At 34.1% G+C, this 72,089-nt stretch overlaps 4 protein-coding genes across 10 annotated transcripts; 2 read left to right on the forward strand and 2 right to left on the reverse strand.

The window, feature by feature from the left end:
• Positions 1 to 1,432: 1,432 nt before the first annotated feature.
• Positions 1,433 to 21,709, forward strand: LOC110026434 (presenilin-like protein At1g08700). Of its 2 annotated transcripts, none has more exons than XM_020727364.1 (2): positions 1,433 to 2,896; positions 21,290 to 21,709. In XM_020727364.1, the coding sequence occupies exon 1, from the start codon at positions 1,564 to 1,566 to the stop codon at positions 2,848 to 2,850; it is 1,287 nt and encodes a 428-aa protein (XP_020583023.1). In that variant the 5' UTR covers positions 1,433 to 1,563; the 3' UTR covers positions 2,851 to 2,896; positions 21,290 to 21,709. The 2 variants fall into 2 exon arrangements, with proteins under 2 accessions (XP_020583023.1, XP_020583025.1); XM_020727366.1 differs by lacking the exon at positions 21,290 to 21,709 and adding an exon at positions 5,714 to 5,987.
• Positions 21,710 to 37,095: 15,386 nt separating this feature from the next.
• On the forward strand, positions 37,096 to 38,783 carry LOC110026444 (protein PHYTOCHROME KINASE SUBSTRATE 4-like). The gene has a single exon (XM_020727380.1). It carries the CDS (start codon positions 37,221 to 37,223, stop codon positions 38,721 to 38,723), a length of 1,503 nt encoding a protein of 500 aa, XP_020583039.1. The 5' UTR covers positions 37,096 to 37,220; the 3' UTR covers positions 38,724 to 38,783.
• A 6,037-nt stretch (positions 38,784 to 44,820) lies between these two features.
• LOC110026442 (random slug protein 5-like) lies at positions 44,821 to 53,581 on the reverse strand. Of its 2 annotated transcripts, none has more exons than XM_020727378.1 (6): positions 53,370 to 53,581; positions 52,864 to 52,932; positions 52,484 to 52,660; positions 52,226 to 52,324; positions 51,648 to 51,890; positions 44,821 to 45,479 (listed from the first exon to the last, which is right to left on the reverse strand). In XM_020727378.1, exons 2-6 carry the CDS (start codon positions 52,930 to 52,932, stop codon positions 45,048 to 45,050), a joined length of 1,020 nt encoding a protein of 339 aa, XP_020583037.1. In that variant the 5' UTR covers positions 53,370 to 53,581; the 3' UTR covers positions 44,821 to 45,047. The 2 variants fall into 2 exon arrangements, with proteins under 2 accessions (XP_020583037.1, XP_020583035.1); XM_020727376.1 differs by having other exon boundaries at positions 52,864 to 52,963.
• Positions 53,582 to 65,247: 11,666 nt separating this feature from the next.
• LOC110026419 (ETHYLENE INSENSITIVE 3-like 1 protein) lies at positions 65,248 to 71,114 on the reverse strand. 5 transcript variants are annotated; one of them, XR_002294200.1, is made up of 4 exons: positions 70,839 to 71,114; positions 68,956 to 69,110; positions 65,419 to 67,635; positions 65,248 to 65,339 (listed from the first exon to the last, which is right to left on the reverse strand). XR_002294200.1 is itself a non-coding variant. In XM_020727344.1 (3 exons), the coding sequence occupies exons 2-3, from the start codon at positions 69,005 to 69,007 to the stop codon at positions 65,609 to 65,611; spliced, it is 2,079 nt and encodes a 692-aa protein (XP_020583003.1). In that variant the 5' UTR covers positions 69,008 to 69,089; positions 70,839 to 71,114; the 3' UTR covers positions 65,248 to 65,608. The 5 variants fall into 5 exon arrangements, 4 of the variants coding, with proteins under 4 accessions (XP_020583003.1, XP_020583002.1, XP_020583005.1 ...); XM_020727344.1 differs by having other exon boundaries at positions 65,248 to 67,635; positions 68,956 to 69,089; XM_020727343.1 differs by having other exon boundaries at positions 65,248 to 67,635.
• Positions 71,115 to 72,089: the final 975 nt, after the last annotated feature.

Below are 72,089 nucleotides of genomic sequence, written 5' to 3' on the forward strand. Positions count from 1 at the left end.
AAAAGTGATGTTTTTAATTTGCCAAACAATCTCCAAAACAGAACTGAAATGATGCTTTTAGGGTCTCAAAAGTGATGTTTTTAATTTGCCAAACAATCTCCAAAACAGAACTGAAATGATGCTTTTAGGGTCTCAAAAGTGATGTTTTTAATTTGCCAAACAATCTCCAAAACAGAACTGAAATGATGCTTTTAGGGTCTCAAAAGTGATGTTTTTAATTTGCCAAACAATCTCCAAAACAGAACCTACACAAAGAATCCATAAAAAACAAGTTTATTTTGCCCGCATGTTAATCCTGGCTTAAGTTGGCTAGAAAAATTTAGTTGGATGATAAAACTTGCCAGTTTAACAAAAACTTCCACCCTCATTGCTTCCTCTTTCGCAGCCACCTCATTGATCCATGGAATCCATACTTCGTACTCAATAATGTTCCATCAAAATATGTCACTCAAGAAAGAAATATAGATATTCTATATAAACCATAAAGATATAGAAAGAATCAGATTTGTACATGGAAATCTAACTTAATAGGCAAGCATGAAGATACACTAGAAATGTTAAAGAAAATATACTAAAAAATGACGTTTCGGTGGCCTTACAAGCAACCAAGCAAGAATATCGAGCACTGAAACAAGAATATCGAGCGCTAAAGCAAAAATACCGAATAGTTGATCCAACGCGGCAACGCCTGCTTTATAGAAGACAAATAGAAGTAGAGATCAGAGAAAGAACACAAACATACAACCCTAAGCTTTCGTTGACGATTTTTTTTGCGATTTTGAGGCGAGGATTGAGGAAAGAACCGGACGAAGGGAGCGCCGAAAGCTTTTCGAGAGGGGAGCGCCGAAAGGATGAATCGCAAATAGTAGGGTTAGCCGATTAGGGTTGCTGCCTGTGTTTTTATATTTTAAGTTATGTACTTATATTAATATATATATATAATACTTTATATTAATTATAGAATTTATATATATAAAAATATTTATAATACTATTTACTAAATTATATATTATAATTTATAGGATTTAATATTTTAAAATTTGATAAATTTTTAATATATATAATATAACTATTTTTAAATTTCATAATATTATTTAAATTATTTATATTTCGAACAAAAACGAATCGAACACGAACGAACGGGTCATTGTTCGTGTTTGGTTCGTTTAGCAATCCGAACAAAAAAATTTGTTCGTGTTCGTCTCGTTTGCTTATCGAACGAACCGAACACGATCAGCTTCACGAATCGAACACGAACTGTTCGCGAACAACGAGCTTTTTTGACAGCCCTAAATGAGGAGATACCAAAGGATAAAGAAGCTGCTAGTATAAGAAAATTTAGATGTTAGATACAAGAATATATAAGAATTATTTGATGCGTATGTAATGCCCCAAAACTCATGTGATATGTTTTTAAATTTATTCCGATGTCAAAAATTTCTTCCCAAAATTTCCACGACTACAATCTATTCCTCTCCGCCAGCTGCATCCAGTCAATCACGAAAAATGGCTGTTTTCTCCTCCGGTTAGCCATCGATCTCTCCCCGATCGCCGTCGACGACGATGCGCCGTCGCCGTACGCAGACGTCGGCGATGGATGGAAGTATTCTGGACTCCCTTGGACAGGAGATCGTTGGCGTGATGTCGCCGGTTTCCATCTGCATGCTCCTCGTCGTCCTCCTCGTCTCTTGCCTCTCCCCGCCACCATCTTCAATCGATTCCTCTACCTCCACTCCAGTCACCGCCGCTACCCTAGTCTATCTCGAATCGCCCTCCGATCCCCCCGCTAAAAAACTCGCCGGTGCCCTCCTCAACGCAGCTGTCTTCGTAGTCCTTATCGCCGTCGTTACTTTCCTACTTGTAATCCTCTACTACTACAACTTCACCGGTTTCCTCAAAGCCTACATGCGCTTCTCCGCCTTCTTCGTTCTAGCCTCCATGGGCGGCTCGATCCTCCTCTCCTTACTCCGCCGTTTCTCCCTCCCCATCGATGCCCCTTCGGCGGTCCTCCTATTGCTCAACTTTTCCGTCATCGGCGTGCTTTCTGTCTTCTCGGCCGCAGTACCCATCGTTGTGCGCCAATCTTATATGGTCGCTCTCGCCATCATCGTCGCCGCTTGGTTCACCAAACTCCCTGAATGGACCACCTGGACTCTTCTCCTCGCTCTCGCTGCCTACGATCTCGCCGCCGTACTCTGTCCCCGTGGCCCGCTGCGCATCCTTGTCGATCTCGCGTCGTCTCGTGACGAGGAGCTTCCTGCCCTCGTCTACGAAGCCCGTCCGACGACCTCCAATCAATTACCGTCCTCCTCTCCCTTCCCCGCGGCTTCGGTAGAGCTACAACCCCAATATCCCATCAATTCTAACCCTAATGCTAACCCTAACTCAGAACCTCACCCAAATTCAAATTCAAATGACAATTCGTCAAGCTCCAATCAAGCGGATAACACCATTGTGGAAATTGAGAATCTTGAAGAGGAGACTTTCCCTTTGGTATCCGCTGAAACAGTCAGTGGTCAGCCAGGAAGCAGCCATGGTGATCAAAGCTCAGCAGCTGAGCAAGAAGACACTTTGGAAACTAGCAGGGGGATCAGGCTTGGTCTTGGGGACTTCGTCTTCTATAGTGTACTGGTTGGCAGGGCTGCCATGTATGACTTAATGACAGTCTATGCTTGCTACCTTGCAATAATATCAGGGCTTGGATGTACCTTGATACTTCTGTCTATATGCCGGCATGCGTTACCGGCACTGCCAATTTCCATAACCTTAGGAGTTCTATTCTATTTTTTGACCCGGTTAATGATGGAGCCTTTTGTTGTTGGGGCTTCTACGAGCTTAGTGATGTTCTGACTGACTGTTTGGTGTTCATCTTAGAAATCCTGAAGGATGGACGAAGGTGATGCTTTAAATTCTGAAACTTCGTATTTTCTCACTCTTTTTTTTTTTCAATTTGATATTTTGTGGAGATAATGATTGAATTCCTTATAGAATTAATAGAAGTTGCTGATCATTTTGAACTTGTGATTGATGTAGGACAGTTAAGCATATGTTTTTATAATACAACTAGAATGATACTATATATATATAGATCATACAAGAGAAAATATGATTCCCTAACCACAAACAATTTAATATGCCAAAGTTTCTGTTTTATTTTTTCTTTAAATGCAAACAGTAAATGCTAGAATTAAAACCAAATGATAATGTAATGATTGAATAAATCTTAATAAAGGGTGAACAATTCAATTCACGCAAAGTCATCATACAATTATAATTTAATTGCCATTGTTAGGTGGTGTTTGGCTGCATTCTGGATTTACGTTAAGTAGGATTTAGTAAATCCAGATTTATCAAATCCATAATTTGATGGAGAAACACATGTGAGCCTAATCTCTTAAATCCATTTGTAAATCAAATTTAGTAAATATGAATTTATGTCGAAAATTAGACGAAAAAACATTTGATTTATTGGAGCGCATGATTTAAATTTCACATTTTAAGTGTTTGGCTGGATTTACGTTAAATCCATGGCTAAATCCGGTTAAAAGTATGCTACCAAACACCCCCTTAGATTTGTAGTTGTCTAATTTGAATAAAATCAGCATCTCTAGCCGGTTAATAAAAAATATTAGAAGAAATTATGTCAAAGGAAAAAGCCATCAAAGTAGGAAATCTAATTCTTACACTAATACAAGAAGATAAGTTAATTCGGAATTAGGTCATTTCATTTCCACCGTGCTCAAAGAAACCACCACTTCAATTTGCACTTGCAAAATTGAAACTTGAAGAAATTTTATTTAGTCCAAAGTTATGTCACTGTATGCCTCATATAATCTATAAACTTTTCATTATATGTTAATGAAGATGGTTGCACAAGATCAACCCAATTTAATTACAGATAGTCATCAAGTTTAAATTTTAATCTTATCCATAATTTATAGTGTTAGTAATTAAATTAGTTCCATAAGCTATTTCACCTGTGAATAGGGAAAGCCTGCATGTAGGTACCAAGTTATGTATCTCTGAATATTAGTCGAATTCCCAATAAAAACCTTGTAGAAGTAGCAACACCTGATGGTAGCAACAAAGTTGCAACAAGAATAATTTGGAGGATTATACAGGCGTAATAGGTCAACATCAAGTCGGTGGTACGTTTAGGGTTTGGTAGCTTGGATAAGCAACTTTTTCTTGCTTACTCACAAGCTCTGTGTTTGTGGGCAGGAGACATATATTGGAGTATGTTTTGAGATGATTAGTAATCCTTTATAATTATCATCACTTAAAAAATGCTTCAATCCTTTAGTTCAGAATCTTTTTCATTCCAAGGAAAGAAGAAATCAAAAGGAGTTTTATATCTCCATTAGTTTGAAGTTTGAACAAAACTCACGCCTCAATATATCAAGGCGTACCTTCTGAAGTGCTAAGGTGCTCTACATGTGTTTCATATTTTTGTGACATAAGAGGGATCCTGTAGAGACTATGAATTTGATCTGTGCCCAGCTTTATATTACATGTAACCTTGTAAACAATTTGGTTTTAGGTTTTCATTTTTTATTTTGGCGCACCACATTCAAAAGACCATATCTCATATTTAGTTTCTAAATGAGGCCACAAAGTCTTATGTCAAAAACATAGAAGCACCTCATAGATTTGCACTTGTGAATGATAGAGAGCAACTCTCAATAGCATTTTAGCATCGAGCCTCCAAATTTTGCGCTGCCTTCAACTTTTTTACTTTGTTGCACCATCCAGCATGAAGCACACATTAAAGTTTCTCTTAAAAGTTAAAACTCTATGTCTCTTACATCTTCTTATTTCCTCTCTTCTTACAAACTGTTTTGACTGGGAACGTGTTTAAAATTGGCAGGCTTCCTTGCATTGGTTATTATTACTTTAGTTGGTCTAAGATTATATTTTAGTTGATTATGTGTTTCTTATTATCCGTATTTTTATGGTTTTTTCTCTTTTTTTTGAGGCTTATGTTTTGATATACTTTGAAACTTATGTCTCACCTCGGTTTATAAATTTTTTTGGGAATTTTAATTTGTTATTCGCGTGCTTGTTATTGATGCAATGCCATCAATTGACACTGCCATTCATGCAATAGATTAAAATGTGAAAGAAGAAGGTTAGGTCTTTAATATGACATGGGACACAAAAACAAAGAGCATTTTATTTTTTTTAAAATATAGTGCAGACTTGTATTTATGTTTTCAGTAATATTATTAGTTTTGTCCTAATTGTTTAAATGTTTCTTTATTAATAACCCAATTACATTTATTTTTTATTGAGTATTAAATGAGATATGAAGCATGATAGGTAGCAAGGTAATGAAAATAGATTATTTGTGGTATAATATCGATTGGCTCGGCCATCAATGAATTTTATTATTGATTGGCTCAGCCATCAATATTTGTTTTTTTCAAAATATAGTGCATACTTGTATTTATGTTTTCAGCAATATTATTATTCTTGTCCTAATTGTTTAAATGATTCTTTATTAATAACCCAATTTCATTTATTTTTTTATTGAGTATTAAAAGAAATATGAAACATGATAGGTAGCAACGTAATGAAAATAGATTATGGGTGGTATAATATTGATTGGCTCAGCCAACAATGAATTTTATCTTAAAAATGTTTGTCCATTATCTTGTTGAATAAGATGTGTTTTTTTTTCCTTTTAGCTGCTCCTTTTTCTTTTTTTTTACAGGTTCTACTTCATTGGATTAGGCAATGATTGAGCCATTTAGTTGAGATGAATATGACACAATAGTTTAAGATGAAGTCGATTAACTCATTTCGAATGTCGTGTTCTAACCATCTGATGCAAAGTTCTGGTCATCCTATTAAATTCAATTACGTTTACTGTTATGTCCTTATTTTGTATTAGTAATTTTTTAAAACTATGCTTGGTAAGTTTAGCTACTTTTGTGTTAGAAGACACATTTACCTGTGATTGTGGTGAAATAGACCCATTGTAACTTTGAAGAGTAGCCTTTTGATATTTTAGTAGTAATCTGGTTTTTTTTTTTCTTTTTTTTTCTTTACGCATTGAAGTTATTCCTCCTGCTTATGTTTATTTTTCTTGGTTTGTCGTTGCACCACCATGTTTGATGGCTAAATATAACATGAGATGTAAACATGAACACTTTTATTGAACTCAACAATTTTGTTAAAATTGAGATTGCTCATGTATTCATGTTGCCATTATCATCATTAGCCTTATCCCAACTGTTTGGGTGCTGCTATATATATATATTCTCTTTCTTCATGCATTGTTATTTAGTATTACATTAGGTAATATGCAGGGTTGTTGTCAAGGCAAGGCCTCGCATGCTCAAAGCACAAAAAGACTTGTAAATTGTCGTATTCTTAAGAGATTGAAATCTTATAAACTCAAGCTCAAAATATTTAATTAATCTCCATTTTAGTTTCATGACCGTGGTGCTACTTGAGTTATAAATGACGGATTTCACGTTGACCTTAAACCCTATTGCAATAAGCTTAAAACAAACTAAAATTAAACATGATTAAATCTCAACCAATAATATTATGATTTGATAGTAAAAGTAAGCATTCTGTGCACCTGAAGGTATTGCATTTTTCTTATGATTTCTTTTGCACAACTTTTACCACTTTAGCTTTGATCTTCTTTTATTTAACTCAGTTCTAACAGATTGATTTTTTCAGTTTTTCTAGTACATCTTTTATCTTCTATCCATTTCCTAACAACTCAAACTCATTATCACTCAAGAAAGCAGTTGACAAGCCGTGGTGTGTGATAACTCAAATATTTAATTTTTAAGTGCTAGATTCAACATTATTTAACTAGAATTTGTCTGATTCTAAATCATAATTTATTTAGGTTTGAAGTTTGAGACTTCATATGAGTGCATGCATTTGTTTCTCCTTATGAGGGACATACTCTCGATTAAAGAGGTAAGAGGTCCCTCCTAGCTCTGATTTTAAAAGGCTGTTAGTTATGTATCACTCGAGCTAGGAAAATGTTTTGGGAAGGCCTTGGGCAGCATAGGAAATTTAAATAATTCTAATAATGTTTTGGGAAGACCACAGCTTCCCAAAGTGCTGAATTTTGAGGTTTTATTGTTATAATTTGCACAGTGAGCCTTAGCTAGCATAGGAAATTTAAATAATATGGGACCCTAATCCTCTACGGACAACTTTGCAGTCTATGCTTGAGGCCTTAGCCTAGCTGAGGTAAGGTTTGTAATCTTAGCTCATTAGAAGTTTGGGTTTTGGGTAGAATTTTAGAGTTAAGTTTTCACTAACTTCGGGAATTCTGATAGGGAACCTTGGGTTTTGGTTGGCAAAGCAGGATCTTAGACTAATAAAAGAAGTGCAGAGCGACCAAACTGTGCCTAGGCATGTTTCCTACTTTAGTTCCAACCTTTGTGATGTTAATTGGGGAACTGATATTCTGACATTCCTTACCATGTTTGATGGCTAAATATGACATGAGATGTAAACATGAACACTTTTATTGAACTCAACAATTTTGTTAAAATTGAGATTGCTCATGTATTCATGTTGCCATTATCATCATTAGCCTTATCCCAACTGTTTGGGTGCTGCTATATATATATATTCTCTTTCTTCATGCATTGTTATTTAGTATTACATTAGGTAATATGCAGGGTTGTTGTCAAGGCAAGGCTTCGCATGCTCAAAGCACAAAAGACTCGTAAATTGTCGTATTCTTAAGATATTGAAATCTTATAAACTCAAGCTTAAAATATTTAATTAATCTCCATTTTAGTTTCATGACCGTGGTGCTATTTGAGTTCTAAATTACGGATGTCACGTTGACCTTAAACCCTATTGCGATAAGCTTAAAACATACTAAAATTAAACATGATTAAATCTCAACCAGTAATATTATGATTTGATAGTAAAAGTAAGCATTCTGTGCACCTGAAGGTATTGCATTTTTCTTATGATTTCTTTTGCACAACTTTTACCACTTTAGCTTTGATCTTCTTTTATTTAACTCAGTTCTAACAGATTGATTTTTTCAGTTTTTCTAGTACATCTTTTATCTTCTATCCATTTCCTAACAACTCAAACTCATTATCACTCAAGAAAAGCAGTTGACAAGCCGTGGTGTGTGATAACTTAAATATTTAATTTTTAAGTGCTTGATTGAACATTATTTAACTAGAATTTATCTGATTCTAAATCATAATTTATTTAGGTTTGAAGTTTGAGACTTCATATGAGTGCATGCATTTGTTTCTCCTTATGAGGGACATACTCTCGATTAAAGAGGTAAGAGGTCCCTCCTAGCTCTGATTTTAAAAGGCTGTTAGTTATGTATCACTCGAGCTAGGAAAATGTTTTGGGAAGGCCTTGGGCAGCATAGGAAATTTAAATAATTCTAATAATGTTTTGGGAAGACCACAGCTTCCCAAAGTGCTGAATTTTGACGTTTTATTGTTATAATTTGCACAGTGAGCCTTAGCTAGCATAGGAAATTTAAATAATATGGGACCCTAATCCTCTACGGACAACTTTGCAGTCTATGCTTGAGGCCTTAGCCTAGCTGACGTAAGGCTTGTAATCTTAGCTCATTAGAAGTTTGGGTTTTAGGTAGAATTTTAGAGTTAAGTTTTCACTAACTTCGGGAATTCTGATAGGGAACCTTGGCTTTTGGTTGGCAAAGCAGGATCTTAGACTAATAAAAGAAGTGCAGAGCGACCGAACTGTGCTTAGGCATGTTTCCTACTTTAGTTCCAACCTTTGTGATGTTAATTGAGGAACTGATATTCTGACATTCCTTACACTGCCTATATGGGCAGCTATGATGTTAACACACTTTTTAGAACGACTTCACGTGGTTTTAAGGTGGCCTGACAAGTTTTTCCAGGTGAGCGTGTTGAATCAGCTCACGGCACAACACACGTTTATCTTAATTTTTGGGTTCATGTACTATTTTATATTTATTGGACTCTTTTATAAGAATTATATATTTACCATGTTTACATAGGCTCGCTCTTTTAAAAATTCTATAGTTCAAAGAGAACTTGATGATCCATTTTCATGGCCAAATATCATTGAAGTTTGGTTACAAGGAATACAAGTAAACAAGTCGATGATGAAGTTTATTGTGCGGTTAATAATCTGTTAGACCAGCACCGTGCCACCTGGTGCTCCACCAAGTTGAGTTGTTCCACTGAAACCCACACCGAGCCCGCAAAAGATATTTGAAGACGTATTTTAGGCGCAAAACTAGAAGGACAATTTTGTCATTTGTTAGTTATTATTGTATGGTATAAATAGGGCTTAATAGGATTATGGTTGGTGTATGCGATTGTTATCTTAAATTATAGGGTTAGGGTTTGGGAGGTAATTGCCGACCTATTGAATTATAGGCCTATCGTTTGTATTTGGAATTGTTTTGTTTTGTTTTGGTGGAGTAAGATATTTTATTATGCCTTAATGTCTGTGGAAACTTGTCTCATTTCTATCAAATTGGTATCAGAGCCATACCTTGGAATAATGACAACCAAGAAAGTCGGAGGAGAAATTAGAGAGAAAGAGTTGAGCCAAATCAAATTCAGAATAGATGAGCGTTTCTCATCCATAAAGGGGGTGGTTCTCATCCATGGCCTAGCAATTTCACCGCTCTGAAAGAAATGATGAAGAAGATCACGGAATTTCCCGCCTACCACGGGATTGAGCGAAGGCGTCTGGAGCAGAACCAAGCGTCATCAATTGGAAGGAATCAGATGGTATCAGCGATATGCAGGGGGCAGCTTCACTGCCTTAGGCGGATCTAAGACCGCGATATCAAGTGAAGGAGTTGGGCAACATCATTGGGAAGGAAACACAAAATTCAGAGGGCTAGGATGAGCGGAAGCAAGCGGAACAGAATGGTGGGGGTGCAATTTGGGCTCGAAGATGACCGATTCAAAGGAATTTGTTTGATAGGGATTGCGTGGCATTAGGAGGGTAGAAGCGAACCACAATAGGCAGAACATGGTGGTGGCGTATGATTTGAGGCTGGGGAAGATTGATTATAAGGATTTTAGCTTGGAACAGATCCAGGGCAGGTGGGATCTCGACTGAGGGTTGCATCTAATTGCGCCAGTGACTTTTCCTGCGACAACCTTTTGAGCAGACGACGATTTAGGAGTCTATGGGGATGGATGAGTTAATTATGGGGCAAGCTGGACTTATGTAAGAAAAAAAATCAATATAGGCCGAGGAAGGAAACCTAACCATCTCTTCATGGGTTGAATGAACTTCTATTTAGAAAATTGCAGAGACACATGCATAAGTTGAAGATATTGATCTTTGAATGAGGGGGTGCCAATGGTTGGTTTATTGCGTGGAGAGATACATTACTGTTAATGGGCTGACAGAGGAATAAAAATTGTTGGCAACCACCCTATGTTTGAGAATGGAAGGCTTTAGTGTGATATTAATGGAGATAACGCCGACCAATCAGATTATGAGAAGAACTCAAGGACCGATTGTTGGAACACTTCAGAACCATATGGGAAGATAATTTACATGAGCAGTTTTTTGCATTTATCTATAGGTAGGATTCGTCATGATTTATATGGAGAAATTTGAGATGTTGTCCGACTCTTTGAGAGGGATATCAAAAGTAGTTTTGTGAGGAAACTTTATGAAGGGGTTGAAGTCAGAGATTTGAGCAATACTTCAACTTTTGAGACTGCAAGGATTGGGAGAAACTATGAAATTAACACAATTGATAGAGGATAATGATGTGCTTATAGAAGCAACATAATTGGAGCGCCATATTGAAATGCTATAACTGTGACAATACCAAAAATTTAAATATTGGGATTCCAGAGAGATGTTCCAAGGGATATGAATGATGGGCCACGAGCGGGATTAACCTTCTAACGTCTTATAAAGATTGAGATTCATGAGAAGCAGATCAAGGAGCTACAGATCAAGGAGCTATATTTTTGATATAATGAGAAGTTTGCCTTAGGACATTGCTACAAGGATCGAATTTTGCAGTTTCTCACAGTGTGTGATGAGGGAGAAAAATTTGTTTACGTAAGACGTACACATTGCTGCGTATGTCAGGGAGGCTGTTCATAGGATATTAGAGGGCTATATCCGCATTATACCCCCTGTAACCTACCTGCAATCTACCTATAACCTATCTGTAACCTATAAATATATGAAAATAGAAGTGTGAAACTTACTAGAAGGTACGAGTAGTTTACGGGTAGATTACAAGGAGGTTACAGGGGGTATAACGCGAATATAACCCTTCAATACTCTCTGAATAACCTCCCTGACGTACACAACGCTGCGAACGTCTTACGTACGCAAATTTTTCTCGTGATGAGTAGGCAAGAGATGAAAAATAGAGGAGGTTGTGTTGGAGGAGGAACACCCCACTTGGATGTGTCAGAAGTCTGATTAAATTCGTTGGTGGCGTTCGCACTGAACCAAATGTTGGGGAAAGATAGGGGGTGTTGGTAGATATTGGGTCTACCCACAACTTCATCTCCACTTTAGCAGTGGAGCAATTGTGGCTTGAGATGGTTGGCATACGAAACTTTGGAGTAATAATAGGGATGAGATATGCAGAGAAGAGTCGTGGAGTTTGTAAATTATTGATTTTGACACGACAGAGTATTCAAGTGGTGGAAGAATTTCTTCTTTTGGATTTAGGGAACACTGATATAATATTGGGCATTAAATGGTTGTAGTTCTTAGGAGAGAGTAAGATGTATTGTAAATTCTTAACAATGGAGTTTCAAGTGGGAGCCAAGATGGTAGTGCTTTGTGGTGAGATCTTAGTTTGTGCAAGACCTTGGTGACACTCAAGATCATGGTTTGGGCAATTCAAGATACAGGTTTGAGATTCTTGATTGACTTGTATAGCATGGAAGAGACACAAGCTATAGAATTAACAAAGATTCTGACATTGGTCCAACATCTCTTACAAAAATTTTTTGGTTGCCATGAGGATTGCCTTCTTGAAGGGAACACAAGCATGTGATACCTCTGAGGCTAGGGGTCCAACAGCTCTTGATCAACTTGTATAGCATGGAAGAGACACAAGCTATAGAATTAACAAATATTCTGACATTGATCCAACATCTCTTACAAAAATTTTTTGGTTGCCATGAGGATTGCCTTCTTAAAGGGAACACAAGCATTCGATAACTCTGAGGCTAGGGGTTTGTCCCATCAGCGTGCGCCCATACCGCCAATCCGAGGTGCAAAAAAGGCGAGATTGAGAGATTAGTCTGAGAGATGTTGGAGGCAGATATCATACATACTAGTGTGAGCCTATTCTCTGGCTCGATATTGTTAGTGAAGAAGAAGGATGGGAGTTGGCATTTCTGTGTGGATTATTGGGTAGTGAATAAAGAAATAGTTTTTGACAAATTTCTCATCCCGATAATTTATTAGTTACTGGACAAGATGTTTGGGGTTGATGTGTTTTCCAACGTTAACTTGAAGTCAAGATACCATCAAATTCAGATGTGACCATCGGATGTGCACAAGACTACTTTTCGAATTCATAAGGTTCACCACAAATTTCTGGTTATGCTATTTGGGCTTACCAATGCCCCACTTACATTTTAATCAATAATGAACAAAGTGTTTCAACATTTTCCTTTGGAAGGTTGTGTCGGTGTTCTTTGATGATATCTTAATTTACAATCGCTCCTTCGAAAACAAAATTGATCGTTTGATGGTGTTAATGGTCCTCGGTGAGCACTAGCTCTACGCTAACTTGAAGAAGTATTCATTTGCCAAATTGAAGGTGGATTACTTAGGACGTGGTGTCGGCTGCAGGGGTGTCGACAGATTAATCAAAGGTAGCGGCTATGCTGGATTGACCACCTAAGACTTTAAAGGAGTCCAGAGGATTTATGGGATTTACATTGTACTGGTAGAAGTTCGTGAAGGGTTACAACTCAATTGTGTGTCCCTTGACGGAGCAATTGAAGAATGATAGCTATTAGGGTAAGCAACAAATTCCAAGCTTTTGAGAAGTTAATGAAAGCTATAACGAGTGTACTAGTGTTGACGTTACCTAACTTCAGTCAACCATTTCTTGTAGAGGCGGATCCTTCTGGTAAGTTGGGCGCAATCCTCATGTAGAGTCAATGACCCATTGTTTGTGTGACCGTTGACGGAACAATTGAAGAAGGATAACCATCAGTGAGGGGAAGCAACGATCTAGGCTTTTGAGAAGTTAATGAAGGCTATGACGAGTTTATCAGTGTTAGCATTACCTGACTTTAGTCAACCATTTCTTGTAGAGATAAATGCTTCAAGTAAGTATGGAACGGTTTTAATATAGCTTCAACGATATTTATTTCAATCAAGTGTTGACCGTGAAAGCCAGGCTCAAGTTAATTCATGAGCGGGAGCCTATGAAAATTGTCCTTTGCTATTCAAAAATGTCGACCTTATTTCTTGGGGCGGCGTTTTACAGTACACATGGAGTAGCACAACCACAAATTTTTATTAGAACAACATATGGTGATTGAGAAACACCAAAGATGGCTATCGAAGTTATTGAGGTATGACTTTTATGTTCAATATTGCCTGGGATTAGAGAATAAGTTCGCGGATGCCTTATAATGACGAATGTAGGAACCTCAGTTGTTAGCATTGTCAATCCCTTTGGTCTTAGTTTGGGAGATCTTGAGATAAAGAGAGTGAGGCAAATGAGGAATTTGGCAAGATCCAATCAGATTTATTGAATGGCAAGAGCAACTATTCAAATCATTCTTGGAATTCAAGACACGTGTCAAAGTTATTATAGGAGTTTCACGACAACATTATTGAGAGGCATTCTAGTCTGCTCAAAACATACCAGAGGATTGCAACATAATTGTATCGGGTGAAAATAAGAAAGGATGTGCACATGGTTTCAAGATGTGGTGTGCCAACGACCCAAGTACACCACGTTAGCGTCTAGGGGTTGCTACAACCTCTAGCATTATCGGAGAAGACATGGAATGTGACAATGGGTTGAAGACATAGATCGGTTGGAAGGATTTATGGTCTTCTTGGTGGTGGTGGATCGGTTGAGCAAGGACGCTCACTTTGTAGCTCTACATCATCCCAACATGGTTGTTTCTGTCATCGTTGTTTTTATATGGGAGGTGGTCTGTTTGCAATGGGATTCCAAAATTTGGTAGCGTTGATCGAGACAAGGTCTTCTTGAGTCATGTTTGAAGGGAGCTTTTTAAAATGCAAGCCACCGTATTGAAAAAAAATGTACAACATATCGCTTATAGAATGATGGATAGTCTGAAGTTGTGAATTGGAGTGTGGAGATCTATTTGTGTTGTGTTGTATTCGACACACCCAAGCAGTGGCCTAAATGGCTACCCTGGGCAAAATATTGCTACAACATACCATATCATACAGCTTGTCAGAGCACTCCTTTTAAAATATTTATGGCCGCGATCCACCCCTTTTGGTGTATTATGGACACAATACTGCGCTAGCGTCTTTGGTGGATCATATTTAGTAGAGAGGGACAATTTTTGGCGGAATTGAAGAGTCATTTATTGAAAACTTAACATCTTATGAAGAAACAAATTGTCGGACTTAGAAGGGTTGTGCAGTTTGCTGTAGGAGATAAGAGATTGGCCAGATGCAGGAATGAGAAGCTCTCCCCATGCTAGTTTGGTTCTTATGAGATCACTGATCGCATTGGGGCGGTGGCTTATCGTTTAAAATTAATGCCTTCGTCGAAACTTCATCCAGTGTTCCATGTATTGTAGTTGAGACATGTTATTGGTGAACTTTTGTCCTCTTCTTCACTTAACCCAACTTTAATGAAGTATGTGAAAGTTTTATTGGAATCACTCGAGTTAAAAGGGATGCATCAGGAATCGATAGGTGGTAAAGAAATTTTGATTAAATGGAAATGGTTCCCAGATTATGGTGCCACATGGGAGTCATATGACTTGATCCAGCATAAGTCATCTCTTTTACCCGCATGGGAGTCATATGATTTGATCCAACATAAGTCCTCTCTTTCACCTTAAGGACAATGTGTCTTATTGAGAGGGGAGTAATGTTAGATCGGGGCCTACAACACTTTTTGCCTCGTGCTCCACCGAGTCGAGTGGTCCCACTGAACCCATGCCAAGCCCGCCAAATAAATTGAAGACCTATTTTGGGCGCGGGACAAAAAGGGCAATTAAGTCATTTGTTTGTTATTATTGTTTCGAATGATATAAGAGTGTGGGAGATAATTATTTATTACTCAAATTATAGGTATATCGTTTGGTATCTGATTGCTGCATTGAATCTTAGGATAAGAGTGTGGGAGAGAATTATCTATCTCTCAAATTATAGGCATATCATTTATGTATTTGGGATTGTTGTTTTGTGTCGGTGGACTATGGTATTTTGTTTTGCCCTAATCTGCGTGGAAACTTATCTCGCTCCTATTGTAATTCTATATACGTTGGATGCTATCTTTATGCATTATTTCTATATTGAGTTTGGCGGAGCATTTGACATTCTTTGAATATTGGATTACATCTTGGGAAGAAATACCAAAGCTAGGCTCAATTTCATGCCAAGAAGATAAAGATAACAACAACCGCCGGTTCTTTTCCACTTTTTCTGAACTGCTTTTTCTCTCTTCTCCTTTCTTGCATTTGCAAGACATCATGAGAGTTGTTCACCTAATCATCATTAAGATAAAAAAAGGTATAAATCTTGGCGTTCTACATTTTTCTGCTAATTCGTTGCTTACAGCCTGCAACAACAACCACTCCTGGTTCATTTGCATCATTTATGGTAGGTGGACTTGGGTGTCCTATCTGGACTCGTCCATTTGTGGTTCTTTTTTATTATTATTATGATTGCTTTTACTCCCGATTTTCCTGTATTTGTAGAAGATCATGTGATTGTTTGAGATAGCTTTTTGCTTGCTTTGCGTTTTAGACCGACACTATTGTTATGTTTGGGAAAGTATTTTCTCGTTATTTTTGAGAATTTTTTGTGTTAAGAAGTTGCTTTTTGCAGCCAAATCTATTGAAGTTTGGTGGGTGTAAAAACTAGTTGTTTGATTTTTTGAAAAAAAATGTTTATAATTTCCATTATAACTTTCTGAAAAGTTATTTTCTCCATCATAATCTTACAATCTCCCTTACAAAAAGTTGCAGCCACCCTAAACGAACTCAAATGGTCTGTTTGGGGCAGCTATAATTTATTTAAAAGCTGTTGCATAACAGCTATGACAGAAATATATTGCGGATAAGCTGACTGTCTCTTTATTTTTTGCAGTTTTAAAACAACTGTGCTGCAGTTGTTTCTGAACAAATGATCATTCTGCCCTGTACTATAAAATTTTTTTCAACAGAACTGTTTATACTAGCATATTACATATTTGAAAGCAATATCCAGTTCGAATATTACAAAATAAAAATAGATATCTCACCAAACAGTGAATAACATGACTATCAAACTTTAAAAAAAGATTACTAAAATAACAATTAAAAAATATGATAATATTATTTTTAAAATATAGATGATGTATATCACGAGATAAATCGTCGTACAGGGAAACTCTCCACCTCTGACCACTCTCAACTGTGGAATCCTCCAATCTATCTACCCACTAAAGAAGTTACATTTTTCTGTTATTCTCCTTCGACACCTGTAAAACTTTATCTCGTAGCTATGTAGTTGTCGCAAAGTAAACAGGAGACATTGTAGTCAACAGTAGCAGTACAATGCTCTGGAGGTACCAAAAATCATCAAGCCCATCTTTCTTGATGGCTCAAAAACATAAAACACATACCCTTAGATGTAATATTAGTAAAAATTAATAATAGAAATGACCAATTAAAGTTTTATGCTGTTGTGAGGTATCAGTGAACACAGTATATATACCAACTAATCTGTCACTACAAGAAGAAAACATATTTTATAAAAAAATAGATTTTTGGTTGTCTTTTACCCACACAATATCGAGCACTTGTGTGTTACATATGCATATCACCAAAAAACGGTTCGTCAGAAAAACCTCAAAAATCAAAGTGCTGAAAAATGGAGAGGAATTTGGTTGACTTCATTGGGATTTCATGTGTGACAAGAATCAATAGTGACATATAGGTTATCCGGAAGAACCCTTAAGGTCAAATGTCTCATCATAGACCTCCAAAATCCACAAAAAAATATGCAATATTTAAATTACATTTATTACCCACGATTGCCTCATTGGTCATTTAAGTGGTAAAGAATACATGCATAAGAAAAAAAAATATACATGACTTGTATAAAATACTGGTACAATAAACATTAAATGCATAAAAAATATAAATAAGTTGTATAAAATACTAATACAATAAACAATAAATATTTTCAACACATTACAAATAAAATAACAATAATACATAGATGTTCCCTCTATTCAGCCTCTAACTATAGCATCCGTAATGTTTTCTCTCAACTGTACCATTTCGCTCGCACCATCTCCATCTTTAATGCAATTCTCGGGCACATCAATTTCGGTCTGTGGCAAAGACTATCTAGACGATATTCATATGTCTTAATAGGAACATGTGAATGGTCTTCATTAGCTTTATTCAAATTTATATCGTTGAGCACATCAATTTCGGTCTGTGGCAAAGACAGTCTAGACGATATTCATGTCTCAATAGGAACATGTGAATGGTCTTCATTAGCTTTATTCAAATTTATATCGTTGAGGAAAGGATGTCATCGAATATAATTGTGGAGAGTCATCGTGACAAACACAATTTGTACTTGTTTAGGAAATTGAAGTGTATACATATTACGCAGTGTGACCCATTTGTTTTTTTAAACTCCAAATGTCCTTTCAATGACACCTCATAAGGAGTCTCTTGTTGAACATTTCTCTTCTGTTCCGAGTGAAATTGCTGGCTCTCTTAAAGTCAAGTATGTGATATTTTGTATCAGGATAAAACTTCAGATACCCTCTTTGTAACAGATGTCCAACATTGAACAAGTAATATTTACCTGACATTAATACAATGATCAATATGGTAGTAAGAACAATATTTGAGTAATTTGATCTAAAGAAAACCTCGGGGTGGATGAGGAACGTTGTATTTCTTAGTTCGAATCTGACTTTCATGTGCACTTTCCTCCCAACCGACAATAATAAAAGTGAAGCAAACATTGATGCCACATACATCCATAACATTCTGTGCGTAATTTACCGAAGCCCATGGATGCTCCAATCTCTCTGTCCACTATTCCTCTGAAACATTAATTGTTCGTTTCATCGGATCCCAACTCAAACCTGTGGATCCTCCCTTCAAATCTTTTCAGATTTTTCATTCTTTTTTGAGTTGATCCCATTTATTTTTTAATTGCATTATACCGTATTCTCTGTTTGTACTTTCCTTGAACTTTTAAATAATATTTTGTCAGCTTCCTTTTTGAAATAAGTTGTTGGTTTATTTCTCAATTCGACATTCTTAAAGAAATGTCGCAAAATATTATTTTTGTATCTTTATCCTACATAGCAGATGAACCGACTCCTTTTGTCTTAATAATTGTATTACTAGCATGAAAATAATTAATTAACATAAATATTTGCCATAAATAATATTCAACACAACTCGAAGAGAAATAGCAATGTCATAATATCATCGCCACCATAAACCCTAAACAAACTCCACACCACCTCCACACCACAGACTCACACTTTTATGCTACACACTACCACATCCACATCACTCCACCCGATAACATACTGGGCACCCGAAATATTGCTATCAACAAACCAAACACCCTCTTTCAACCATTTTTCAAATTCTCACTCAAACAATCAAAGGTAAAAATTTCCCATATTTTTCATGTTGAACATATTCACAATAGTTTGCATGAGCTTTTGGGTGCCCTATATGTAATTTACTCAAAACATTGCTATCTACAAATCAAGCACGCTCTTTCATCCATTTTTCAAATTCTCACTCAAACATTGAAGGTAATGATAAAACCTCATATCATATTTTTCATTTGAAGCAATTACATACAGGACACTCGAAATATTATTATCAACAAATCAAGCACCATCTTTCAACCATTTTTCAAATTCTCACTCAAACATCAAAGGTAAAGATAACACCCCATCCCATATTTTTCATTTGAGACAATTACATACAGGGCACCCGAAACATTGCTATCTACAAATCAAGCACGCTCTTTCATCCATTTTTCACTTTCTTACTCAAACATCGAAGGTAATGATAAAACCGCATATTATGTATTTTCATTTGAGGCAATTGCATACAAGACACCCGAAAAATTGATATCAACAAAGCAAGCATTGCACCCTCTTTCAGCTATTTTTCAAATTCTCACTCAAACATCAAAGGTAAAGATAAAACCACATTCTATACTTTTAATTTTTATCACATTCATAATGGTTTGATCATAACAAGTGTAAATGCATTGGTTTTGGGTGCCCTCGCTGTAATTTACCCAAAAAATTCGCAAAATTCAAATTCCTAAACATAAAGAGAAATCCACAAATTACAAAATTCAAATTCTAACTTCAAACTGTAAATGAGAAAGCCACAAATCTCAAAGAGAAAGTCGTTCCATTGAAAATTAATAGATGATACCGTGGGAGGACGGAGAGCACAGTAAATAAACAGAGCCGGAGATTGGAGGGAAGAGGGAGAAGAGAAAGACAATCCGTTGCCACCTGAGATCGGAGGGAAGAGGGAGAGGAGAAAGGCAACCCATTGCCACCGGAGGGAGACTCGAGAGAGAGGAGCGATCGAGAGAGGTGTTTCATTGGGCAAAAGAAACGTGAGAGAAGGGAGTGGTCATGACGGAGGGCAGTAGGGTAATAAAATCGCGAAGAAATTCCACCGCGAAGCTGTTTCCAAAAGCTTCACCTGACATTTTCAAAATGCACTATGCCAAAAAGGCTATCCCAAACTGGCCTTTAGGGCAGTTCACCTGACCATCACTAAGATCAGCACATGAACAAACTTTGATATTCTTCTTCCTCTTATCCCCAATCAGTGGATCCAAGGCAATAACCAATTCTGGTTCTTTCGCACACTTGCCAGTAGGGTGACATTGACTTAAGCCATGGGGCATACAGCCCATTACTATATCTCCTATTCCGATGTTAAATTGTCCTTTCTCGCATTTATGTTACACTCATGTGCATAGTTCACATTAACATCTGAAGATAAGAATAGGTGCAAACCTTTTTCTCCTATTTTTACCTTATTTCCTTTAGTCTTCTTTCTATTCCTGCTTACTAGTGGTCCCTCATGTTTTTAATTGCTGTGACAACCTACCACATGTGCCGCATTTTACTGCATTAGATTTTTGTAGACGCCTTTTCTTGCTGGAGCTGCTTTCTTTCTAATCTTCTTTATCCTTTACTCACCTCTCCTTTTTCGCATGTCGTTTTTCTAAAATCAAGTATTGGAGATATGTTTCCTTCATATGCTTTAAGCTACATGCCTTTCTATGGAACATGGAGAGCAAAGTTATCCATGTGATTCCGCTATGTCTCTTGATTTACATGCGCAGACTTGTTTCTTGACGGTGTTTGATTTTATAATACTCTTTTTTTCCTCCAATGTCATAAGCTGTATAGCCTCAAGTTTTATTCAATAATTTTTTCTAAGCTTGGATTGCTTTACTTGAAGTTATGAGGAATGTGCCTTTTACATTACCTTTGATTGGCCTGTAAAAACCACTGAGAAGTGACTTCATCAAAGCCCTTGAACGTAGATGAACATGATTTCGACCAAATAAGCATAAGAACATAAAGCAAATTCTATATACTATGTTAAAAATTATGCCTAGCGTCAATGTGAAAATTATAAAATAAATAAATAAAATAAATAAACAAAAAAATAATAATAAAAACACTTAGCCCTTGTTTGCTTGTGTACAGTGTTTCTCCTATCCATGTCTTGTGCAATTATGCCTGATGTTTTCACTCCACCATGCTATTGATTTTGAGAAGTTTTCTATCTTTCATCACTAAAGCATGAAAATTCTATTTGCACTTTGATGATTATGTAATTTGTCTGCGCCGTTGTATCATTCTTAATTCAACCTTCTCACATTTAGCGCCTTCAAATGGCATTATAGTTAACTCTCTTCCAACTCTTTTCTTGCTATGTTAGACCATTGCCTCTTACATATCTATGTATATCAACATTCTAATACTTATCATTGGGTACACTTTTGAGCATGTAGTTGCAACTTTACTCATCAATATTTTATCTATTGAATTCAAATTCATTCCGATTTTTAGTTCAATGCTCCAAGTCGGAGGTGAAGTGCTCGTGGAGTAGATGTGATCCTCACTCGGTCCTTATGGGTAATCTTTTCCTGCTTGGGAACGGCGAAAGTCTGGTTTGTCTTCTTAAGAGGAGGTCAGACATACATAGTAATCCTTGGAAGGACTCTAGGCTTGGTCCTCATCATAACAATAGCTATCAGAGCTTTTATATTGATTTACTCCACCGATGGTAGCCAATATGTTGGTCGCATCATCGATGTATTGTTAGCATCCCAATGTTACTGCATAAGTTGCTTAAAAAAAATTTATGATTGTAGGGTAGATCTCATTTATGATCTTATGATAGCTTCAATCACTCTCATGTTTTTAAAGTGAGTCATTGCTTTTAATAATTAGAGTTTTTGACCCCACACTTAAAAACAGTCTTCTCATTATGCTTAAACCTTTAGCTAAGCTGTATCAGCATCTTTTAATAAAGCCCTTCAGACCAATCAATTAGGAAAGTACTTAAAAAGAGTGTACTTAATTATGATGTGCATGATATGTTGAAAGGAATTTGATTTGTTTTGTCCATGAAAAGTTAATCCAAGCAAGTATAATATTCTTTATTTATTTGCTTCAGGCATTTTAGCAATACTTGTGCCTAGCATTTTAGGCAAACTTCATAATATAAATTTCTTAAAATGTTATTTTTTTTTTTGATTAATTTATTGACACTATACTCTATAGAAGTGTTATGATGAAAGAAATGAGAATTTTTCTTAAGCCGAATATTATATAATCATATTTTCCCTAATATAAATAGTAGGCTTTATTTAGAGCATGGGATTGAGATTTTCCCAGCTTTCTACAAGCTCTCATAGTTAATTAACACTTCTTATTACATGATATTATCTTTTGCCTTTTTTTTTTTTTCCAAATATTCAATCTTTGAATATGTTCTCAAATATGCAAGCTTTATGGTGTGTCAACGGTGCATGGATGGTAAAGAATATCAAGATGTCATAATTTCATCATTTTGCATGGACATGAATTTGAAGAGTTAAGAAGTCATGGATGTAACAAGATAGTTTTTTAAAGGATCCATGTATTATAACTATATAAGGGCATTTAGTGAGGGATTTTTCCTTAATTATTAGCACTTTGACATTGAGTTTATGGTGACTTGTGGTTGTTAACGAGCTTTAGTTATAACTATTGGACATGTTATAATTGGTTACCTTCTCCAAGAAGCTTCTCAAAGGTTGCAAGTTAAGCTAAAGTTTGGCTTGTTATCATCCAAAGGTAAAAGATGTATTCATTGATATTCAAATTAATTTTTGTTACGATGGGCTTGTAACATTTTTTTTTGTGCAATGATCTCATAATACCCCTCCAAGTAATTTTTAGTATCAATTGCTTATCACACCTTAGGGTAGGAATATATGCAAGTTTTTATCATCCTCTTTAACATGTACATAAGCATTTAAGAAAATACATCGTTGATGAAATCACCGAAGAATGCATTTTTCAATTGTGGAATGATCTTCAATATTGATATCATCTATGGAGTCACCTTGATGGATGCATCATTGATGATGAAATTATTGATGAAAGCGTCGTCAATGACGATGTTGATATGTAATTCATTCAAAATGGTATTGATAGAGGCGTCATCAATGGAGATAATGTTGTATGTGAGGCCTTGATAAAGAACCCTTCATGATGACAATGTGTGGATGCTTTGATGACGGGGTTTGATAAATGGCAATGCCTATGTAGGTTGTGGTTGAGATGATGTGGATTTGAATGGAGCCATCACCATCATAGAGCACAACATTATAAGCAACAATGGGAAAGACAGTTGAATGTCACCTCCCAAAAGAGCCCTTAGGGGTGGTGGGCAGCCCAGGACTTAAATACTGGTTTTCGGCTCTACACCTAGCCGATGTGGGACTATTGGTCCATGACATGAAGCTGGCAATGGTGCTCAGTGGTTGTGCCCATCCTATAATATATTATTCTGTTTTCAAATTGTTATCTTTAATGTAGTCTACTTGCATCACATTTAGATATGTATTTAATTCATAAAAAGTCAAATGTTCAAGTAGGACAATTCAAATTGCAATATGGATGTAAAAACTGCATGAATCAGAAAAAATGCACCTCACGAATTTTTATGTTTATACTAAGAGATGTTTTCTTTTCTCAAAAAGTAAAGTATTATTTATTAATGTAGGCTAATAGTATAAAAATTATGATATTTAATACCCCATTTTGTTCTTTCGAAAAGGGGGTGTAAATGAGCCCAATATGATTGAATTGGATGCCCGTTCAACTCAATTTGTTAATTATAAAATCAAGTATGAATGAACTTAATGATCCTAATATAACCTAAACATTAAAAAAAAAGCTAAGTTATTGACCGTTTATTCAATCAAAATTATTTTAATTGATGTTATCTATATATTCAAAAATATAAAGAGAGAACTCGTGAGTAGAGATCAAGATGAACTAGCCAATCGGGTTCAAGCCTAGCCAATTTTGTGATGGAGTTGATAATCAGGCTTGAGGCAAACTGGACAGACTCATAGTGAACTCGCCGGCCGACCAAGCTCATACATACTCATTGATACTCATGAAATATTCAACGAGTCCTTTAACGTAACCAAAAATTTGCTTCAAGTTAGTCAAGTCTTCTACAAATTTGAGTTCTTATTTAGGCTACACACCTCTTGTATTTTATAGCAAATAACAAGTGATCATTTCTTTATGTTTTTAACTTATAGTGCTCCAACTCTAATCAACTTTATAAAAAGAGCCTATGGTGTATACATACATGCATGCACACATATATATGTTTATACTGCAGCACATGATTGATATCTGCTCCCTACAATTAATCCATTATTGCATGATTCATCTCCACAGTGACCAAAGTTGCACAAGCTGTAAAGATGGAATGATTGTTTATTCTTTGCATCTAAGCGCAGCCGTATCCTATCTTCAACAGTAGTTAGGATTCTGCATCTCTTTCTCTGACTGCTGCAAGATGAATGTGGTTTCATTTATATTACTTACAATCTGTGGGGGCCAGCATGTACACATCCGAAGAATTAGCTCATGTGGCAAACTTCATAGGTTATAATCGAAAACATATTTCAGCTAATTTAAATATTTGTAATACAAAAACTGCAAAATATATCCATTAATGAGGTGGTTATAGAAAAAATATATATATTTGCATAACTTGAGAGTAACATCAACTTCAGAAGACACATCACTAAAAATTAAGACAAGGATATCGCTTTAATAGATCATGTTTACATGAAATTAATCACGTCCAACTTCAATAATAGTGATGTTAGTGTATCTCAGATATGATGCATCTGCATGACAAATGCAAGAGAAACAAAGAAAGTATAGAGGAATACGACCAAGGGGGGCCCACAGGACAAAGACCGAAGGCCCATAGGCGAAAGACTAAGGGCCCACAATCGGTTGGCCAAAGGTTCATCATAAGAAGACCATGGTCCATCATCACATGGCCAAGCATTCATTAACATAATGCTAAAAAATCATTCTGCCTACATGCAACCCCTCCCCAATCAGGGTTGGAGGCCGATCCAGCAAAGGCAGTCCAAACCAAAGACTAAAACTTATCGAGCCAAGCGGAGCCATTGACCCGACCTCTTATCACAACCCGATTCAAAAGAAAAATATAGCATCGCCAGCTATTCCACAGATGCTCTTGAGACTTTCTCACTAGGAGCCGAGAACTAGCCATCATATAATCACACAGAGCATCCCCAAAGTATCAACTTTTTGAGGAGTACACTTCCTTTCAAATTACAATAATTCACTCTTTGCCCGATAAGGTATCCTAGCTCTGACGAAAAAAGTTCCTTATCCATGAATCAATAGTCAACAAACAAACTAGCATAACCAACTAACAAATCCAAACCGATCGAATCAAGTCTTACCGACTAGAAGACCATTAAAGGCCGACAGACAACCCCGATTCGGCAAAAGAGAACAAGCAAGTCTTGCCGAACTAAAACCAACTAATTCCGACCGATCGAGTAATACGATAGCTAAACCGAAAATCTATACATGTTAAATACATAAAATATCTTGTAACACCTCCATTAACACACGAATAGACATTTAATATTTCCATATATAATACCCCATTTCTCCATAAATAGATAGATCACTTCTTATGAATAACCCAACCAACAATTATCATTACTCTGTATTTCTCCCTCTATCATCTTATTCCGGTAGGCTTGACGAACGAATCAAAATTCAACCGCTAGCTAACTCAAGCTCAAAAACGATGATGGAGTCATGAGTCTCGCCAGACTATTCTAGAGAACCACAGCGACCAACTGTTCTCTAAACTGCAGACAACCCTCAAGACTAAACTCCATCAGTGTACAGAACATTGCCAAGGGGCTACAGAGACATGAGCGTTGCATACAGACACCTTTGCCTTTCTGTCAAGATGAGGGGCTCCACTGCCAGTCTTTATAAGTTAAGTATTCGTTCTCTCTTTACTTTACTTGAGATTAGGAGAACTGTGTAGAGCAGGAGAGGACGTGTGGAGTTTGTGTCCACGAGCTTCTTTGCATGGAGGCATATAATATTATATGTATTATGGTTTTATGGGCTGAACTCCGGTGGGGATGATTTAGTATGGGCATGAAGTTATCCTTTTTATATTATGATATGATAGAATGTTGTGGGGCCTGCATGCATGTGGAGTTGGACTTGGCTGCTCCTTTTTTTTTTCTATCTTTTGGGAAATTTTTGTATATATCACATAGTTTTATGTATTTACATGTGTGACAGTTAATGTTGGAAGTGTATATTTATAACACTTTGGGGGTATTGTAAAGATGAAAATGTTTATTTTATTGCATTTCAAAAATTAGTAAAGGTGGTTTTTTGATGTGATTTATGTTAAAAAAAAATTTATCAAATTATCAATGATTTGATCGAGGCACACATAAATATTTATGTCTGTTTGATAGTTCAAAAATATCACATGAATGTTAGATTTGATGAGATTCACGAACATTTGATATGTTCGTGAAATATTAAGCCACAAAGAACAGATATAAATCTATTTGTAGTAATTTTTTTCGCAATATTTAGAAATTTATATGGCAAGAAATTAGTAGCTCCTATAGAAAAAGTTAGTAGTTCATTTCCTTAAAACATTATTTTAATCTCATACCGGATCTATAAGAAAAATATAGGAAATTTTGCGTAAATACCACACGATTTTTTATGTATTTACATATATGATAAACTATCATCAAATTACTTCTAAGTGCATGAATCTCGAAACATGACGTGAATCTCAGGCTAATCTTTTAAGAAAAAATATTCAAACTTTAATTATTCAGAGCTCCAAATTCAGCAAATTTATAGTCAAACTGAACAGTTCGACGAGGCGGACACAATGATACCAAAATTGATTCGATCTGATTTAAAGCAAGCCCCGATCAAGTCATTAAACCAAATTTGAAAGCTATACAAGCTTTTTTTAGAAAGCCAGATAGATGCTAAATCGAGTGAGCTCATGGTCGAATCGAGCGTCCGACAAGTCAAACCCAAGAGGTCATGATCGCTCAATTTTGACATTGTTAAGACACTCAAATGTCTACCGATTAGAGGAAATTCTCTGGATCGTCTGATCAAATTGATTCAAATTCCTGCACTAATTGCACTTAGAAGTCTATAAATAGAGCGGCTTGAGACTTGATAGAGAGTTTGAAGCTTTGAAAATGAGCTGAAGTCTAACAATAGCCGACCATCGTTGACTGCCACCTGCCAGTCGCTATCGATTGCTATTGGTTGTTGCCCGCTCATGGCAACAAATATATTTGCACCTAAACGTTGTAACTTGGGAGATCATTAAACCCTTTTACCGTATGTCGGAGAAGTAGTTGCAATGTAATCATCTTTTATAGAGAAACTATTCAACTAGGTCAGACCCCATGATTTTCCTTTTACAGCTTTTTCACTTAAAACCCTTTATTCTCACTTTTAGCTGTTTTTTTTCTTCTAAAAGCGTGTTGAATTCTCATGCAACGCTAAAACAACAATTCACTGCTCTACCGCCGCAATTCTTCTAGCACTCATCAATATCTAATGTACGCATGAAAAGATTAGGCGCTAGATGTATAAATTCATAAGAAATAAGTGGGTGTGTATGTAAATATCCCTAAGCTTTGAGAAAATAATATTAAATCATTAAACATAATTTTAAATTATATTTTCTTACTCGAACTTGGTTAATCGATCGGAGTGAAGGCCAAATAATAATAATTAACACCATTTGTTAAATAATGTGTTCGATCGAGACGGCTAATCGACACCAAAATCTATTTCTATATATTATTTGCTCCAGCAATGCTGTATGCCCAAAGCCATATTTTATTCACTCGAGATAAATACGATCTGGCTGAAGAGTCTCTATTTCTTTTAAATTACGGGTTCGAATCACATACATATTGTTGTCTAGATAAATCAAATCAAACTAGCTTAGCTGGATGATTAGAAAAGATATTGTTGATGATTAGAAAATATTCATTAGAGTACAACCTTATTTGCATAATCTTTAGAAACAATGGGAGATGGATTATAACTGTTTTATTCTAGAAGATTCATATTAACATCCTAATTTTTCATAATATTTCATACATAAGCAAATAAAATAAAAACAACATAGAAGATTATAAAAGCTTTTATGTGAAAAATCTTGAAGTATGGTTAAGAGAATTTATGATGGAGGCTATGATTGGTGATGATGGCGATTTGACAATGACAATTGAATTGATGAAGATATCACGATAATTGTCAGACGATGATAGCTGAAAATCAGTAGTCAGAAAATTCGGACTGAGACTAGTCATTGAACAAAGCTCTGGAGTTCTTAGATCTCTCTCTCTCTCTCTCTCTATATATATATATATATATATATATATAATATATATGGTCGCACGGACGTTTCGTGGTCTGTTGGTAGAGTAGGCTTTCTGAAGATCGTAAGTCCCCTCAGGTCACCTTTTTATGCAATGTGTGGTGGCTTGTATGTTAAAATTAAAATTTGGATGTTAGATATGCAAATAAGTAGTCATCTTGTGGTATGTATGTAAATCTTCCTGAATTAAAGCACCTTGAAATATCTAAGTATTTTGAACAGATAGCTAGAGCTGTGCCGGTTCAATCGAATAAGTTTAGAAATCTATTGAAAGAACTGAATTAAATCGAATCGTAATATATAATTCGATTTATTCAAACCATTTTTGTTTAAACATGGTTCAAACAAGATTTGAATAGAATTGAAATCTTATTCTAGCAACATTCAAATAAGATTCAAACATGTCGAAATAATGTTCAAGCAATGTCACAATATGATTCAAATAGGATTCTAATATGTTAATCAATATATAACATATTACATCTTAAGAGATATAACAAACAACCATAATAAAAAAGCTAGTTAAACAATATGACAAAAATTTATTCAACAAAGAATAATTGATGAGATATAGCAAACATTTAAATCATAATAGGGTGTAAGAGATAATTATTAATCAAACTATTTTTATCAAGTTAGATATTATAGCGTGTTGCTCTAGTTGGGATGTCAAACTGATTAATAAGAAAGCTTACATTTGCATTGGTCTTCAATATGTCATTGGTCAAATACTAAGTACCATAAAATTCAATAATGCTTAATATTATATCATTATCTTCGCTATTGAACACAATGTGATATTTAGGATCAAATTATTTTGCTTTTTTATCAATTGTATTTCCAACTCCACATGACTCGTATAGTGAAATGTCTCTCAGCAGTTGTGATTACAGTAGCTATCAGCATACATATATACTATAATAACTCAAATTAGTTATTCTCAAATTAAGAGATGAAGAGAGCAAAATAATTCAAATCGAGCCAGGTTTAAAATAGCTTAACCAATAATAGAACAATGTTGAAATTTATTCGAACTTTAATCAAACCTTAAATTTTACTCAAATCAATTGAACCATGTTTAAATTCTATTTCACTTATAATTAAATCTTGTTTAAACAATATTCAACTCTATTTCTAACTATGATCGAACATTATTTGAATCATGATTGAATGTTATTTGGATCTTATTCAAAATGGGTTTTAACTTTGATTGAAGCCTTTTTGAACATTACTCAAACATTGTTTAAAAATACAAATATACTTGTAAAATACTTGATAGCTTTGGTTAACATTCAAAGCAAACATTAGGACTTCTAATATCATCATCAACTTTAGATTTAGCTTGTAAATCACATTTTCAAATCCATATAGCAAATGTATCATATCCTCGATCTTGGATAGCTAGAAGGAGTGAGAGATGTCCTAAAAGTTTTTGCATTGAAACCTTTTTTTTTCGGAAATTTGGCGAATTTAATTTAAAACACACATAGCAACATATACAAGGCGTTGAAAAATTAAGAAACATGCTAAGGTGGCTTGCATTTTGCATTGAAACCTTTGCTCACACGAGGACAAAAATTATTACGGACAAGGAAATGTGCTTAGAATAGGAAAAGACGAGTAACTTTTTGAAAGTTCTTTGACAAGTTTGGGGGAAGAAAATAAACATTTAATATATATTTCTAATTATTATTATTACTATGTATATAAAGTCATATTTCTATCTAAAAATGGAAGGATAAGTGATATATCATTTAAATATATATAGAAAAATATCAATGAAGTGATCGATTGTACATTTTGTCAATTTGAATTAAGAGAAGGCAATCCACATGGGGGGAGGACCTCAATACTTGGTTGTCTCAGCAATTGGATCATCAAGCCCCTATTGATGTATTTTGTCATGTTGTATGAATTGTTTTATATTACGGATTGTACATGAAGATTATCCTATAAAATTATATTATAATTGTTATCTAAAAGATTGTGAGATTTGATTAAAAAAAATTATTAATTATGAAAAAAAAATATTATTCCAAGTTCACATAACTATAATAAATATTGTAATCTTAATTGATTTAGAAAAAAGTTGTCGATTAATTAATTAATTAATGTATGGTTGAATCTTTGAATGTGTTTCCAACAAAAGTTTGAAATGGAGAAAAATATTCCAAACTTCAATGTGTTCTTGAAAAGATTGCGCTAAATATTATACATAACATAATTAAAAAGAGTAACATAAGTAGACCAAATAACAGAGCAGTGTTCCAAAAGTAGACCAACCAGTAAAAGAAGTTGATAAATGGTAAATTCTGGTCATTATTACAATAACAAGAATTACATTCTAATTTGAATACATTGGACTACGATGATAATAGATTACAATGAGATGATCGATGACACATAATTTGGAGGGACAAGTAATCAAGTCGCAGATGTCACTAATCAATAATAGCATTTCTAGTGGAAAAGAAAACAATTAACAACTTGTTGGATAGCATGTGAGGCTACCCAAATACAATCTTTAGTCTCCCCTTGCATTACAAATTTTACAAAATATTTGTTCTTCACAAGAATAAAGTGGTGATTCTCCCTCTTGAATAATCGCAAGAAGCACCGAAGCAGCCCTCGCCTCACCTCAAAGCTCAAAACTTTCGAAATAAAAAATCACGGTTGTGAAACCATGACCGATTCAACGGTCGGTTTTGTGAAACCATGACCGATTCAACGGTCGCCTGGTTCGATCCCAATTTTGATCAGTCTGGTCCCAATTATTTAAAAATCAGGTGAATACATGATAATGCACCAACTGCTCTACCGATTCATAGTCTGATCGGTAAACCAGTTGGCTCGATCCAATTTTCAAAGGATTGGCTAAAGTTATGGCCATTTAATTGGAAGATAATCCTATATGAAATGTGATGTTTTATTTAGAATCACCTCATTGGAAATTGCATCCATGTAATGTGCTCATTTTCAAGCATACTACTAATGTTCGTGTATGTTGGAATATGTTTGTTATTCCCTATTAATTCTATATTGTTATCTTCTATTGCATATATTGTTCATATTGTAAGTAATGTTTTGTGTTGTGGTATATAGAAATAAAATAGGAAAACGATCGATGAGTAAGCGAACAAATTGGAACGAGAAAATTCATACCACAAAACAGTAACACGGCGGAACACAAAGATTTACGTGGTTCACTAATTTGCATACGTCCATGGAGTTGCAGAGGATTTTACTACTTGAGGAATTTACACTAGTCGATCGTCTCGACTTATAAGAGGAATCTCTCACTTCCTTGTTCTCTTTTCTTCTCTCTCTACACCGAGATACACCGAAGAAGATAAACTTACAAGAGAAATAAACCCAATTTCTCTTCTGTTACAAGCCACCAAGAAGAAGCCAAAAGAGAACAATCTTTTTTTTCTTCATTCTTCTTCCTTCTGCAAAGCACACACACACACACACTGCTTTCACTTCTCTTCCTCTGTCCCGAGGAAGCCCGAAGAATAACACAAAAAAGGACGTGCTTTCTAAATCTAAAGGAGAGCCGCTTCTTTTATCATGAAATAGCAGGGAGCGAAGGGATGCTTCGCTTCGCTGTAGAGGAAGGAGGGAGCGGTTGGCGCTGTTCGCAAATCGACGCCAGGCGGTAAAGGGAGTTGGGGTCGCGATCGGGAGCGGGAGCGGGATCGCGATGTTTCGTGATCGAGAGAGCGAGAGCTGGAGTTGTCGGACCGGGCTCCAAAACTCAACATTTTGATGTGCTTATGCAATACATAAATTGTGAAAATGTTACCAAATATTAAGAATATTATGCATGTGAAGAAAGGCTTGGTTCAATGCCTATAGGTTAGCTTATTAAATATAATCCTTCTTATAAGAGTGTGCTTATGGTTTATCATAAATGACCGAAGAAAAGGTGTTTTCTATACTAAATAAAATTAGAAAAAATAATATATATAATTATAGATAATTTATAAAAGATAACTTCCTTCTTCTATTTTTGAGGCGGTGCCATGTGAGAAAAACATCAAAAGAAAAAGATTGGACTGATTAATTGACTCGCTAGCTAACGATAACCAGCATAAATATTATGTGATTGATTAACCATGTTATTACTAGGCTGATTATTGCTTCTCACGATTAGTCATATTAATGTTATCCTAATTATAGTGAGTGATATTTGTCTCATCATTGGTTGCTCGTTTGACTTGTCTCATTTGATTTTAATTTGCTTGCTTAAATATGTCATGACATATGAATTGATGTTGGTATCTAATTCATGTGCATAACCTAATTTTGCCATATTATGTCAAGACACATTATATGTTGATTTGATTGACTTAATTGAAATGATCTATATTTCTCATCTTTTCCTATATTAAATTTTATAGCTGATTTAATGCAATGTCGTGGGCATATTATTTAGCTATTATATCGATATGTGCATTTTGTTTCAAAAAAAAAAAAAAACTTAAACTTAAGGGAGTTGTGGAGAGCGTTGTGGAGAGCTGATTTAATGTAATGTCATGGGCATACCACATAATTCTTATATATTTACACATGTAACACATAATCTTTCATATTTACATGCATAACCATCAAACTCTTAATGTCACATAAAAATAGTATTTTGCAAATTATTTTTAAAATAAAATATACATTGTCATGTATACGCTTATGACATCAAAGTATTATAAATGTAAATCTCAAAATTTAGGTTTATTACATCAAAAAAATGTGGTATATATGTAAATTTTCCTTAAAATAATAATGAGCAAAAGAGATAATTTCACCAATATTAATAGCCAAGTTCATTTCCAAAGAAATAATAAATGAAATATAAACTATATCATTTCAGTTAGGTCTTTCTATTTGATATAATTGATAGCCAAGTTAGCCAATTTAATAGCAAAAGAAATATAAACTATATCTTTTAATTTATATGACTGAAAAACACCATAAGTTATGATATGATATTTCAATTAGGTCTTTCTATTTTCTACTATTATAAAACACTTGAGAAAAATCATGAGCAAAATAAATGATTTCACCAATTTTTCTAGAAATAATATGAGCTATATCAAAAAACGAAAAAAATGACCTATAATATTTCAACTAATTTGAGTAAAAAATAGTCGGGCCTACGAGTCAGTCATGCTCGTATCGGTCAGACCAATTTAGTGGGCAGGTCTGACTATGAAATTTTAAATTTAAACCAGGATTAAGCCAGACCAGAGCTTACTTTGACTAGTCAATACCTGGAAAAGGCTCGACCCCCACCAAGCACAACTCACCCAATGCACAACTCTAGTGGTGATAACTGACCCTATCTTTGGCCCTGACATGCCTATTCAACTATTTTTTGATATCTTAGACTCAATTTTGACACTTTAAAAATCGAACAAGGCCTCCATAGTCAATATTCGACCAATTTAAGGAATTTTATATGTCAATAATTTTTGCTTTGATTGACAAATCAATTCTAAGAATAATTTAAATTATGATTGAGAGGATTTTACTTGGATCATAACCTCAAGAAAGTATCCATGTTGATGTACAGGGAGCAATCATGTCTTATAATCTTTCTAAAACTATAGTTTTATGCTTAAATATTTTAAAATTTTAATATCTATTTTTAGAATACATGAGCTTCCACATCCTAAAATTGGATGTAAATGATATGCCACCAGAAAAGCCACTTAATTAGGCACAAATCTTGATGTGTTTAGATAAAAAAAGTTTATAATTAAATTCAAAACCAATCAAGCTGTGATTTCAAAATAGTTAAATTTAAGTATATTGATAATACAAACCAGAGGACACTAAAAGCGAATCAGGTTGAGCCTAAATGAGCTCAAATCAAGAGCTTGATAAGAAGCTATAAAACATTAATAGATAAATAAAATGATATTTAAATTTGGCATATTTATAATCAAATTGAGCATATTAATGAGAGGAATCTAACAAACTTGATATCACTCAATTGTGAGATCATTAAACAACTTAAATGCTAAAATAATGACGTATGATCAAAGAAATTAACACAAATCATATGATGGAATGTATTGGGATTTTGCCTATATTTACAAAAATGATTCTCCCATAATTCTATAAATATGAAACATTTTAAACATGATGGAGGGGGAAGTTATGAGCTAAGTTCTCACTCTGGAAGAAAACTTAAAGCTAACGGCCAATGAAAACCATCATCATCTACAATTACTAGCTATTATCGTTTAAATTTTGTAACTCTGTTAAAATTTTATAACACCATATTTTAAAGCGGGGTGAATTTTTGTAACTTTAAATACAAAAATAACTCTCTATACATATTGTTGAAACAACTTGAATTTTGTTAATCCTTGTAATTTTTTTTTTCAAGATTTTGTACACAAAAATCTTGATGTCACTTATCATTTATATCTTTGTGTGTGTTGGATCTTCGTACAATGCTAAAATATTATCTCTCGCTTTACCACCATAAGTTTTTTGCACAAAATAATCTCAAAAAGCTCTTCTTCAGAGATAATTATTAAGTTTGGAAAATTTTAGTACTTGACCTTCAACATTGCCAAAATTTACTATTAATGAATGAATGTTGGCCAACACAATTGTCAAAGTTAATCAATGCTAACAATCACATCATTAACCAAAAGTCGATGCCTGCCATCATCCATCTGTTGTTACACTTCAAGATTCTCTTATGCAACATTGAAGCCCTTTTTAACCAACACTGATGCATGCAATTAACTATATTTCGAACTAATGGTGACAATAATCAATATCAATCCAACATTAACGTCTGTCTTTCAAGTCAATGATAATTTCTACTACATGTAGAACAATCAGGAAGAACATTATCAAACACTCAAAATTTAACATTCCTAACCAATTTTACTAATGTCCAATGCCCAACATCTACTTTCATAATTATTAGTCTCACATTCATCGAAAAAAATGCTACACAAAATAACAATAATAACTACTAATTGATGACCATTGTTTTCAATCGATCATTCCCTTAAAACCTATCAATGTATGATCTTTCAACACGAATATATGATAACTATATTCACTAAGGGCCCGTTTGGGGCAGCTTATAAGTGCGGCGTCGTTTTCAAAATATCGTCTTACCGTTTGTTTCGCGCGTTGGAGATGCTTTTATCAAACCTGAGTTTCCTATTTTACATTACATGCGGATCACAGGGCTAGACCCGCGATCCGCGTTTACTTATTCCGTTTAGCCCCTAATTACTCTGCTGCCCCTTCCCGCAACGTCTTCCTTCTTCCATCGTTCACAATTCTTCTTCCTTCGTTCGCGATTCTGGAATAAAGAAAGCTCCCAGTGCCACAGATTCTTCCTTCGTTCGCGATTCTTCTTGCCGGATTCGACATTGCTTCTGCTTCTTCCTTCATTGGCACTCCTTGCTTCTGTTTCTTCCTTCTTCGACACTCCTTCAACGCTCCTTCGTTTACGATTCGCGGGTTCGACATGCTTCCGCTGTCCGCCTCCTCTTTCGCTCGGTCTCCCTCGCCTCTCTCCCTCGCATCTCCCTTGCCATTTTTGTCTTATGGATTCTTTATCTTCTTCACTAAATTCATGTTATAAACTTGTATGAATTTAGGCTTTTTTTTGGCTTTTTGCAACCGTGATTCTCTGTTATAAGGTTCTTCTGCCTTCTTATGACAACAGATTATTCGTCTCTTTATGCTTACTTTTAGCTTTGATATTTTTTAGCAGGATGTGCATGCATACCACAAAGTTTATATGTATTTATATCTAACATCTAAACTTGGTTATTTTCACTTTCTTTATATTTTGTTTAAATCTTTTATTTGGGTTTGTCAAATTCTATTTTTAGAGGATTATGATAAGTCATATGACCCAAGTGGTTCTTCTGGATTGCCTTCTTATATGCTTTTCTACATACAAAAATTTGATTCAAGCGTTCCTCATTATGGGTCTACTTCCTTCTTTTGATGGTAGATTTTTCATCTATTTATGTTTACTTTGAATCATGAGTTTTTATTTTTATATAAACTTTGGTTGAATCTTTTTGATATATTTGTCAAATTCATTTTTTTTTATTATGTTAGAAATTAATGTTTTCTTAATATTCACTCTTAAGTAGAGTGTATAATATTTTTTTGTACTTTCATGAATTGGTTTATTTGGTTCTTAACTGTCAAATGTGTAGCTGTTACAGTTCTGTTACAAACAAAAATACTGCGCAGTGTCAGAATAGTCATTTACCAAAAAAAAAAAAAAACTATAAATAAGTTGTTTACAAAACACACAAAACAAACAACTAAACAGTTTATCCAGAACAAATATGAGCTGACAAAATAGTCATTTATTCAGAATCAGTTGTTTTCTAAACACACAAACCAAACAATCAGCTAGCTTATTCGGATCAGCTGCTCATCAGCAGATTGTCAAGATAAGTTTCTTATCAGCATAAGTTGGATAAGTTACAGCTGCCCCAAACAAACCCTAAGACTCTCTTAATAGAATATATTTTAAATTAGATTAAATCACAATGAGTTTTTTTTTTTATCCCCCTCCAGTGCTATATTATATCTCCAATCATAAATATTCCATCACCTAATATTTATGCCTTTCACCCATTCTCTGCCCCAATTTTTAATATGCAATCATATCCTAGGGAATTTTTTATTTTAATTTTTTCATTGGATTAATACAGACAAAATTTAGAGAGAGTGGGTGAAAGAGGTGGACCCGTTACGACCCGGTTACACAGTAAGCTAACTTCATACCTTGTATCTATTGCGTAATTACTGTATGCGAATGAATAAATACCAGTAAGAGAACCACGCTCTTCTTCCAACACCGAGCACTACAGATTTCTCCACACTCCGCCACTCCAATTTGTGAAACAGAGGGAAAGCACCGGCGATCTCCTTTCTCTGAATCCAAGAAGCGAAAAAGACGAATCGATGGAGCGCTACAGACTGAACCCGAACTTCAATGGAGCCGCCGCTCCTCCTCAAAAACCCAATCTTTTCCTCAGCCCAACTTCTCAAATCTCCCTTCCCCCGAAACCCCACTTAAAAGACCCCCCAATCTCCCCTTACCTCCAACCCCACCGACCAAACCCCTCCGGCGGCGATCATCTCCGCCTTTCTGCTGATGACTCCGAGCTCAGCATCTTCAACGCCGAGCGTTACTTCAACGAAGGCCATGATTCTAACGAAACATCTAAAAAGCTCACTCCCATCGCGGAAAGGCGCGACCTTTCTCCGGTTAGCTTACTCGACGGTTTCAGCCGAAACTCCCGAAGCCGCTCTTTTCACACGACTCCTACTGTTTCCTCCGAAGCTAGCTGGAACAGCCAAGCCGGTCTTCTCAAGAATCCACCTGGCTCGCTTTCCATTACCGTTAAAAACTTCCCTGCTACAGAACAGGGGAAGGGCACAGCTTCACCCGGTCGACGGTTTTTCCGCCGCAGATGTCCTTGCTCCGGCAAGAAATCCGTCGACGTCGAGGAGAGCTACTCTGAACCCAAAATCACCATCCGGCCTAGCTTGGATTCCACTGCTAGCAATCAGAACTTGATCAAAACAGAGCAAGAAATGGAGAAGGCCACAAAAGTGAAAGTTTTCCCTGGAATACAGCCAAAAGAAAAGGAAACTTTTCTCTTTTCACCGGAACTCACTCGCCGGACTGTGAACTCCGGCGGGTTCTCCTTCCCCATTCTCGCTTCATCCAAGAAGAAAGCCGTGGAAGACCCCGCAAGAGACTCGCTTGAAGTGTTTCAACCAACGACCGACGGAACATCGTCTCCCGTGCTGAGAAAATCTACAGATTTTCAAAAGAATGCGGATCGCCGGAGTTTCAACATGCCAGGAAGCCCCAAGCTTCGGTCCCCAATCGACGACGACTTGGCAAGTGATGCTAGTTCGGATCTTTTTGAAATCGAGAGTCTTTCAACTCAAATAAACAGTCGCCGGAGTTACTCCATCGACGAGCTTCCTTCGCTGGCGTTCGAACCGAAGAAGATCGCCGGAAATTTGCCGCTCCAGCGAAGCATTGAAGAGGAATGCTACCCGCCGAGTGAGGTGAGCGTTTCATGGAGCGTAACGACAGCAGAGGGTTTTGATCGCGCAAGCGCTGCGAACTTTTCCAGCGCTGTGTCGGAATTCGACGACCACCGGTTCCAGCCGTTCTCCGGCGAGGGGAAGAAAGCCATAACTGTCGGCGGTTTGCTTAGCTGCCGGTCGGAGAAAGCCGTTTGTGTGGTGGCGCCGCAACTCGTCCGATTCGGACCGGATGTGCAACGAAGGACCGGGGGTTCTCTTTTTGCGGTCGAGCCGGATCGTGTGCTAGGATTAGCGAGGCTGGGGGCTGCGAATCCGGTTCGAGATAGCGCCGGGTTACTTGGTCCGAGATCGGTTTGTGTGAACCGGATGGTTCAACCGATTAATGCGAGGGTTTATTGAAATGGTTGGAGCTCGCGAAGTTTCTGTACTTGTTCTTATATTTAAATAATTTTGAATCGGCTATTTTTTTTTTATTTTTTTTTCTTTTTCTTTTTTCGCCAAAAATTTTGGTAGAATTTTATTCAGTGTAATTAGATTTGAAGGTCATTCCCATAATTCATAATTATAATGGGCCATTTACATAAACGCACCCAATTCTTATTTATTTACATATCTCACCCCTAATTTTTCATATTTACACACACATCTCTCAAAATAACATGTAAATACATAAGAATTGTGTGCTGGGTATGTAAATTTTACATTTATAAAAGATACGACATTTACATACATACCACTTAATTTCTATGCATTTACATATATAACCGGTTGTACTCTTTTTAGTTTTAAATAGTTTACATAAATGATTTAAATGTCATTATCCATTCTCTTTTTTTTTAAAAAAATATTTTAGAAAATAGCTTAATAATCACCTAACCCTAGTTTACTTCACTCTTAAACATACCATTATAATATTATCTTCATTAAATATTCATATATGATCTAAATTTTAATAATTGAATATATGGCGTGTGTATATCCCTTCTTGCTCCTTGCTCGCCAACATAATCTCACTGTCAAAGTACGTAATTATTATAACAAAAACTCTAATTAAATGTTTAGCAGGTCAATAATGGGTCCACATTCGTGTCCTGTACAGGTGCAAAAAAAAAAACAACTTCATTTAACGCTGGCTTCTCTTCAGATGCTCGAGCTAACCTCCTTAATGATATGAGACCCACATGTGTGCTACATAGGGGTCTCAAATAAACATATATAATGGCAGACAACATAATCTCTATTATTCATTGAAAGCTAATATACACACACGGGGGCTTGAAATTAGCTCGAATAGATTTAGCGCCGCTCGAAATCGGCTTGTGGCTCGTTATATTCAATTTCGGGCCAAGCCAACTCAAAATTTAATAGAACTCAATCGGGCACAGCTCGAAATAGAAGCCAGCTGGCTCAAATCGAGTTAGTTGGATCCGTTACAGCTTGGAATCAGCTCGATCCGGCTAATAATTGAAACAAAATTACTCAAATTGAGTTATTTGTATATGTTTTAGCTTGAAATTGACTTATGGCTCTTTATATTAAATTTATTTAGAATTATACATATAATTTTAATATAAAAAAATTACAAGCCAATCCCTAGTGAGTTCAAGCCGATTCATCTATAGCACAAAATTGGCTCTAAAAATAGTTGTTCCAAAGTTTCAGCTGAGCTATGCTCGTATATTACTTTACTTTGATCCGGTCTTAACTCGAGACAAAATTCAAATCGATTTTCTAACGATTCATGACCTTCGAGCTAAATTCATAGCCCTTTTTATACAGTCAAGCTAAACTAATATTTGACTTAAATTTGAGTGATTAATTAACGAAAATTTAGCTTAAGCTCATATTTAATTTTATAAAATTGAGTTGGCTTGTGAGTTGCTCATTTATTTTAAAAGAAAAATAGTGATTATATTCTAAATAATTTTTGTTAAAAAAACTTAATTAGTAAATTAGAGAATTAGAAAAAAAAATAAAGAATTAGAAAAAAAATATAATAAATAATTTAGATAAAGAAAAGAAGATGAATATTTAATATTTTGTACTTAATTTTTTTTAATTTAAATAAGCTGAATAAATTTATGAGCTCGCGGCTTGAGGAGAGAGATGGTCAAATTTGAGTAGCTACTTCATCAAATGTTATTCACAAACACTGGCAATACTACGATTAAAGAATGGGGGCTAAATAAAGATTAAGTAAAAACGGTTAAAATTAAGTTTAATTTAAAAATAAATAGATAAATAAATAAGATAACATAAAAAATGGCTAAAAACAATTTATTAAATAAAAAAAATATATCTTTTAATATAGACATTATGAATATATTAGATGAGCCGATTTCAAGCAGATTTTGAGCTAATCCCAGCTCAAGCTCGACTTGAAATCAGATCGTTAATAGCTCTACTTATCATTAACTTCTTATATGGATCTGATGCCTACACCTATATCATTATATTCACTCATATAATAATTTAATCTCTAGATCACCACTTGCATTAAGTCATCTAAGGTGAACCAAATATTTCAGGCATATATTTTTTATATCATTTAGGAATGTTTTAGATATGTAAAGACACAAAATTCTTGCCTATGTAAATCCCCCTTTTTTTTAATTGCTAGACTATTAACAAGGCGTGGATCCAAAACACGTTATGCAAGTTTCATCACTCAAAAAGTTGTGGTAAGTATTACTTCCTTATTTTCTCCTATAAGGGACAAATATATTAGAAACAACCTCAAGGATTCAAGGGATATCAATTCTCTAATATTAGTCTATTACTAAAGATGAGGAGATGCTCAACCTCATACCTCAATTCTCTTGTTTACCTTTGGTTCAATGTTGTTTCAAACAAAAATAATCATAACCATCAAATTGTAACAATTTGATCTGCAATTTCCCGATAAACCTATTGATTGATATCATCCATTGTTTCATTTAACTAGAAAGAGTTAACTTAACTATAACATTTTCATTAAAACAAAAAAGAAATATAGCATAAACAACAAAATGTCAAGACAAACAAGTTAAACATCAAATTGGCCCAACCTTTAATAATACAAAATAAATATTAAAAAAACGGACTGCGAAAGTCAAATCCATCTAAGCTAACTCAGAAATACGTTATATATATATATATATATATATATATATATATATGTATAAATAAATATAAATATGAATATGATAAATATAAATATAAATGATTTAGTTTAGGTAATAGATATATAAATACATAAGAGTTGTGTTGTATGCATGCATTTACATTTTTCTTTAATTATTTTTTACACCAGTTTATCTGAAACTGCATTTGAGTTTTTTACACTAAACACAGGCCGCAGGTCGACCCCTGTGACAGACTCGCGGGCCGCATTTCAGGATAAACAGCTTATCCTGAAATGCACAAGCTGCCCCCAACGAACCCTTTTAATCTCTGCACACATGAAGAAAAAAATCAAGGCAAATTGCATTTTTAACCACTACCCTTCCTTGGGTTACTATTGTTGAATTAACCCTAATCGATTTTTTATCTATTAAGAATAAGTCTTATCCACTACATTCATCTAAAAGAGAAAAAAGGTCTTACATACTAAATAACTACCTAACTTTACATAGACCTAACTACTTAAAATTACCATAAAATGAAAACAACATCAAGTTATTAGACAACAACCAAAAATAATACAGACTACTAAATCCGAACATGATTTCTAATAAAAGAAGTTAAACTTATCATCTGAAATTTTAAGGATAACATGACATGTCAACTCCTTTCATCTAAGAAATAGATTATTTTAGTATTATATCATGATTTAATTTGAGCCGATTGTAAAGTCGAGAGAGAAGATAACTAGTTCGTAGTTGCGAAGTATTTGTTATGAGATATTACATTTTGCTTTAAAGAGTATAGTGTAATTACAAACTAATGAGATAAAATATGTCCATTTTTTAATCTTTATTTGCTATTAATTTCTATGAATTAAAATTATAAATCTTGCAAAATTCATAATTAAAATTTAAAATAAAATAGCTGAAGAAAATATTATCCAAAGGAATAAAACCTTAAAATTAGCACATGTTGATTTCATCACCTCCTACCAAACGAGCATGAAGACGGATCAATATTAAAACACCGCACATGCGATGTTGATTCCCACTATTAATCCACAATTAACAAACTTAAACCGCAGACTAACAGTAAATGAACGGTGTATTATGTTGCCACGTCAGCAAGATTAGTTAAAGCTCAGATTTGGCCACGTAGCCAAAATATTTTACCAAATTATTTAATGCAATATTTATTCACGGATCGTATTTCCGTATCTTGTAGTTCCGAACCAGACAGAGCAACCTAATCTAGGAAACCTCTTTTGACTCTTCTATAACTGAGTGGGCTCCACAACAAATCCCGAGGAGGATGACACGCGTCAGTTTTTGGAGTTCAGGAGTGCGGTTATATGGGCCCCAATGGGAATGGAATTGACGTTTCTGTTGTAGATGGGCCTGGTAGTGGGCCATTTCTCTGTGTTTGGGTCGGGTTTTGCGTGTGGGCTGGCCAGGGTTCGGTTTTCGAGTGAGCGTCATGTCTGCAGCAAGAAGCTTTGCCAGTTTGACCAATCAGTTTTGACTGGAGGAATGTAGAACTGTAATATGGCAAGACTTCAACAGCTTGCAGGTCTGCTAATGTTAATTTATGTTTGAGAAATTTACGTTTATACCATACAATTCTTATGTATTAACATATCAAACACCCAAAGTTTGATATTTCCATTTACAATTATAATACCATACATAAAAATGTATATATATATATATATATATATATATATTGATGTGTTGTTAAAGATTTAGTGAAATGTGTAAATGTTAGCGTCCAAATTGTCAGCTCGAATCGCAAAGCATCCAAACGACCCACAATGGTGGGAGAAACACTGATACCCCATAGCGAGATACTCAAGCGGCAGACCCGACCGACAGAGAGGCAGACAAGAGTCATTGATCGCAGGTAATCGGTCGACCCATCTTCACCGCGGTGGCGAGATTGACATTCAATCAGGCGTCTTAGCTGACCAAAACGTATTTTAAATAGCACAGTCGTCACTCAGCCAGTTGTCTCAGTCAACTGAATTCAAACAAGTTGGCCTGCCAATTACTGCCATGTTAAAATTCAAAATGTAAATGCAGATATGATATGAAATCCATATAATCAATAAGAGTATTCCTTGTATTAAGGGCAGTTTCCATAACAGTTTCCCCTTTTCCGTAATTGCACAAAATACTCCTATAAATAGGAGGTAAAAATACGAATAAAGAGACCACTTCTCCCGACTCTCTACAGGAACTCTAAACTTATTCTACTCTCTTCCCTCCTTCGTCCAACCCTAACTCTTGAGTCATATTCACAAAGGATAAATTAGGATATATATGTAACTAATAGCCTGATTGTGAACCTATCAAGAATCTAAAACTGTTGGTTTAAGAATATGAGATGCGCCTCATCTGGTGTGTTGGAAGTCCAACTCTTAAAGTTAAAATATGGTTTATGGCATCAACAATAAACCAGTATTGGTGGTTTCAAAAAATTAGAGCTAGATTTAAATGATTCATCATTCTAGACTTAAGAAAAAAATTATAAAATTGTGCATATTTTTAAGAAGTGATGATTTTTAACCATAATATACTAAATAAAGTATTTTTAAGAGGCAATTATTTGTATATGTTGTGCATAAAAGGTTATAAATGAATTTTATAAATATGAATATTAATTTAGTTGGTATAAATGTAGATTAAAAATAAAAACTCTTCCCATAACTCATTTTTTAAAAAAAATTATAATGATGATATTTTTTTATGTGATGTAAAATTATGAGGGTATGCATCTAAATATGAAAATTTAGAAGCTTGATATATGGTTAACAATATTTCTTTTACTCTATGATGAATATTCATTTGAGACATTAAAATAGTAAAATTAATCCGAATGTGATTTTTATTTTCACAATCATTCTTTTAAGGTGCATATGGACAAAAAATATGATCAATGTGAAAAAAATATTACATCAGGACTCCGCACATAGAGTTACGTATGGAGTCCAATGAAATTACGCCATAGAGGTGATCAGTCCGGTAGCACAAGGGAATATTCCTCTCGTGTTATTCAGGTGTTGTTGTGAGTTATTCACGTATTATTGTGTGTTATTTAGGTGTTATTGTGTGTTATTCATGTATTATTGATATGTTATTGTGTTATTATAACACCGAGAATATTCTCATAACACAATAACACCAGAATAACACAAGGGGAATATTCCCTAGTGTTACCGGCAGATCACCTCCACGGCGTAACTTCATTGGACTTCACACGTAACTCTACGTGCGTAGTCCTGATGTAATATTTTTTCGATCAATGCTGTCATTGTAAAAATAGAACGAAAATTTACATTTTAAATGTCAATACCTTAAATACTATATATATATATATATATTTTCCACATGGATGAACAAATTGCAATCAAGGTGTACAATATACAACTACATCTCCCGAATGGGCCCATCAACTGTCTAAGTAGGCCCATTAGAAGACATTGAAGTATATTTCAATTTCTAACAGAAAAACAATTATAAAATAACATTTGATCCCCTAATGACAACTTAAAAAAATAAAAATTTAAGGAAAATAAACAAGTAAGCATGTTAATCCATTACTCACAAGCCATTATAATCTTCATATGGTCTCCTTTATTTGAATACCTTCAATTTGGAGCTGTGTCTCAGGACCAACATTGGTTTCACAATCACTCATTCCATTAACACCATTCTTCTCCAACTTTGGAGATGCCGGATCTGTGGATGTAGAACCTTCAGATGAATTATCGATGTGAGCATCGGATAAGAAAGATATTGATCGTCGAGGAGGTTGATCCGGCGAAAGAATGGCACCTCCTGAACTCAATAGAGCCGCCATCTTCTTATCATCTTCTTTCATTCGATCAGCGAAGTTTGAGTAGTTGAAATCATTCTGATTGCGCCCACCAAATGTCGATTCAAGTTTTTCCGTGTCAAAAAGGTCCAGCATTATCTTCTGGCTCTCAGGGTTATCAGAGTAAACAAATTTCACTTTCTTATATGTCTTCTGCTCAATAAATGGTTTCACCATCTGCAAAGAGAAAGGAATGCCTCACTTCAAAACCATTCAAATTGTAGTTTGGAGAATGTTTATTTTAGGAAAACATGATGTAATGTGCTTGCAATGTATCATAGTATTTTTAGCATTTGATTTGCAGCGAAGTTTAGAAGTTTGTTGGGAGGTAAATGAGTCAAAATTGGCTTCTAGTTGATTTCTGTGGTTTACTTTGCATGCTTTATAAATGCACACACCCAAATGGCTCCTTTAAGTCTTAAGAGAACAGCCATAGACAACAAGATGATAAAGATCTTAATATTCATTCCATTTTTTCACATCTTTAACTTTCAACATTTCTCTCATGTCATTTTTAATGACTGTAAAGATTGTGGGTGTTGAATGTTGATGTTTATATCTTCTGGCTTAATATTTATCTGCATAATCAGGACTTGAATTTGAGTAAAGCCTACTAACTTAGGGATGAAAACCCATAAATGGATATTCGAGACATTTAATTTTATTCAATTTAGCATCTAAAAAAGTTTAATAGTTTTGCTTTCAATCTTATGTTTATGTTGGATGTATAATTCCTTTAAGTGGGACAAGTGCAATAGACAACTTGTGGGGAAAATATCTACTAGCACGAGCGTGAGGCTTACATTTGCTCTATTTTTGTGACTTCATTCTTTTCTATTTTTCTTTTTAATATTTAGTTATTGATGTTGCAAGAGTTCTAACTCGAGTCAAACTTGCTACAATTAGGATTTAAATTGTTGTGTTGAATTCAAATTTCTCATTAATTTTTTATGATTCAAATTTCATGTTGATTTCTTTGATTAATTTGCATTATCATTTGGTTACAATTTTACAATTTTTAGTGAGAAGTGTTCTTTATTATGCAAAGCCTAATTACTTTTGAAATCTACATTCATTATATCATACCCATAGCATTAGGGACGCTAAACCCGAAGATGAATTGCATCAAATTGACACCAAAGCTTTAGATTTTTTCATTATATCACTTATAAACGATACGAGATATTTGAGTTCTTGCAAATCATCCAAGGATTGGATTTTGACCAATATGTGAAATTAATCAATTCAATTACAACAAAAAAAAAAAAATCAAAGCTTATCAAAGCTTTGATGGCATCAACTTTACTTAATGCATGAATTAAAATTTGGAAACCAATTCAATGAAGTAAATTCCAACCATAAAGATGGACCAATTCAACTGAATGTTTAAATTGGTGAAAGATAAAAATTTCATGATAAACATTATAGGGCATTTGATACCGAGGTTAACATAAATCATAAAACTCAAAATTTTGATGTAGATGATAGCTTAATTGAAATGGTTATAATGAAAGTATTAGATTTATTAGATTTATTGGTTTTCAATAGCATTTATTTATTATTAATTACCCTCATTCTGCATTATGTAGTTTCCTTTTTTTCATTATTTTGATTTTATTTCTTTGATTGCATTTTTATTTCTTTCCTTATTTGATTGCATTGAAAGAGTTTAAATACCCCTATGTATCAATGAGTATTAAGCTGTTATAGTCACAAATACTACAGAAAGTGTATACTATTAATGGTAAAATTGATTCCAAAGTCTTCTCACACATGGTAATAATTTTAGAAAATTATTTTGAATGACATATACCTTGGAGAATGCCGCAGAAGGTTTGAAAATTGAAATTGGTTGGGCAACTCATAGAACATTGAATGATTATGGTAAAGCAATAGAAAAGGTTGGAAAGGTAACCCATTTTCTCCTTTGCAAAAATGAAAGAGCTTTGAAAACAGAATACTTGCCTTTGCCATATCATGATCATTGGCTTGATGGCTTTAATGCTTCAACATAAGTGATTAAAATTATAACAAAAGACATGAACAATTTGAAAAATTATTGTATTATTCTATGATCGCCAAAGGCTCTAAAGCCACAAATTTTAAATTTAGATATGACTTGAGGCATAATATCAATAAATAGAAGACATCATATTCTGTCACTTAAGAATGCTTTTCAACTTGCCTTATATTTTGAGCAAAAATTAAGATTTCATGTCCTAAAAACATTATTACTCAGCCTGAGAGTGCATCATTTCATTAAAGTATTAATTTCAGCCCATTTTATCTTCTGCATCTAGGAGTGGTAACACTTTCTAATAAGGATAATAATAAGAAATCATTTGCATCTGCATATGGCTTTAATATTTCTACTAAAATATTTTTTAAATGTCATCAAATTAGTCATTATGTCAGTGAGAATCATTGTATAAACTTACATATTAATATAAAGAATTATAAAAATGAACTCAATGATATTGATAATGTTCACGAGTTTTATGAGAAAATTAGTGATCTGTTGTATGATTTAGTTGATTGTTTTTAAAACTCATACTTTGCATTATAATTACACATAAGTTTAAGTCATATAAGAAGATAACAATATATTTTCAAGTCTATTTCAAATATAAAGACAAACTATGGAAGTTGATCGTTGATAGTAGAGTTATATGAATGTTATATCTAAGCCTGTCCTTCAAAACTTAATTTAGAAACTTACATCACATCAACAACCATATATGATAGTACAGGTAAACAAAACAACAATCTGTGTCCTCAGACTATTTATTCAATACCCAACAATTAATATTAAAAGAATTTTGTGTGGCGTGTTGTTATCCGTTGACATAGTTCCAGTTATTTTATGTTGACATTAGCAATATGAAATAGATGTTAATATTCTAAGAGATTTAATATTTAGTCTTCCAAGACTAATGGAAGAAGAATATTTTTGAAACCTAAAAAATCCAAGAGTAAATATGAATCCACCAAAGAATCTAGCATTCCAAATGATAAAGCAAAAAGTCTTCGTATATTCTAAATAAGCACGGATTTGAGAAGAGAGTAATTTGAAAGTATTCTGTCTTAAGTAATTATTGAATTATCTAGTACATATTTTAAATTTGATTGATGATGTTAAACAAGTGTTATCAAATTTTCAAGATACATATCTTGATGACCTTAGACTTAGAGATATAAAGCATCTTATTGATATAGTTCATGGATCATAATTGTCTAATTTTGTTTAGCATAAGATGAATCCAATTGAATACGACAAATATGAGATATATTAATGATTGCTGAAGAAGGTATTTATTAAAGAGATCATGAGTCCTTATGTTCTTCCAGATTTACGCTTATCAAGGATGAAAATTGGTCTACGCATGTAGATAGTAAAACGATCCATCAAACATAGATTTTCCTAAAGTTCACTTAAACAATATGCTAAATAACGATAAATATTGTTTTTCAAGGTTAGCTTAAGGGCTGCTATCATCAAGTGAGAATGAACAAAATTGAAAAGTAAAAAATTGAATTAGAACAGAAGATGGATTATATAAATGATTAGTAATGCAATTTAGCTTATTTGATACACCTAGTGCCTTCAAAATGAAAATGAATCATGCATTGTGATCTCCATGTAAAAATTTTCTTGCTTAATTTGATGATATTTAATCTATAGCAAGAAATAAGATGATTATTTGGATCAACTTCAGAAAGTATTTAAGTTTATGCAAAAGATATATTATATTTGAATCAAAGGGATTGTTGCTTTGATACAGCAACTGTGATCTATTTATAATTTTCTATGTCAAATGATACATTATATGTTGATTCTAATAATCTTAAAGCAATTATTAATCAGCAAGGGCCTACTAATATTCATGATCTTTGGAGTTTTTTATAATGTGGATAATTATTTCAGATAGTTCATTAAGTAGTTTAATGTTGGTATAACTAAAATCACTAGTTGTTTTAACAAAGGGGAATTTAAATAACTAAATTTGTTGATTATGCTTTTAATAAAATCAAAGAGAGACTTACGAATGCGATGCATTTAAATTAACTGATTTTAATAAAGCATTTGATATTTCTTATGACACATCTGATATAGATAGTGGAGGTAATTTAAGCCATAAAGGGTAATTACTGTTTTCTTCAATCAAAAATTAAATGTAGCAAAAATACATATATATTCAAACTATGGCAGGAGTTTTATGTTGTTATGCAATCTCTCGTTTATTAGAGACATTATATGCTGTCTAGAGAGTTTGTACTTTATTTTGGCCACTGAGTTTTAAAATATTTGAGTTTTTATAAAAAGTTAAAGCACAGACAAGCCAAATGGGATAAGTTTTTGCAGGAATGTGTCTTTAAACATGAAAATTTGCTACTCTACAAGCAATGAAAATTGGGGCAATTAATTATGAATACATAAATGAGAAATCTGTCAATTATAAGGACTATTTTGGGATATATCAGGACTTAAATAATAATTCAGCTGAGCTTCACAAAAATTAAATAATTTAAAGGTGATTATTTATTGAAAAGTGCTCATCTTTGCATTCCTAAGTCATCTTCGGGAGATTTAAACTTTTTTTTTTTTTAAGAACTATAAGTTGGGGGTGTTGAGTATTTTGAGAGAGAGATAAAATCATCGCAATGACGAAATATACATTTTTTTTTTTTTTTGGGAAAGATGAGTCCAAAGAGTAATATGTGTAATTGGAACCATTCCTCACGGTGAGAGATTGCACCAAACCACCATGTCACAAATAAATGCATACAAAATATACATATTACTAAAAATGTTTAAAAAAAGCTGAGGAATGCTTCATTTCACTATACAGGACTTACTGAGTTGTTGTAGGGAAGAAAAATAACATAAGGCATTATAGGCCCATGCGTATTCCATATAATCATTAGATGGATGTTAGTATGCTTTTTATATTGAGATAATCATGAACACTGGGAAAGTACAATTATTTTTTAATAGTGGCAAGTCATTATCCATAATAGTTTAATATATATTATGCCATAAACCTATTCATGCATCTCATATTTCAAAAATTACATTTTAAAAGATTAATTAAATTGCACGGTTACCTAAACCAATTATTTTTGTTTGTAAAGTAAAATTCATAAGCCAATCATAAAAAAAATTTTAGAAAAAATAGACCTATAACTTAGTTTTTTAGTAGCTTATCATCCAAAAACTACGGACAAATTGAGACAGGTAATAAAAATTTTAATGATTTGGTGCATTGTTGCCTATGGTTGTTCTTGCTTACAATTCATCAGTTAATAAGTTTTTAGGCATGAATTCATTTAAAATTTTTATTGAGTTTCAACCTAGAAAACTTACAAATATTGTTGAGCATCCTATTGAGTCTAGGCCTAATGCATTTGAATAGATATATATATATATATATAGCTAGCATGAAAAAATGTGTAGAAATAGATTACTGATTATAATAATTATAAACCATTTTTCTAACATAAATACGAGGTGCTTGAAATTTAAGCCGATAAATAAAGTGATGGTGCATAGTATCCAAGATAAAGTTCAAAAATTATTTGTGAAAAACGTATGGTATTTAATTTGTAGGTCATTGGAACAAACATCTATGAATAAAATCTTTTACCAAACTCATTTCATGTACCTGCAATTAATGCATTCTATTTCTTCCATTTTTAATCTTTGCCGCCAAATTTGAATCTCACACATTGTCAGAAGTCTATAGTTCTCTTAAATCTACTTTATAAAATAAAACAGTGTCCGCTATTAATTTTGGCTAGTTGAGATATTATGTATGTTGGCATGAAAAATTTGTTTGTAATGACTTGGATGATTCTGCGAGAAGCATAAGATTTTCGCACTGAATTACTTGTAAATATCAAATGCTAAATTCTGTAATATTGAATTTTTCCTCACAAGGCATATTTGATGGGAGAGCTATGAATTTACATTCAATGGAGGTATCAGTCAAGGAACTGGTCTGAACAAATATATCCTTTTTCTGGTGCATTATATTATTTTGTAATTTTTAAGCTTAGGTAATTTAGAAAATGTATGTGATCCTCTAAAAATGGATGGGCTTTATACTCGATACGCTACTTTTAGGCCAATTTACATGCTTTGACATATTATCAATTTCGATCTATTGGCAATCAATTCAAGGCTCTGTTATAGCATATAATGCCACTTGAATAAAGGAAAGTAATTTTTACATAATACGTGATCTTTGACATAGAAAATATGATTACTTCTACGTGATATACATTCATTATATCATCTATACTTTCACAAAGCATGTAATGATGAAGCAAGAATCAAGATAATACCTTCCAAAATGGCTCAAAAATCTTTGGAGGGTTATATAAGATGCCGACGGCAAGCCTCTCAGGATAGTAACCCTGCAGCACATTGGCCGTTTCACGGGTTGCCTTTACTGATACACTCACCTTCGTCCAGCCTTGGAAGTCAATGAGCCACACCATCTGCTCCTGGTCTGGTCCTAAATTCAATATGGCATTTTCCATGCAGTAAACCAAGTACTTTATCTGCCCCTTTACTGCGTTTGTATTCTGATTATATAGTGAAATAATAATAATAATAAGTTATAATAGGAAATGTAAAATCTAAGGGCCCGTTTGGGATCAATTTTATTTTTCTTTTTTATTTTTTTTTTTTTATTTTGTTTTGTTTATGTTTGATTAAGATATTGTTATTTTTGAAAACACTCGAAACACCTGATTGTTATTTTGAGTATTTTCAAAAACAAATTGATTTGTTTTTAGAAACAAAAAAAAAACTAAAAAAAACACAAACAAAAAAATTTTCTTGTTTTTATATAAAAACAAAATTGATCCCAAACAAGCCCTAAATGTTGATAATATCTAAAGGAATGCAATAATTTTACTTGAAATCCAGGTCTCATAACAAGAACAGGTCTCCCAAACTTGTCTTGGTAATCAGCTCTGTATATTTTTCCAGTCTTAGCCTCATCAGCTATATCTTCCTATAAATCAATGTTGCATTTCAGGATTTGATAAACTAAATCATTATCAAAAGCTGAAGCAGGATAAATGTATCAAAAATCAAACATATCTCTATCAAAAACTAGTTCGTCTTGTCGAATATGATTAGGAAGAAGAACAAATAAGCAGAAAGAACATACCCAACGAATCAATTCTGGTCTGTATTCAAGCCTCCACTTCAAAGCTTCTTTAAACATTTTACCAGCCTTATCAGAATTCCAATTTCTTGCTCTGAGAAACCTTGATATTGAAGCATCTGAACAGAATTCCGGTAGGTTATCTGATAATGGAGCTATTAGCTTCCTGACTTCATTTATCTGAGCAGGAAGGATGGTTGAATTATAACTAAAAAAACAAAGTGTATCGTAGATTATATACATTTGTATTGAGATCATGTTCAACTTGTAAAATTACTCTAAAAGATAAATTATTGAGAAAAACAGATATTTGATTACAAATACAATGCACTTTTTTTTGCTGAACTTCGTTAAAAACAAAAAAAATAAAAAAAACAACCAACCTTCTGCTGCTGCTCCTCGACTGATAAAACCTTTTCAGCTCGGCTAGATTTTGACCTCCTTAGAGACATCTTTAAATCGGGCAACAATCTTTTAGTCAATCTAACAAACAGTTGAATTGCATAACTCAGGTAATTAACCCGATCAACAATTTCTCAGAGAAAAACAGTGTGAAAAATTCAACCTTGAAAAAATTCAATCTAGACATAAAGCAGATAAATTCAATCTATCCGAAATGCCCATAAACAACCATAACACCTCAAAAAATCAATCCTGATTATCAAAAAAAAAGAAAAAAAAAACACTTTCGATACGTATATCAACTTCTAAAAAGTTATCATGATTTGGGACCTTTCAACAGCCATGGAAAATTTTCAAAAAAGTAAAACTTGTAAATCTGAACAAAAATCCCCCCATGTTCATAACATGCAAAAGTCAAAGACGTGCTGGAAAAGAAAAGGCAAAAAAATCTATCAGCGGAAGAAAATGGAGAAAAATCCGAACTTGCCTTCAAATATATTTGAAATGTTAGCTCGCTGCTCTTCCAAGCTTAGATGAGATGAAATAATGGAAATCAAGGAGCAATTTTGATCAAATATTCGGTAAACTTGAAGAAGTAAATGAATAAAGAAGGCGGAGTCGTTGGGTAAAGTATTGGAGCTGGACAGATGAGAAGAACACGCCTCCGTACGTGAACAGAACGTTGCCATTTGACTCCACTAAGGCTGAAGCCTCTCTAGAAGAAGACGAAGTCAGCTATTATTTAAAGAAAAAAGAGGAGTGAAAGCATTTTATGGAGTTTTTATTTCCTTCTCCAATATAAAATTTTGACCTTCCATGAATATTAGAATTTTAATTTTGACCTATCATGAATATTAGAATTTTATGAAATATTTTTACTATTGAACCAATGCTTTTTGATGAACAACACTTCATTAACACTCGATTATATTTGTTCAAATTAATAAATAAATAATTTTAAAAATTTTCTTAAAATTTTAAAGTTAGATGAATCAAATTTGAACATAGTTCAGCTTATTTGTTAATGTTCACGAACAAATTGGTTTTTTTGTTCAACAAAAAAAACATTAAATTCGAATAATAATAACATAATGATAATATGCATATAAATTTAATGTATTTTTTCTTTTTTTATTTCAATAAATTAATTTATTAGTATTTATTTATGTGAGTTGATTGAAAGAAAGCTTATTTGTAACTTTTATATTATTTTAGTTATTTGATATAAACTTGTTAGATGTTAATTTAAAATTTATTCAAATACCTTTTTATTTAGATTTGTAAAATTATTTGTTAATAAATTTATATTAAAAATCAAGTATGAATTCGATTTTTTTACTTGTTTACAAGCATTATATAATAAGTTTAGTATAAAATACATTTTTAATTTTATATAAGCAATTCAGTGCTCTTTCAGATTTTAACTTGTTCAATTAAAATAAAAAAGTTAAATATAAATCATAGATGATCATTAAAAAATTTAAGGAAGCCACATATGAACATATACGTGCAAGCTCGATTCAAGCACGAACTAAACATGAACAACTTATGTTTCAACCAAGCGAAAAACAATCCATGTCACACTCAACTCGACTCGACTCGATTACAACACTATTAGTGAAGTATTGATTTTGCTAGCAAAATCTCAAAGCGCAAATTTTATCCCCATTTCCAATTACATATTAGTTATTTAAATTGAAAATATCATTTATATTTAGAATCATAAACCCAAAAGGACATTACATAACATATTACCAACTTTGAACATCGATCAAAACCAAATTTATCCTTGATTGAAACAATATTTGGGCTTGTTTGAACATTCAAAGTTTCTTCAAATAAAATCGAACTGTAATTGAACGAGGTTCAAATAAAATTAAAATAATAATAATAATAATTCGAACATGATTCTAACCATGATAAAAGAGGTTTAATCACAATTCAAATAGTGATTGAAGAATGTTTTATCATGATTAATGACAAGGGTACTACTAGTAAGTTTTGTCAAGGTTAAATCTAGAGCCAAATATTATATAGAAATTATTTGAATATTATCAAATATTGTATGGTTAAAATTCAAAATTAATATTTTACGATCATTGTCTCTTTTGAAATTGACCCATTTTAGTCGTATGTCAATGCATATTGTGATGGTACTTATAAGAATATATTATGTTGCTTCAATCATATATGAAGCTAAGGGTGTGATGAAAAAATCTTTTTAAGCAATTTGAAAGTAATGACATCTTTATGTTGAATATTAAAGGCAAAAACATATGTATCATAACAAAATTTTATGTTATTTAACATTTGAATGTATTGTTAAAGAACAACGCAAAGTTGGGCTCTAAATTAGGTAATTTTTAAATTAATATTAATTATACACTTACAAATTAAAAATATAATGGTTATTGTTGCACGAAGTTGATTTGAATTTGGATATTTATCAATAAAATATCGTCGAGTCATAACCATGCATATTAACCATTAATTTGGCACTTGATAGTGTTATAGATGTGTTGTGCAAATAATGCAAAAAAATAATAAGACAACTAGCAAACAATCAAACAAGATACAATTTACATGATTCAGCGTATATCTGACTACTTCCACAGGGAGGGTTATTCCACTATCATTAGATGGAGAGAGAAAAAAATGGTTGAAGTAAGGTTATAACTCCACACCAAAAATAACAATAATTCTTTCTATAAATAAGAGAGGATTAAGTTATACAAATTAGGAATATTTCTAATATAGAAATAATCCTCTAATTAGTTTACCTAATATTAAGCTTCTTAATATTAAAAAAAATCATATATTTAGATCTTCTCCCAGTATGTTACATGATAAAAATAATCCTAATATCTTCACTTCCTACTATAAAAACATTAGATTTAATACTTTCCATAATAATCTCGACCTATCCTCTCACTTCCATATCAGTGGAAGATGACCAAAATGAGCTACAATTCCAAAACAAATGCATCAAGATGGTTGCCTACGCACTCCCCCTCTCGAATGAATCAATCATTGTATAGTTCTTCAAACTATCTGAGTGGGCAATCAATCATGTGCTCACATGTTCACCAAAATCCTACAATGAAGTGAACATCTAGAATGGTAATATCTTTGTGAGCACTTTTGTTTTGGTAGTAGTTTTGTGAGCATGTTTGTTCTATTCTCCCTCATATATATCTTCTTCAATAGAATATTGGCATCATCAATTAAGTCCTGAACAAAGTGGAATCTCATATAACTGTGCTTGGTATTGGCAAGATGAACAAGATTTGTGGCTAAGAATATCACACTCCAACTATCATAGAACGCCATCAGACACTCTTGATCAATTTTCAAGTCATTCAGTTGGTCATACATTTATATTGCTTCCTTCATTTCCTCCGTGATTGGCATGTACTCAACCACCATAAAAACAAAATAATAGTAGAATAAAGAAGTAATCTCCAATTAATTGGATCTTTTGTCAATTTGAATAAATAATTAGTCATAAACATATGTGTATCCATATCACTTGCATAATCTAAATCAATATAGCCTACATACAAATTACTAATAGAAGACTATCTTTCAAAAGCTAAGCCAACATCAATTATACCTAACAAAAACTTCAAAATACTCTTCATGGTCTACCAATGACTTCTTGTCTGATCATGCATGAACCTACTCACAACACTGAATGCTTGTATAATGTTTGGTCTAGTACAAATTATAACATACATTGCACTGCTCACTACACCAACATAAGGAACAGATCGTGTATCTTTTCTTGATCATTTGCACGACACTGATATGAATTCAATTGAAATGGATATGCAATGGGTAGACACATCAGCTTTCTCGAGTCGTCGAACCCAAACTTTTTCAGCATATTTCGAACATATGTTCCTTGTGAGAGCTAAACCTTTCTAGTGCTTTGTCCTTAAGAATCTTCATGCCAAATATTTTATGAGCATCACCTAACTCCTTTACCTTGAAATATTTGGGCAGTTGCTTCTTCATCCTATCGACCTTAGCCTATCTAGAAGATACAATCAACATGTCATCAACTTATAAAAGCAAGTAGAAAGACTCGCCATTGAACAACCTCTTAAAATATGCACAATAATTGTATTAGCTCCTCGTGTACTCATTTCCCCATCATGAAGTAATCAAACTTCTTATATCATTATCATGGTGATTGCTTCTAGACATATAAAGACTTGTCCATCTATAAACCAAGTCTTTTGATGCTCCATATTTAGGTGGTAATATATAGATCTCCTCTTGTAATTCCCCATGTTGAAACACAGTCTTATATCAAGCTACTCCAAAATCATATTATATTGTGTTACAAGTGCTAAGAGAATACAAATTGAGAGATGTTTAACCACTGAGGTGAACACCTCATCATAGTATAACTCTTCTCGTTGTGAAAACCCTTTTGTCACTAACATGGCATTGTATGGCACCTCAGCTCCATGGGATCCTTTCTTCTTGGCATACATCCATTTGCAACAAATGACTTTCCTTCCTGGAGAAAGCTTCGCCAATCTCTAGGTAGCATTCTTTTGAAGAGAATGATATCTTTCATTTATTATGCCTCTCTAAAGATCATCGTTTGGACTCTCCTCGCTTCCTTATAGTAGCAAGGAATTTAAGCCTCTACAACTGAAAGTGTAAATGCAATGTGATCCCTCAATCAAGTTAGTTTTGATATATCTGGCTCCTAGTCTTGCTCCTAGAAGTAGATTCTTGAGCAAGAAACTCATCCTCAACATCTTTTCAACCTCCTCCTGAGCACTATCAATATGTATCTTTTATGTTGCAACTAAATGAATTGCCTGAGTAGGAGTGGATGAACTCTGTGAGATAAATTGAGTTGCATTAAATTCTAGCTTTTGTTGCATAATTTATGGTCCCAATAAAACTCTTCACATACTTTGAGTCCCGATGCTTCAACATGCTTGCCTCGTCAAATGTAATATCCATATTTATGATAATCTTCTTCTCTACTTGATTATAAAGTTTGAATCCTTCTTTGCTTATGGTTTCATTTTATCATCATGCACGTGGTAGTAAGTTGGACACCTGGACACCCTCATATGTTCATAATCTTTAGTAGGATGCCCCAACCACATCTTTTTTGGGGTCTTCTTTTCAATGACTGTAGAAAATAGATGGTTCACCAAGTGATAATCATAGTTTATGACCTCTGTTCAATAGACGTTATTCAACCCAACAATTGACAACATACATAGAATTTTTCTCACAAAGTCTAGTTCACCCTCATTGTTACCCTATTCCACTGCAATGTCCCTCAAACAATGAAGTTGTGCTCTATCCCAACCTATAACACTCTTACAAGAACACATCTAATGTATCTTCACTCATGATTTATGATCTGATACACCAAATTTTTTTACCATTTTGAGTCTCAATTTGCTTTTTTCAAGTCATAAAAATCTCCAATACCCCGCTCTTACGCTCATGGTGTACATGCAAATATATCTGAAGCAACCATTGATAAAAGACACATCATCTTTGCTTATTGAATGATGTCATCTTCTTTGAAACCCAAACATATATGTGAACTAGCTCTAAAATATATTATTGTGGATGACAATACCAAAAGATACTTGTATTTTCTTTCCAAACACATAATACTAAAAAAAAAAGAGCTTACAAAGGCTCGCTCTTTTGATCATTATTTACTTCATCGTCAAAGCCTGAAGTGAAGCCTCTTTAATATGAGTTAATCACATATGTCACAATGTAGTAGCCTCAAAAGAATCATCAACAACAATAGTAGTTCCAGTCATTGTACTATCCCGAAGAAAATAAAGTTTGTGATGGAAACTCCCTTAACATAAGTCAATGTTTCACGACATAATCTTACAACTCCTACCTCAGTAACTATCTTGTAGCCCTTAGCCTCTAAGGCTCCAACTGACAACAAATTTTTTAAGATATTTAGAACATGTATAACATCAATCAACACCCTCATAGTATCTTCAAGCATTCTGATAAAGATGCTCCGTACACTAATTGTACGATAAACTTGATTGTTGCTCATAGTCAACGTACCACTATCATTTTTCTTGTATGTACATAATCACTCTTGATGGAGATAAATGTTATAAGTAGCACCTGTGTTCAGAATCCAATATGAATCATCTGCGTACACAATATGAGAAATTATAGATAATGATACATCTCTATTTGCCTCACCACTCCTCTCCACAATAAGATTAGCTTTTGCCTCAAAAAATACTTTTATGTTTTCCTTCAACTTCAAACAATCTTTCTTCTAATGATCATTCTCTAAATAGAAAGTACACTAATTTTTCCCAAAGTTAAGCTCATGAGACTTATCTTGTTTTGAGAAGTATCATTGTTTCCACCCTTCTTTGGCTTATTCTTTTTTCTCTCAAATATGTCATGTTAAAGTATAAGTATTTTAGCCGACTTCATCTTTTTGGACTCCTTGTCCCTTCGACGGAACTCATGCTTCAACAATGTTGTAGTCACAACGCCATAGTTAAGATCATCTTCCCATGAAAGAGTGAAACAAATTTGACAGAAAATGTATTTTGTCTTCATCTTCATTTTCCTCATCCAGATTTAACAGATCAATCAAAATCTTTGAAAAATTATTCAAGTTTTCATCAATAGTAATTAAACATCTCATCTAAAACATGTAGAGTACTCGTCACTTCATACATAGACAATGTTTCACGCTCTTCGTGAGAGATTTGTTCTGTATCATTAACCATTATTTATCCGCAAAAGTCTCCATCATCACCACCCTATATTTGATCTCCTGAGATAAGCAATTCAACATCAAGGCACAACCACTCTGTTTCATCATTAACCAATTTCTTTCTGATATTTTTTAGGATGCTTATCATTATCAAGAATTTCCATTAGATTCAATGAGCACAACACATCCATCACCTCGAATCGCCACGAGCCAAAGTTTTCTTTGCCTTCAAATCTTGTCAAATTAATCATGATGTGATGTGTAACCACTTAATGAGTTGATATTTTATTCACTGTCATGGTGGATGTTGAAGTACCTAACAACATACTATTATCCATAGCTCCACTAGATCTTGTACCCTTGTGACCAAACCTTTGCCAAAATCACAACTACTTGTTGTTGAAATCACACAAATCCGACTCTGATACTAATTTTTTTTGCAAAACAATATGGAAAACAAAATCACACAACAACCAAACAATCAAACACATCGTGATTTATGCAGTTCTATGCAAATCCACCTACATCCATAGGTTGGGTTATTCCAGTAACAACAGGTGGGGAGAGAGGAAAAAATTGTTGAAATTGGGTTACAACTCCATACACAAAAATCAACCCTTCTATAAATAAAGAAAGATTTGAAGATACAAATTAGAAATTTTTCTAATATAGAAAATATCATGTAATCAGATATGTCTATCTATGTTACCTAATATCAAGTTTCTTAATATAGAAAAAAATCATCTACTTAGATATTATCTAATTAAGTTACCTAATATCAATCTTCCTAACATACAACTATAAGATTTAATACTTCTATTTCTATAACAAAATGTGGTTATATTTCAAAAAAAATTGGTTGCATTAGTATTAAGTATTGAAACACTCGCATACTCACTTGAGACATAAGAGAACAAATCAATCTTGATATATCATAAAGATTTTGATTGCATTCAATTGTATTAATATTTTTGTTTGTTAAATTACAGTTGTTATGATTGTAATCACCTTATTATTATAGAAATAGTATAATTGCTTTGATTTAACATAAACCTTCTCACTGTGGTTTTATAAATTTTGTGCAACAATAATGGTGCAAGTGAGTTGAGCCAACTAGTGAGTCAATTTTGGCTCGTCTTGATAAATGGCTCATGAGCCGAGCCTGACGAGCAAACGAGCCAAACTCAATTAGATTTCCCTAACACGACTCATTAACTCTGAACAATGTTTGATCATGATGTAAAAAATGATTTGAACACCTATCCGTACCATTTCAGATCAAATTGTTTGATCATGATTCAAAGCATATTTGAGCATGATTCAAAATTATTCAAATATGATGAAAATAATAATAATAATAATAATAATAATAATAATAATTTGTATAAAATTTTAACGTGTTATGATAATAATTTCTTATAATAAAGACTTAAAAATATTATGATATTTCGATGAAAAATAAAATTTGGGATATATATTTTTTTAACAATATACTCCGATTTCTTTTTCAAAATTAGATTTTGACTTCGTAGAATGAGAAGAGATCATGCCACCAACTATTTGAATCCGGCAAAATACGAAAAATTATTGCGTACATACACCGCATGCAGAGATGCATGCGGTGTCCGATCCTGACTGTAGATCACGTGATCTATGGTCAGGATGTATTTCGATGGGCCCCACTTAAATTTTTTTTTTTTCAAAAAAATTTTGATTGCATCATTACCGTAGATCACCGTGATCTACGGTCATGATCGGACACCGCATGCATCTCTGCATGCGGTGTATGTAAGCAATAATTTCTCTCAAAATACAATTTTTTTAAGAAAATTGGCAGAAGCAAACGGGTTGGCGGTTAATAACTTTTTTCTCTTAACTAATTATTTTTTAATAATTTGAATTTATTTATTTATTGATTTATTGTGAGTCATACAAATTATATATATATTTTTTACTTTTTTTTTTATATATTTATTATAGAATTTAATATTTTTTTCAGTTGAAAGGGCAAACATCAACTTCTTTATAATCCTTTTTGGCTAGAGAAAGATGTCGGGTCATATATTGTTCGTGAATTTATAAAACTCAGAAGAGATCTGCGCAAGGAAGTTGAAAGAAAATAATGGATGTTTGCTCCGAACTACGTGTTATGTTTTCCGATCCACCTCTGATAGAGTGGATAAGATTAATAATCAGGAAGAGGGAACAAAAAGTGTTCCGTATGAGTTGTGCCGCAAGATCCCCACAAAAAGGCTTGAAGTGGCCCTCCTTCTCCCATCTTCAACTCCTTTTTATACATGTATAAGTAAATATTAAAATACAAGTCATGTCGTATAAAAAATGTGTGTCAGGTGGTCTGATAATAGAAAAATTATTCCGTGCGGACACCGCATGCAGCATGCACTGCATGCGGTATCCAATCTCCACCGTTCATCACAGCTTCGATGAGATTTTTATTTAAAAAAAAATTAAAAGTAAGTACCGCGGAGATTGGAATATTTGTTCTGCTGAGGAGACTAGCTAGGCCCATGAGGCCTGCTAAGTATGAGCATGGGACAACAACATTTAAACTCAGAAAGATAATAAAAACGATGCGTACTACCATCCTCCTCAGCTACTTCTATATTGATTATCACTAGATATATATATATATATATATTAAGAATCAATATATATATATAATTTAATTTTTAATCGTACTTACTATTCCATAAACCCTGACATTACTTTCTTAAATTTACTTATAATATTTTCACCAATTATTTTATTTATTTGGAGAAAGAAATCTCACTTTTTGTTGTAATATATATATATATATATATATATATATAAAATGAACTATGAACGCCATCGTTAAAATGCTATTTCTGTCATTTCCTGTTAAAAATGTTTACAAAAATGCAAACTTAGGGAAATTAAAAAATTGTTCGCATTTTTTTGTGAATACAAAACTGTTAAATTCCAATAACAGATTTTGGATAAAATATTCTGTCCGGATACTACACATCAGGATGGCCAACCACAGGCGATCACATCTTCATACTAAAATTATTCAGACATGTTAATGCTAAAGCAATTATTCAGACAAATAAAAAAACTGTTAAGCAGAATTCTACTTGGCGTTTTTGTCCACTAAACTGTAAAGAGTGGCTAGGAGTGTGAGCTTCAGTCACCCTCGACTTGAGCTTGATTAGTTTTATTGAGCTTGAGCTTAAGCTTAGGTCTACCAATTCAATCCCGCTCACGAGCCAGGTTGTTTATTATAAAAAAGAGAATATAATATTAATTTAAGCACGAGCCACGTTGTTTTATTGGGAGCTACACAATTTGTGGGCTGCATAGACTGTAATTGGCCACGTATGTCATAGCTATTTGCAATGATATTAGTAGGCCACAAGGGCAGAGTCAGGAGCTGTATAAATGTATGCGAGGTGCGTCATTACCCCATGTTCAAGATGCGTTGTTGCACCGCTTTGAGGACAATCAGGTGTACGGGATGATGCGCTGCTTCACATGCTTCAGTTGTATAAATGTTGCTTCGTGACTCCATGACTTCAGTTGTTGCTTTGTACGGTGCTTCATCACGAGGAGTGGGCGGCGACGGATGGTGATCGAGAGCGACCGATGAGAGGTGGTCAACGGTTGTTGGTGGTGGTCGATTGCTGCAGGAGTAGGAGACAACTTCAGCTACATCTCCAAGCTTCAATCTTCTTTATGCTTCAAGCTCTCTCCTCCCTCATTTCAAGAGAGAGGTAGGACTCTATTTATAAAATCCCGGTTGCAATTAACAAAGAAATATTAATCACTTTGATTTTAGGTCAGTTTGACCATAAGCATACCAAATTTGTCACATGTCTGGCCTTCAAAAAGTTATCAGGAAAGCTTCCAAAGTGATTTAATGACTTTTTCTAAGCTTGATTTGACTCAAATTAGACCAATTTTGATATTATTGGACCCGTCTCCTCGAGTCTGTCAGATTGACTATAAGTTTGCTGAAGACGAAGTTCTGGATAAATTTTAATTTAAGTTTAAATATTTCTTCCCTAAAAAAGTGCATCGAGATCTTTGTCATGCCTCAAAATTTATGAAAGTTGTAAGATATATAAATACATAATAATTGAATAGAATGTACGTAAACTTCAAAATGGGTATATAGATTACACGGAGCATATATGTGCACTTGATAACTTTAATCAATAAGAATTTTAAACCCATATTAACAAGGAGAGAATAGCATAGAACTTTCACATCTATACCAATTACCACTTTTTAAAAAAGGATAATGATGTCTTAAGAATTGCTTAAAACTTTTTCCAATAAAGAATTAATTAACTTTTATTTAAAAACTTGAAAAAGCAATTTAAAAAGCTTATCTAAAAGTGTGCATCGCTATCAGCTAACAAACTTAGCTAAAGAGGCACGTGTTTGTGTACTGAAGAATTTAAGGCTTTGGAATAAGGAATCCAAGTTGGCATCCCTCTAGAAGCCACTAGCCAACAAGGTAGGTCCGGCAAGACCTAAATGCTCGCAGGCTAAAGCATGTGTCTAGTAAGATAAATTGAACAATACAAAATAACAATATTATCATTATTTTCAAAAAAATAAACACACTACTCTCCTTAGGCTTAGCTCTTGTTTGGCCAGTTCAAAATCGTGTTTGAAATTGTTAGCGAAAAGTGTCCGTGTTCGACTCAAAATTGACTTATTTAAATTAATTAGAAAAAAAAAAAAGTTTAAGGTATTGGCTTCGAATCTGCATAATTTCTATGCAATAAAAAGACACATAATCACACGCCACACAAGCTATAGTGATTTAAAATTAGATATAAACATATATAATATATTATTATATAAATAATATATATAATTTCTAAGATGAACCCGAACACGAGCAAACAAAAGACTCTTCGTGTTCTACTCGTTTATAATTCAAACTTAAAAAGTTTATTTATGTTTGGCTCACCTGATTAACAAATGATTCAAATATGAGCTGCTCAAAGAACCAAACACGATAGCAAACAATAAGCTTTTTTGACAACACTACTGCCCGATCACGAGATTAATGATATACCCTTGGGAATGTCTGGCAACGTATTTATGTATGATTTAACATAAATCTTGCTAAACAAAAAAAATATTATATATATATATATATAATATGGAAATCATTTAAAGAAGTAGTAAAAGTAAGAGAGCATTGGTAAGCCTTTCCAGACAGGTGCTACTTCAAGGTTCTAAGAAAGCATCCAAACACTTCTAGTAATGCCCAACTTTTCCGCACTAAGGGCTAAGACCAATAAAAAAGAATCTAAAGAACCATACAGTTCAGAGGAAAAGATTGAATTGAAGACCAGAAAGTATTCGCTGGTGAACTTATCCATCATGATCATAACAAATTCCAACAAAAAACTTAGAAATCAATAAATGTTCAAGGATGAAATTTCATCAGTCTAAGCTGTTATTATTCCTACAAAATAGTCAAATTAATTTATCACAAGGAGGTTTAATAACAAAAAACAAAACTTACAGGAGTTAATCACATTAGAGGGCCAAAATGTTAACAACAGGATGGGAAACCAAACAGAAATGCAAGAGCACAAGATATAGCATCAGGCAACCAGACTTCTTCAAAGCAAAAGAGATTCTATGAACAATACAATGCCAGAATAGAACTGATTTCGACTCGATAACTAAGACAACCTGCAACAAAATCAAGCAAATAACACTTACAAAGAAGTCAGGTTGAAAGGCATCATTGAGTAATCTAAAAAAGACTCACTCAGGAGCACATTCGGAGAGCTTTTCTTTCTTTTTTTTATTCTTCCTACAAGTAGAGAAAGAAACCAAACAAAGATGTCCAAAGATATCACCTGAAGCCTGCTTTAAGTGTATTACTAAAGATATTCAGCACCTCAACCCCGAAACCAGCTACTCAATGCATTCCCTCCAACAACCAGAGAAGATCCATTTCAGAAAAACCATCCTGATCCATTTTGACTTTGCAGAGACTGCACCATTCCTCTAGGTAATGAATCTGCAAAGTCCATTGATTGCATGGTGTAAGGTGATTCAAATTTCAACTCATTACTGATGTCATTCGACGAAGCCTGCTGATAAGAATGGTTCATCTGCACCAGATCCTCCTGGAAAGGATAGAACTGTGAATTGTTTGGTCCTTCAAAGAGATCACCACCAACTCCATTCATGGAGCCATAGAAGTTGTTTCCAGCTTGTGCTGTCGGCTGAATAGAACCAGTGTTATGCTCATTGGCCAAGGGTACCTCGCTGTTTATGTTGCCTTCGTACTGATTCATCAGCTCAATGATTGACTTCTGCCCGTCATCTGGAATGCCTATGCCAGATATATCAAAAGGACTGGAGGTGTTGATAACTGCAGGCTGCAAGCCAGTTGGATTCAACTTGGACTGTGCAAGAGAAGAAGCACACATGATCTGGGGCTTGTTCTCATTCGCTTTGAAACCAGCCGTGCAGAAACTAGGCAGACTTGTCTGATAACCAGATAGAAATTGGTGATTGTTAGATCTCACGCTTCTATCCATGAACCCAAGTTGATAATCACTCCGTGCAAATTTAGACTTTTCGTTATTGATAATTATGCCTTGATTCGACATAATTTCTGGATCGGATTTCGCAGACCGCTTTCGGATGAACTCCCTGTAGCCTTCCTCCTTAACAGCATTGTGTGGCACCACATAAAGATCATTTCCTGAGGACGTGCCAGTGTTGAAAACATTGCTGACATCCACTAGATTTGTGTTCCCTGCATCCTCACTTTTTCCATCATCAACCCCTTCAACATCATATTCACTGCAGCTGCTGCTGAATGAGATGGTTCCATTGCGGTTGCTAACTGAAGATGGGGGGAGAGAAGCATCGGGATGGAGCTCCCTGAACAAGATCTCCTCCTGCATAACAACAGCTAGCCAGGTTGCACTCTCCTTGGCAGTCATTTTGTCCTGAAGACACTTCGACTGCCTCACCAGCCTACGAATCTTCTCAATATCAGGAGACATGTGTTTAATAACAGCAGTGAGAACTCCAACCTTCCAAGCCTTCTTGAGATCATGAGGTTTCTTATATGGAGGCGGTGGCTGATCATTGGTGAAACCCAATTGAGGCCACCAATCCTCATTTCCTGTAGGCCACCATGGTGGTGAGATGCCCTTCTCCAATGGAAACCGACGTTGTGGAGGATCACAATGCTGCATAAGAGCAGATAAGAGTGATCCCAATGTGGTGTCCTGAAGCTCTTGCAAGGAGTAGGGGCTCACAGGCCTGGAGTTTTGCTCATTGTTAAGGCCCCTTAACCCATTGTCAGCCTGGTACTTAGCAATGGCAGCAGGTCCATTACGATCAAATCTTACCTTCTCCTTCCACCACCCACGGAGATTATCTGAAGCACCGCTCACAGGCTTTCCCTTCTCTGGTATGATTCCATATACAAATCCCTGAGCTTTACAAACTTCCATCATCTTCAGCATGTATTTGAGTATTCCATCCTGTGCTCTGGACATCTTTTTCCTCCTGGCTTGTTCCTGAGACTGGCGTTGCTTGGTGGAATCCCCGAGCTCCTTGTTCTTGTTCTGCTGCCGCTCTTTTAGTCGTTTAAGCCTCAGCCTGTCCCTCCACATACGGCGCTCTAGCTCTTCCACATCAAGATCTTCATCACTCTCATAATCATCTGGTATGGGTTCAGGAAAGTTTTCAGGTGGCGGCTCCACCAGATCGCCATCAATTACAGATGAATCACCACATGCAGTGTGCTGCAGATGACCGAAATCAGGAGGAGGTTGTTGCAGTATTGAGTGGTAACCACTACTTTTGTCATGGCCAGTAGAAATGAATTGGCTAAAATCTATGCCGCCAGAGAAGGTCATGGCCTCAATAGCAATCCCACCCATGAAGTCCAAACACAACAGCAGATTAGGATAATATAAACCGTGGATTGAAGTTGGAAAATAAAGAAGCAAGCAGCCTGCAACCATGTTGTCCAATAATCATTACACAAGCAAGTCAATTAATATCAAGTGCAAAGATTATTTAGAAAAAGTAAATATAGCGCTTATTTGATCCTGGCTTGAATAATAGCAACATGAATTACTGCAATTCCATGACTAACAGAAAAAATTTTCTTTATTGAGAAACTAATAATGATATAAGTCAAAACAATTACTAATGAACTTTTTCAAGCATTTTGTTACACATTTCTATAAGCGACTTAGGACTGGCCAAACAAAATGCAAAAACTTAAGCTTTGAAAGAAGATCCTAAAGTTGTTTGCCTTTTGTTTGTAGGCATTTACATGCATACTACCCAATACCTACGCGTTTACATATCTAAAACCTAAACTTGATTTTTACATTTATACCACCCAAATCTTTTATCACATAAAAAATACCACTATTTTAACTTTTACTTTTAAAAAGTGAAATACACATATTTATGCATAAATAATTTGGTATATATGTAAAAACTGAAGTCTATGAGCTAGATATGTAAATCGATGGGAATTAAGTAGTATGTACATAAATCTTCCTTTTTTTTTTCAGTTGTGGTGGAGGTGCTGGAGTAGTATAGGGAGCCATAAATTTGCAAAATGCATATTTGCATTATAAGTCAAAGTTAGCAACTTCTCAAACATTTATTAAGAAAAGAAACACAATCCGTAATAACAGGAATCATTACAATTTAGGTTCTTAAAAGTTAAAAAAAATTCTATTGGAGTGCATAATGAAAAGAATTAAGAAAAACTATAAGAATTTTCCTTGTTATTCAATAATGAGAATTACACTTATCAAAGAGAAAAAAAAAAAGTTTCTTCCAACAAAAGTAAAGCCAAAGATCAGAAGTACCTTAGAGCATATAAGAAAACAGAAACAGAACAATCTTAAATTAAATAATCATCTAATACAGAAAGCTTAAAGATTAAAAAACCATGCAATTGAGGAAATAGCAAAACTATCCCCAGTGAGAGGGGACAAAAAAAAGGAAAAAAAGAGAAAATTTAGACAGTTTCCCTCATGCAGCAAAAGAAAGAGGCCATTTTTCCACCGACAATAACTACAGGTTGTTTGGCCTAAGGGTGCCTAATTTAGTAAAGCCTAAGGGTGCTCAATCCTGAAAATCAGCTGGTGCAACAATTATTAAATCTCCTAAATTATGATAAATTGTTTTGTTCTCATTATTCTTACACAAAGACAATGTAAGAGGCAAAAATAAAATAAAATAAAATAAAATAAAAATTTGTACTTATTTCCATCATCATCATTTTCTATACATCAGCAAGTCAGACAACCTTTAGCTAACCCTCTGGACTCAACTTTTGTGGTTTTGATGTTTTGGATCATGTCCTTGTGATTCCCTCACAAGGGGCGTAGAAGACCAGCATCCAAAATATCTTTGCAGTTGAATCCCAAATTATATCCAGCTCTACAAAAATTTTATGAAATCCTGGATTACATGAATAACAGAGGTAAAACAGGATGGTTTCCCAAATCTAAGAATTTAAAGATGCTTAAAATAATTCAGTAAGATTCAAGCTAAATCCTTGGTAAATCCTACCAGGATCTTGCTAGCAAACAACCGCTTAATCTTCGTAGCATAATTTAAATGGAATTCAGCCATGGATTTTGCGTAAATCCAGAAAACATTAATAAAACAAAAAAACAATAATTAAATCCAATCCAGAAAACATTAATAAAACAAAAAAACAATAATTAAATCCAATGATCCATTAAGTCGAATTTTTTCGCATTCGGTTGCTTCTTCCCACGTTCCGTCTCTATTAGGATGTAAATCCGGATTTGGTAAATCCGATTGTGAGACGGATTTAAGAATTACTTTTTATCGGCCCTCACTAGCTCATCTCCACTATCAGATTTAATGGATTTGATAAATCCTATTTAAGGTAAATTCAAGTTGCAACCAAACACAACTTAATATATTGCCACTCAAAGAATATAGATGAATCCTATAGTTTTAAGAGCTCGCTGGTAGGGCTGGCAAAACGGCTCGTTGTTCGCGAACAGCTCGTGTTCGACTCATTAAGAAGCTTGTGTTCGACTCGTTAATTTTGTTCGATCAATTAACGAGCCGAACACGAACAAAGATGTGTTCGTTCGTGTTCGTCTCGTTTTGGCTCGAAATACTACTCATCAAGTTTATATATATATATAAAAGTAGTATTTTAAAAAAATCTCATTGACTACAAGTTACAAAGATTTATGATCAATTAAAGTATTGATTAAGAAAATAGAATAAAAATTCTTAAATTAGATTCAAATGATGTTTTAATATAAATAATAATTTTTAAATCTTGCTCAAACCCTTATCGTCTTATGACTACGTGATTAGAGCTGTTAAAAGACTCTTTCTTCATGAACAGTGTTCGGCTTTGAGCTCGAAATATAAACGAGCCGAACACGAGTGAGCCATGTTTACACCCCTACTCGCTGGTTTGTTTGCGAAAAAAAAATGGTTTTTAAGGAAATTATGATTTTACTTTTACTCCTTTTGGTCTTTGAACCGAATCATTGTAAGGGATTTCAGGAGAATTTGTAGGGTTTATAATCGTTGTTGATTTCTAAATGACGAATCTGATAAATTTCATCATTTCGAATGCGTTTTCTAATTCAAGCAAACGAATGGTCCCTCACCGTAACTGAAGGTCATAAAACAGAGCGTTAATCGAAGAAGCAATACTGAGAACACGGAACAACAGCGAAAAGACCAGAAGATTAAATACAAACAAAACTTTGTCTCCTAGGGAATAAAAACAATTAAAAGTTTGGATCCATTAGCAAGATCAGAATCCAGATCTAGTATGATAAACATACAAAACTTATACAATTAAACTCAACCGAAGACACGGCATGGTATCAATATTAAAGACTTCGGATACTACGAAACCGATGAATCAGACTCCATCCACTCTGCCGAAAAACTCCGAACCGAATAAATATGAGTAAAAAACACAAAGAATTCAAGCAAATCCTCCACAACAAAGCCTGACAATACAAATCGAATCATAAACCCACCCTAATTTCAATTAAAAGAAAAAATTGCATCAGACTAAACAAATTACTGCAAAGAACACAGTATAAATAGTTCCTCTAAAACCGAGAAGGATAACAAGAAGCTCAAACACATTAAAGATGAAAACGAAACAAGAAGGCAAACCTCTTCCGACACTCCTACTCCATCATAACTCCACAAGAAAACAGAGCACGCAGACAAGAAGAAGATATGGGGGAAGAAGACCAGATGATGATTATGGTGAGTGTCTTTCGCAGCAGAAGAATAGCTTACAGTCTTCTCTCTCTCTCTCTCTCTCTCTCTCTCTCTCTCTCTTCTGCCTCTGTGGACGAGGTGATGTGAGATTGCGCGCTAGTAAAAAGCGTTAGTAGCGGTGGAGAAACGGGAAGGGGAGAGCGGACCGCCGTCACAGTTAACCGTAGTTAGACTTTGACTGGCGAAGTTACCCGCGGTGGTAGGAAAAGTGTGCCATTTTCGCAATTTTCTATTTTACAATTAAACCCCCCCCCCCATAAAAAAATTATAAATAGGTCCTTCCATGAATCGTTAATTATCGTAACGTTAATGGCTCGCTTTATCAATTGTCGGGTTGCTAACATTATTTGTGGAAATGTTTGGGTATGTCCGGATAATAATTTAATTAATACAAAGTTTAAAATTATTTAACTTTATTTGAATTTAATGTAAATAGACAAAATATAAATACTCAATTAATTTTTATATTACATATTAATTAGCATATTAATATCATCGCATAAGTTAAATATTTATGGTAAGAATTTTCTATGATTAGTATTGTAAAATTTCCTCATTATTGAGGATATTTCTCTTTATTGTGTTTTACTTTATTGTTTTACACTCTTATCTTAACCATATTTATGGATATGTTTGTACTGGTATTAGAATCAAATAGGCAAATTTATAATTCCTTAACATTTTCACAAAAATAAGTAAATAAATATCCAACTAGATCTCACATGCAATAAAGTTGAATCCTCTTTGGAGCCATTATTCAAAGCACCACAACTCAAGCCCTACATGGCCACCACATTCCTCGCCGTCCTAAAGCTGCCTTACACTAGCTTCTTGTTGCTACCATCTTCTTGAAGAAAAATCATCAATTCATGTCGTAAGGTATCTCGACGAGTTGCTTACCACGCTCCTCGCACTACGGGAAAAATTTATTAAAATAGGAGGAAAAATCTATAGAAATTTTCGGTGAGCTTACTTCTGATTGAATATGTGGCTGACAAATTTTGTCAGTATTTCACCACTCTCATTCTTCTCTCTCAACCAATCGAGCCATAAAGCAATCACTGATCATCTCAAATAGCTTTAAATTTGCCTTTCATCCTTGTTTTTAGGTCTCATGTTGTCTTTTGTGAACACGCCTCG

The sequence above is a fragment of the Phalaenopsis equestris genome, unplaced genomic scaffold (genome assembly GCF_001263595.1).
Source record: "Phalaenopsis equestris unplaced genomic scaffold, ASM126359v1 Scaffold000372, whole genome shotgun sequence".
NCBI classification, from domain to species: domain Eukaryota; kingdom Viridiplantae; phylum Streptophyta; class Magnoliopsida; order Asparagales; family Orchidaceae; genus Phalaenopsis; species Phalaenopsis equestris.

Bases quoted from the DNA above. Each gene is read 5' to 3' on its own strand.
- LOC110026442 (XM_020727378.1), bottom strand. From the start codon at position 52,932: ATGTCTCTAAGGAGGTCAAAATCTAGCCGAGCTGAAAAGGTTTTATCA. The intron at 52,325-52,483 runs GTATGTTCTTTC...ATTGATTTATAG, and splicing joins GACCAGAATTGATTCGTTGG to GAAGATATAGCTGATGAGGC. The intron at 51,891-52,225 runs GTAAAATTATTG...CTATATAATCAG, and splicing joins TTATGAGACCTGGATTTCAA to AATACAAACGCAGTAAAGGG.
- LOC110026434 (XM_020727364.1), top strand. From the start codon at position 1,564: ATGCGCCGTCGCCGTACGCAGACGTCGGCGATGGATGGAAGTATTCTG.
- LOC110026444 (XM_020727380.1), top strand. From the start codon at position 37,221: ATGGAGCGCTACAGACTGAACCCGAACTTCAATGGAGCCGCCGCTCCT.
- LOC110026419 (XM_020727344.1), bottom strand. From the start codon at position 69,007: ATGATCCAAAACATCAAAACCACAAAAGTTGAGTCCAGAGGGTTAGCT. The intron at 67,636-68,955 runs GTTGTCTGACTT...ACATGGTTGCAG, and splicing joins GTCCAGAGGGTTAGCTAAAG to GCTGCTTGCTTCTTTATTTT.